Source organism: Emys orbicularis, chromosome 19, assembly GCF_028017835.1.
Source record: "Emys orbicularis isolate rEmyOrb1 chromosome 19, rEmyOrb1.hap1, whole genome shotgun sequence".
NCBI lineage: Eukaryota > Metazoa > Chordata > Testudines > Emydidae > Emys > Emys orbicularis.
The window spans coordinates 5,165,477-5,222,775 of record NC_088701.1 but is presented as its reverse complement, the minus strand read 5'-3'; the positions used below and the strand labels follow the sequence as shown (position 1 = coordinate 5,222,775).

General features: G+C 49.2%; 2 protein-coding genes across 2 annotated transcripts; both read left to right on the top strand.

Moving 5' to 3' along the window:
* Nucleotides 1-8,588: 8,588 nt before the first annotated feature.
* On the top strand, nucleotides 8,589-18,429 carry LOC135891616 (CD209 antigen-like protein C). The gene is made up of 9 exons (XM_065419226.1): nucleotides 8,589-8,685; nucleotides 9,272-9,382; nucleotides 10,391-10,480; nucleotides 11,851-11,901; nucleotides 12,314-12,403; nucleotides 13,716-13,829; nucleotides 15,690-15,841; nucleotides 17,412-17,521; nucleotides 18,297-18,429. The coding sequence occupies exons 1-9, from the start codon at nucleotides 8,589-8,591 to the stop codon at nucleotides 18,427-18,429; spliced, it is 948 nt and encodes a 315-aa protein (XP_065275298.1).
* Nucleotides 18,430-38,305: 19,876 nt separating this feature from the next.
* Nucleotides 38,306-53,002, top strand: LOC135891615 (low affinity immunoglobulin epsilon Fc receptor-like). The gene is made up of 11 exons (XM_065419225.1): nucleotides 38,306-38,402; nucleotides 39,094-39,204; nucleotides 40,210-40,299; nucleotides 42,392-42,442; nucleotides 43,200-43,289; nucleotides 44,962-45,012; nucleotides 47,412-47,501; nucleotides 48,674-48,787; nucleotides 49,826-49,977; nucleotides 51,530-51,639; nucleotides 52,870-53,002. The coding sequence occupies exons 1-11, from the start codon at nucleotides 38,306-38,308 to the stop codon at nucleotides 53,000-53,002; spliced, it is 1,089 nt and encodes a 362-aa protein (XP_065275297.1).
* Nucleotides 53,003-57,299: the final 4,297 nt, after the last annotated feature.

Genomic DNA, 57,299 nt, shown 5'->3' with positions numbered 1-57,299 from the left:
TAGTATTATTGGTATAGAGGCAATTCAAGAATTCCTTCTCTTCATGTCCTTTGGTTCCATGATTAATTTTGTTCTCAGCCTCTTGATTTTGTGCTGTGCTCATATCTTCCCTCTTTTTACCCTCCCCTTTTGCTATTGGTTTAGCCCTTTAAATGGGCACTAACCTCTTGAGCGCCTCTGAGCGGTGGGATGTGGTACCACTGTCCTTTTTCTTGCTCTTGGTGCCCCCTGCGGGCTGCTGACCGACCTTGGCTGACCTTCAGTGAGTTGTCCCCCCAGCCAAGTCAGGAAGTCCAAATGAACCCCTTCCAGGGTATTAAAGAGACCAGCAAATAACCAGTCTCCTTGCCCTTGCTAGGGTCTTCAGCCCAGCTCTGGGCCTTTTAAATTCAGCCCTTTGTTTGGGCTCCCAAATATGCCCAATCCCATTCTTGGGGTTTATGCCACTTTATCTGTGGCCGGAAGGGGAACCCAGGCCCGCCCACTACTCTGGGTTCCAACGCAGTGACCCTATGCACAGCAGGCACACACTGCTCACTTCAATTCTTCACTGCTATATTCCCTGGACCTCTTTCTACCGGGCCCTTTTATCTCCAGCCCTGTCTCAGGGCCAGCGTCCTCAGGTTCTACGCTCTCTGCAATCCCAATTATGTAAGGTTAGCTAACCATAAACTCTGTCTGATTGTCTGGCTCCTTTTGCCAGAGAGGAGCCCCCTCCTGCACTCCTCTGGCCTCAGCCTGGAACTGACCCGCTATAGGCAGGAACTCCTTTTATCTGCGCCAGCAGGTTTCTGACTGGCTGTTGCTCACCCTTCTAGCCCTTGGAGGACCAGGTCTCTGTGGTTTCCAAAATGGCTGCTCCAGAGACTCCTCTCTAGGCAGTCTTCGAGGACTCACCTTTGCTGTTCTTCTGTTCTCAGCCTGCTGTTTTTGGGACTGGGGAGCAGTAGGTTGCAGGAGGGCTACGGGGCCCCCAGCAGGCCAAATATACCCTGTCTCAAACCAGCTCTAGACAGCCTGTCACTGAGGTGGAAGCCATCCACAATATACAGCCCCCTCTCCTCACAGAAGGTGGACCATTGTTCTACAAAACCATAACCCTCCATCACTTACCTAGCCAGCAGTTCACTTCCATAATCTTCTGTGTTCTGTCTTCCTTTACTCGTGGGACAGGAAGGATTTTTTCAAACATGGCTTGGACATTCTTCTTCTTCAGCACACTTCCAAGAGCCCAGAAATCATCAACTATCTGTGCAGTGACATTAATTTTTATATGAAGTCTCACCAATGGTTGCCTGTCAACTTCCGAAGCCTGTCCAATCTCAGAGTGATATCTGGTGTCTTGGCTCTGCAAGCGCAACTCACTCACCTCTTGTTTTCCTATTCCTTGCAAAACTTCTTTCAATTCTTTGGAGTATTGAATCTCTAGCAATGATCATCTGTCTTCCTTGGACAGTTGGAGAACTCTGTTCAACCAAGCTTGATTTTCTTACAGGTTGGTCCAAGCTATGGTGGCTACTCACGTTCCTGGAATACCAAACATCAAGGCACTTCTAGGAATGCATGAGCCCACCCCTGCCGGCATTACCTCACCCCTGCCAGCGTGATGTCATCCACATGGTATGTCCAAGGTCACACTGCATGGGGGATGCCATGTTTGAGAGCATTCCGCTCCCACTGGCCTGACCTTGGATGTAGCAGCAGTACAAAGTCATATGGGTGGGGCAGAGAAGTGCACTCTCCAAAATGGGGTCTCCCATCTGATACTGGAAAAAACACCCCCAATTTTTACCACTACCGGATGGGAGACAAACCACACAAAAAGAAGACTGTCTGGTGTGAAACCACACAAGTGGCCTCCCTACGCCAAACTGCCATTCAAAAATGTTCTGTATATATCTCTCCATTCTCTTACACCTGCTGGATCTTGTGAGGAATCTTCCAAAGTTTCCACATTCACGAACTGGCACATCATGCGTCCATCTTCTATTCAGAAAACAGTGCACACACTCATGGGCTTTGGCCAGTGAATTCCCCTTTCTCCGATGTTTCCTGGTGGCTGTTCTGTCTGGATTGTGGTGAGCAGTAGTGAGTTGTTCAAGAGGTGCTGGAGGAGGAAATAACGCAAATGAACAACAAATTCCCAGTGACTACACATATTTCTTTGACTTTCAGTTTGCCGGGAGCCAGTGGAGTGATGCTGGCATTGAATATTGGGGTGGCATTAATCAGGGGGGCAATTATATTGTCCTACCAAAAAAGTCTTTGTTCTCTTAACACTATATTGGATCCAGACCTTCCTCATTTGTCATGTGCCAGTATATTTATGCCTGTATCTGTAAATTTCACTCCATGCATCTGAAGAAGTGAGGTTTTTTACTCACGAAAGCTTATGCCCAAATAAATCTGTTAGTCTTCAAGGTGCCACCGGACTCTTCATTGTTTTTGTGGATACAGACTAACATGGTTACCCCTCTGATACATCCTCATTTGAGTTGCTGCTTGGAGACAAGTATAAAAGAGCCGGCAAAGCTATTCTGAGCAGATGTCATGAAGGTTCAAGGGGGTTAGGTTCATGATCACAAATTATCAGTGTAGAAATACAATTATTCCCTTCCCCATATGTTCTGATAGCCAGTAAAAATCAGGGGCTTGGTCCTCAGCTGCTATATATCCATTGAGCTCCATGAAAGTATATGGAGTTACACAGCTTTATATCTGCTAAGTTTCTGGCCCTTCATCCTCAAGATATACAGACGTGTATGTATCCCTTCCCTCCCCCAGCACTGTCCCCAGACATGCAAAATACACCCTGCAGGACACAGTGAAACTCTCCACCCAAACAAACAAAGACATCTGTGGGGAGTATGACCGAGGCTGGGAGTTGGTTGAAGAAGAAACAGTAGATGAGCCACTGACTAAAGGCTTGTCTATATGGGAAAGTGTTACCACTTATGCCAATGCAGCTATACAGCTCTTGTTATCCTCATCTAACCCCACATGTGGACAAACTTGTTCTGTTTAGCCTAAACCCCTTCCAAAGTGACATAAAATAAACTGAATAAAGGTCACTCTTCTGCTGGACTGAGAGAATCCACACGAGGGGTTAACCTAGGATAAGAAAGTCAATTTAAATTCGCAGTTTAGTTCATAATGTAGAAAAGGCCGAAGAGTGACCACAAGGGGGCCAGATCTCCCACTGATATAAAACAGCATCTTTCCATTGGAGTCAATGGGGCCAGATCCCAGCTGTGAAAATCGCCATCACTCCATTGGGGTCAATACACCAATTTATGCCAGCTAAGGATCTGGCCCTATGTAATAAAGTTCCACACACTCAAGAATGGAACTGTGCCCAGAACTAGCTCTGGGACTAGGAAGAGGGAAATTAACTAGAATGAGGAAGCTCATCAGAAATTAGCCTCATGGTTACATTGAGGAAACTCTGTGCAGAGGCTGCTGGAAGCAAACCATGGAGCCCCACAGGAGGCAAAGCCCAGACACCCAGGCACAGTGAGGCTCCCTGCTTATCTCTGGCTGAGCTTCATAACCCCCGGTTGCCACAGCCCCTGTGCCGTCCATGCTCCTGGTTTTGTTTGCCCTGGTACAGTCATCCGTGCCCCTCACCCCGCCCACGTCCCCGGCTTTGTCTGCCCTTGTCCAATAACTCTGCCCTCCTTCTATGTCCCAGCCTAATCTCCCCTTTGTACAGTCATCTGCAACCCTCATTGCACCCATCTCCTCAGTCTTATCTGCCCCTTGTACAATTTCCCTTATGCTGCCTTCTGTGTATAATTCAGTCCCTCTCTGCTGGGCTGTCTCTAGTGAATCTGCTGATTGGCATTTGGCTGTTTGCCTGTTCCCCTTCCCTGGCCCCTCCCTGTCTCTCTGTCCATCCTTAGCCTGTGAGTTCCTCAGGTCAAGGACGGTCCCTTCTTGCATCTCTGGAAAGCACCTAGCACATGGCAGGCACTGCCACAAACATGTCTCCAAAATTTACACAGCAGAGAATTAGCCAGGGGAACTCACTGCCACTGGATGTCAGTGAGGCAGAGGGTGAAGGGTCCGATTCTGATTTCCAAACAGGGCCCTTTGCACTGATTTAAAGGGACTTTCATGTAACTAAGAATCAGGCCATATTTAAATTAAGCATAAAAAGAACCATTTACATTAGGCAGGATAAAAAAATAAATATAAGGGCTCTACCCCTGCGCCCTTCTGCTTCATGGCACAAACCAATCACTAATTGCCTGGAGTCAGAAATGTCCCCATATTTCAGAAGTGTCCACCTTAATTCTATTTGTTTTGAATTAATGGCTAATCCCAAAGGGACATGGCCCCTGCAAAGTGAGCGCCACCCAGGTCAATCTCTGGCAAGATACTTCGAGGGGTCTGACTGCTCACTCCTTTTATGTCCATCACTGGCAATCATAAGCTTTTGGCTCCCACATAATTGCTGGTGGTTTAGCAGCATTTCTTTTTACACATGCTTTGGAATTCGTTGGTCTTTCGATCTTATAATACTTCCCTACCAGGAAAGCTGCTGATCTCAAACCAGTCCTGATGCAGGCGATTGCTGAGGTCAGTTTCTAATACCCTCATTTCTGATCTTGTCCTGCCACTTGATATGAAACAGCTGATGGAAACGACGACAACATCAGGAGAATCGACAGCATCAATCCGGTGTCCTTCAGCCTTCCTCACCACACGCATTTCACTTCCAGATTACACAGTCAGTATAACTGTGGTTCTAAATTTCCACAGTTTCATAGCAAGCCTGATGTCATGATGGTCCCACAGAGACTCCTGAGGGACCTGAAACGCGGCAGCTGCTGCTGCTATATGAGCTACGGGCACCCACATCTTTCAAGCATCTTCCAGGACTGTCTATGATGCTGCCCAAATATTTAACAGTCCAGACAGGTGAACATTGAGCTCTTTCTAATTTGGAGCTGGAGGCTGTTGGATGCTAATGGCCAGGGACTTCATTTTATCTGGGTTAATAGCCAGACCAATGCATGCGACTTCTCACCTGACCAGCTCACCATCAGCTGCATCGATTCACGGAACTGGGCCAACAGGACAATGTCATTGGCATATTCAGGATCTCAAAGTAGAATAGTGTTCAGCTTAACGCCACTGATAGCCACCTCCTCAAATATATCCAATAGCCAATCAGTGCTGGCATAGGCGTGTCCACCTAGGGGCTCCTTACACCTTCCACTCAAGTGGTGATAGTGGTTCAAGTCAGTGAGGTCTAATATATATAATGTACCCTGGTCTTCATCAGCAGATCTCAAAATGCTTCATAAAGGAGGTCAATGTCATTATACCCATTTTACTGATGGGGACACAAATGCCCAGAGGGTTACCCTGCAACAGAGCCGGGACAGGAACCCAGATCTTCTGACCCTCAGTCCAACCCCACTGCCACCAGACCCCACTGTCTTGCCTCCAACGTAACCTTCAAGGTGCTTTAAAAAAAAATACAGTTAGTCTCAGAATTGTTACTTGCCCACAAATCTCATGATTGGGGCCTTACCAAATTCATGGTCTGTTTTGATCAATTTTACAGTCAAAGGATTTCAAAAAGTGTAAATTTCGCAGTTTCAGTTATTTAAATCTGAAATTTCATGGTGTTGAAACTGTGGGTGTCCTGACCCAAAAATGGGTGGTGGGGGATTGCAAGGCTACTGTACGGGGGTCGTGATATTGCCACCATTACTTCTGCACTGCTGCTGGCGGTGGCATTGCCTTCAAAGCTGGGTGGCTGGAGAGTGGCGGCTGCTGGCTGGAAGCCCAACTCTGAAGGCAGCGTTGCCACTAGCAGCAGTGCAGAAGTGAGGGTGACATGGGTGGGGTCATAACTTTATTGGGGGGAGCAGGGCCGGCATTATGGGGGGGTGACCACCCAGGATGCTGTTGTCCAAGGGGTGCCATGGTCACCCCCCGCAAGCCCACCCACAGCCACCCAAGGCCTCTTTATCCCCCTTCAACCCAAGCGTTCGGCCTGGAGCCAGGGAGGGGCCGGGCTTAGGGCACCCCAGTTGAGGGCTCGCTCCCACCTCCAGGAACCTCCCCTGGCTGGAGGAAGCTGCTGGTGGCTGGTGGTGGTGCAGACGTAAGGGTGGCAATCCTGCAACCCCTCTGCAATAGCCAGATGTCATGGTCCGTGACATGTTTTTCCTGGCCATGAATTTGGAAGGGCCGTACTCATGATCATCCTTGGGATCGTGTAATCACTGACCTAGTGGATTTTGTGCTGGCGTGAGCGAGAGCGTGTAGAGTTATCAGTGAAATGCTGAGCTGCTGTCCCCATGGAGTCACTACAAGGCAACGGCCGCTCTTGGATTACAAGTGGAAGGAAGGGATTCTGGCTACATCCCCCTGCACGGCTAGCCTGCCTGCCCACTCAAATTGCCAATCAGCAGAATACCTTGGCATTGGTTCCACCCATGGGACAGTCTCTGACTTCCTTCAGCTGGACAAGCGGTGCTCAGAGAATGAACACTGCCACTAAACTCTTAACTAGCTGGTGTGAACGAGCCCCTGGCAGGGTTACAGCTGGTGTAGCGAACTCCACTGCCCTGCAGTCGCTAGCACATGTTCCCTCATACCCTGAGAAGTCCACAGGAGATTATCAGATCCAGCAGACCTTGGGGTGTCCAGGTTGGTGTAGAATGTCCCCTTAGTTCTTCAAGTGTTCATTTGCCTTTGTGGATCAAGATGCAAATGCAACAAGCTTCCAGTTGGAAGAGTGATTGTAACTCCAGTTATTGGTGAGAAACTGACATTTTTCTGATCATGAAACCTTCTGCTAATGACACCTGCTATCTTGTCTAGTGTGTCTCAAGGAATAGTACAGGACCCCATCAGGTGAGGTGCTGGCAGAGGCTGCTCTATGTACATGCAATGTAGGCAGCTGTCTATGGTGTCAGACTTCTGAACAGTTGCCTACAGTGGCAAATTTAGCCTGTCAAGTATCAGAGGGGTAGCCGTCTTAGTCTGGATCTGAAACTGCTTTTGTAGTTGGCTAGCCATACACAGTCTTTGTTTAATCCTGAGCTGATGGTGTCAAATTTGCAGATGAACTGAAGCTCAGCAGTTTCTCTTTGAAGTCGTCCTGAAGTTTTTTTGCTGCAGGATGGCTACCTTTAAATCTGCTATTGTGTGTCCAGGGAGATTGAAGTGTTCTCCTACAGGTTTTTGTATATTGCCATTCCTAATATCTGATTTGTGTCCATTTATCCTTTTACGTAGGGACTGTCCAGTTTGGCTGATGTACATAGCAGAGGGGCATTGCTGGCACATAATGGCGTATATTACATGGGTGGACGTGCAGGTGAATGAACCGGTGATGGTGTGGTTGATCTGGTCAGGTCCTGTGATGGTGTCACTGGTGTAGATATGTGGGCAGAGTTGGCATCAAGGTTTGTTGCATGGATTGGTTCCTGAGTTAGAGTTACTATGGTGCGGTGTGTAGTTACTGGTGAGAATATGCTTTAGGTTGGTGGGTTGTCTGTGGGTGGGTGAGGACTGGCCTGCCACCCAAGGCCTGTGAAAGTGAGGGATCGTTGTCCAGGATGGATTGTAGATCACTGATGATGCGTTGGAGAGGTTTTAGCTGGGGACTGTATGTGACGGTCAGTGGAGTTCTGTTGGTTTGTTCCCTGGGCTTGTCTTGCAACAGGAGGCTTCTGGGTACACGTCTGGCTCTGTTGATCTGTTTCCTTATTTCCTCGTGTGGGTATCGTAGTTTTGAGAATGCTTGGTGAAGATTTTGTAGGTGTTGGTCTCTGTCTGAGGGGTTGGAGCAGATGCGGTTGTACCTCAGTGCTTGGCTGTAGACAATGGATCGTGTGGTGTGTCCGGGATGAAAGCTGGAGGCATGAAGGTAGGCATACCAGCCAACTACAAAAGCAGTTTCTCCTCCCTTGGTGTTCACACCTCAACTGCTAGAAGAGGGCCTCATCCTCCCTGATTGAACTAACCTCGTTATCTCTAGCCTGACTCACTCTTGCTTGCATATTTATACCTGCCTCTGGAAATTTCCACTACATGCATCCGACGAAGTGGGTATTCACCCACGAAAGCTCATGCTCCAATACATCTGTTAGTCTATAAGGGGCAACAGGACTCTTTGCTAAATTTAGCCTGGCTGCCCCCATGTCATGCAAGACCACACTGCCACTCACTGGAATTTGGCACTGCCGCCCTTTCCTTCATGATATAGGAGTGACTGAGCCAAATCTCCCACCCTAGGCTTCTGAGGAGGGGGATGGTACACTGAAGTTTTGCCTAGGGCGGCAGATTGACTTGAGCAGCCTCTGGGAGAGAAGTGCTGATTTCAACATATTCTGATAAAAGTCAATGGGAGTTGAGCAATCTCAGAGCCTGGAAGTCTAAGGACCAGAAACTGGAACCACAGAGACGCTATGATTCTGCACTGACCTGGAGAGGAAATGGTTGGGTCAGAGTCCCTGACCCGTGTGACCACAGGCGTCCGTTCCCCTGGAAAGGCATGATGACGGCTCCTATCAATATAAACTGCACCGACGGCCAGGAGCAGAACATAGACATCCGCAGCCATGCACCCGGACAGCTCCTACCACAAATGGGACAACTCAGAGCAGGTGGAACTGACAGTGCAGGAAGCGAGCAGCGTACCTGGGAGAGGTGGTAAAGGTGAGCTGGCCTGAGGAAGGGTGGTCTTGTGATTAAGGAGCTACCCTGGGAGTCAGGAGGCCTGTGTCCGATTCCTGGCTTTGCTTATTTGAGTTTGGCCGGTGCCCACAATCAGGATAGTTTCTCTCTCCCCCAAATTAGTGTCTGGATTGAGTCTGGATAGTCCCATCATCCACATCAACTCCTTTCTTATCATGGGGCAAACTCATCCCTGGGTCACTCCAGTGCCTTCAGTGTTGCTATTCCAGGGATGAAACTGGTCCTGTGAGCCTGCCCATATCTTCCCGCTACAGCCTGAGAGGATTCCCATGCTCCCTTTAAGGCAGGAGCGTCTCAATCTGGGTGTCACACTCCCCTGCCCTTCCCATATTGCTAAAAGGGAGAGGGATTCCCAACATGGAAAATGGAACACAGGGAAGGCTGAGAACTACCTCAAGGTATTCATATGGTGAATCCCTCCCCTCCCTTTGTTCAGTCATCTTCTCTTGTAGGGAACCATGTTCAGTGCCGGGAGTCTATCCCGAAAGGGAATGTTAGGAGGGGTTGATCCTGCATTGAGATATCTAACCAGTGCTGCTCCCCACAGCTCTTTGCCTTTCCAACTCCACCCAAGGGAAGGCCTTTGCGATCCTGTATGTCCTGCTGGTGATTTGCATTGCAGTGGCCACAGCTCTCATCGTAGTGAACCTTGGGAAATGTAAGTCTCCTGTTCGTTTCTACCTCGCCCTCACATCTCACCTGCCAAGAATGAGGCTGCTCTGACTAGTTTGGGGTGGATTTTAGCAGTGGGGCACAAAATTGGGCTGAGACTGGAGGCTCAGATGTGACCTTAATTATGGAGCAGTTGCCATTGCTAGGTAACTTTCACTCACCTCTGAGTTAAGGTGACCGGATTTTCAAAGGGGTGGGATTTGTCCTTAGCATAACTTCCGCTAGCTTTCCACGGGACTTGTGCTCGTAAATCTCAGAAAAATCCCACCCAAAATCAATAACCGGGGCATGTTTGTGGTGACATTTTGAAGGTTGTGAAATATTCATACAAAAATGTTCTTTTTTCAGTCGTGTTCTGTGGCCAGTGCAAAGGGCTGTCGGCCGATCATGCTAGCGGAGAGGGAATGTCTGGGAGTGACAACAATGCAACGGGGGCATGACACAGTGCGCTGCCACAATTGCCTCTTCCCCATTAACACAAGGAAAGCTTGGGCCCGACACATGCATTCCTTTCCTATTTAACTTTGCAACCAGCTAACCACACACAAACCGATGCAGGCTCCTTGTGGCAGGAAGCAGCTTTCTGCTCTGCACAGCAGTCAGAGCCCTGCATTGCTCTGGGAAGGCTGAGCCTTTTCACTCTCAGCTTTGCTATGCCCCTTTGAGCTCTCCAGCCACATTCTGCACCCGTGTGTAGCAGTAGCAGCTGCACCGCACATCTTGGGCCACTGGCAGCTCAGTGTAACATAGAGCAGCCCCAACGCAGCTCTACATTGTACTGAGGACCGAGCTGGTGTCCAGAATAATGAATCCCTGTGTTGAGCACAGTGTACCTGTAGCAGAGGATCCCAGCTAGGAAGAGGTAATGGACATCAGAAGTCTTGGGTGGTAACTGGGAGGAAAGTGCACTATACAGCAGCACTGATGTCCCCACAGATATGGGTTTCCCCTCCTGTTAAATTTTACTCTGCAATCAAAAGTCTCATATCTACAGTGTCCCAGGGTCTTGCCGAAGCCCAGCTGGATCGAGATACAATAAGAAGAGATTCCAAGAGAAATCTGTCACATCACCAGGACTATATAGGTGAGAGGATAAAGAAAATGTTTCTAATCCTTGTCGGACTTCGCAAGTCTTTTTTGGTCCTTACACCTCAAGGGAGGGGAGAGATGGGCCCACGGGGTCAGTTGCAGGGCTGGTGAAGTTGATGTAGCTCCTTGGACTTCAGTGGAGCTGAGCAGACATACATCAGCTGGAGATCTGACCACAGCTAAGACAGGACTGTAGATTATTGTGGGGAGTGGGACGACCACAGGAGGTGGAAGCAGTTCTTAGAAGTTGTTGGACAACATTGTCCTACTCCTAGGATCACTGATTGTTCAGTGAGATTTTGTTCTGATGAAGTCACGTTTCTACCAGTGTCTCATTGGCTGAGAGTGTTGTCCTGCTGGGGAAGCCTTGGCGTAGATGGAATTTGTCTGTTCCAGGAGTAGGCATGTGCCTGGGACTTCCATAAACAGTCACTGCTTGGGTGAGTGGGAACAGAGACCTGTGTCCCCCAGGAAAGATCCCAGTTTAAAGGAAGTAAGGAAGCAATAATCTGGACGGGGGAGAAGTGTAGTGGTGGGTCCCCAATCATCCAGCAGATGGTCCCTGCAAACCCACCTACAGTTGGAACCATTCTACAGAGGCAGGGCCAATGGGAACCACCATGCTGGGTGTCCCTGATGCCCCTGGATTACCTCAATGCACTCCTGGGTCTGACCTGTTCTTTCTACCACAGTCCCCCTGCACGGGTCATTATTTTCCTTTGGGACACTAAACACTGTAACGAGACTGCACCCACCTGGACAGGATGGGTGTCACTGTGCAGCACGTCACGGGCACTGAGAACATCCCAGTAACAGTGGGTTAGTACTCAGACCCCGCTGCTCCAAAAGGGGTCTGAGCCCCAGCTGAGCAGAGGTTGGCTGCTGTTGGGGCTAAGGCATGGGCTGGAATTCACAAGATCTGGCTTCAGTCCCCAGTTTTGCCACTGACTCCCTGTGTGACCTTGAAAGAGTCACTTCATTCCTTTGTTCCTCAGTTTCACTATCTGTGAAATGGGTAACATTTCTTGTCTATTTGTATTGTAACCATCTCTCGCTCTGTGTCTATGCAGTGCCCAGAGCAACAGTGCCCAATCTCAGTTTGGGTTTGTGCAGCACCTGGCACAAAGGGGCCCTAATCTCAGTTGGGGCCTCTAGGCAGCATTGTAATATAAATCATTAATAGCTATAAGTGAAACCCATTTACATCCTTGCAAACGACTGCGCTCGCTCTATAAATTTCACACACTCCTGGATGAATGGTCCTTACCCAGCACTCCTCAGGGGTGGAGCGTTTGAGTGGGGCAGCATGAGGTCCTGTGTTGTTATTTAAAATGGAAAATCCCCCTTCTCTCATCTTCCTTTTAGAGTTGAAGATGTCCAAAGAATTCAACGTGTTTAACAGTCGACTTCTTAATGGTATGTTCTGCTGATGTTTCTCAAGAGGTTGGGCATAAACAGTTCCATTGTACTGCCAACCCCAGCATTCAAAAATCATGAGTGAAGCCCATGAGACTGGCTTAAAAATCATTATTTTTTTTAGAAATTCAATAAATGTTGGGCTTGATTCTGCTCTGGTTTCTGAACCTTTCAGGTCATGCTTGGGTCACGTTATTAAGCTGTTCTCCGCTACCACGAAGGGTAGAAATTATTTTTTTCTAATGAAAGCTGAGATTCTCTCCTAACTGCATAAATCCAGGAGCTGGGGCTGAAGAAACATATCAAGTGTCACAAAACCTGCAATAAAATCGTGGAGGTTGCACATGGGTGGAGTCTCTCCCTTCGACACGCCCAAGTACAGCAGTTGTTTCCTGCTCCCTGTTGTCTGCAGTGTCCAAGGAGATGGCTGGGGTTAGGCTGGGGATCGAGGAGATCCAAGCTGATCACGTGAAAGACCCATCACATCTCCAGGACGCCATAGGTGAGAAACATCCTTTTCCTTCCTTTACCTGATCACTGCTACTTCCTTGTAGAGGGACTCCTGGGTCTGAGCTTCCCGTGTGAAGGACAAGCTGAAATGGAAGTAGAGAAGGAGGATGAGAAAGGGGGAGTGTGAGGCTGGAGCCGGGAGCCCTACATGGATAATCCCGTTTTAGTTTGGGATCAGCTGCATCCTGCTCCCATGGGCCATCCCAGGTTTTATCCTGAGCCCCGTTCATGCTGCAGCAGAACTTTGGATCTCAGACCCTGATCCAGCAAATGCACTTATGCATGTGTAACCCACTGGTGAGCACGTGTGACAGGTCCCCCACTGTGCTGGTCTAGGAGATGATTGGGTAGCTTTGTCTCAAGCTGTAGTATTTCCTGCTTTTAGCCCTGGAGGACCCCAGTTCAATCCCCAAGTTGTTACCCACGATAGCAGCTGTCAATCTACTCTAGGCTCCCGATTACTGTGTGGGATGATACATGCTCAGAGCAGTCGTTTTCGACCTGTGGTCCGTAGACCTGTGGGGGTCCGCACACTATGCCTAAGATTTCAATAGGGGTCCACACCACCATTGAGGGGGAGGGATAGCTCAGTGGTTTGAGCGTTGGCCTGCTAAACCCAGGGTTGTGAGTTCAATCCTTGAGGGGGCCATTTGGGGATTTAGTTGGGGAATTGATCCTGCTTTGAGCAGGGGGTTGGACTAGATGATCTCCTGAGGTCCCTTCCAACCCTAATAATCTATGATTCTATGATTGAAAAGCTCAGCGGTTTGCAAATGAAAACAGGTTGAAAATCACTGGCTTTGTCTTTAAGTGCTTTGCTGCATTGTGGTCTAAGTACCCTGTAGATACGTTGGAGTGAGAGGCCGGGGGTTATGGGGGGACTCTGGTTTGCTCAGCGCTGCTGAGAGTTCACAGGGCCTGCAGAAGGAATTTGGGAATGCTCAGCCTTTCTGGTATCAGGCCCATACAGTGCTAACATGAGCCGGATTCTGTGATGCAGAAGTGGAGTGTGGGCTACCTGATTGTGAGCCTACTGACATAAAAATTCACTCACTGAATCCAACAGTTGGCTTGAAGGAAAATCAATGAGCCCAGGCTAGCAGAGGTGCTCAGGTAATACAATGGGCGACTCCGGTATCAGAGCATAGGTAGGTCGAAGGCTGTGAATGGGGACAGAGAGTGTGTTTGCGGATCGATGGACACAGAGAAATTTCCAGCCGCTGTAAAGGAAGGTCTGAGCCAGCCCAGAAATATCAACCTGTTGATTCCGGTGGCATTTTTCTACCCCCTGCCTCCCCTGACAGAGATAAGGAACCTAACGCACAGTATGTCGAAGGAGCTGGCTGAGGTGAGAAGGGACCATGACAGACTCCAGCAGGTCTTGAGCAGGGTGCAGGACGAGTTACAGAATCTCACAGGTAAATAGTCGCCGGGTAGGGCTGTGACGCCTGTGACAGCGTTATCTGAAAGGCTCAGTGTCAGTAAAAGGCAACAGGGACAGCACTTTCGCCTGTCATGTTCCCAATAGGCCTATGGCCTGCGCAGCTCCCCCTGGACTGAAACTGACCACATCTCCCCAGCTGGGAGTCCCCAGTGACTGTAGAGCCAGCACAGATGTCTCCTTTGCCACCCTCCTGTCTGGCCCCGATTCTCTCATTGGTTCTATGCCTTGGGCACCAGAGTTGGTGTAGAATCATCCAGAGACTCAGGGAACCATAAGCCATTCCCTGATATCTGCCCTTCACTCAATGAAAATGGACACAGCTGATAATCTTGGCCCTAGTTGGCTAAATACATAAAGAAGCCTAACATGGGATGGATACAATACTGTATGGCAGAAGCCACCAGATGGTGCTGCTGTACATCAGCTTGCAAGTTCTCTTTCCGAGCATGTCAGTGGTATTCAGTCTTTGAAGACATGATATGTTGTTGTTTGCAGGCTGTGATATTTTGGGGGGGCAGCTGTTTTTTGTTTATCGGCACCTATTTTCCAGGACTAGTGCACAGAGCGAAAATCAACAAGTTATACTAGGAAAATATTAACTCACTGATTTATTTTCAATGGGAAACCGACCTACCAGGCCCTGCCATCTGCTACCACATGTCAGAGGGGTGACACTGCCATGTAACTTAGGGTTACCATATTTCAATCCTGCGAAAAGAGGACACTCCACGGGGCCCCGGCCCTGCCCCAACTCCGCCCCTTCCCCTTCCCCGCCCTAACTCCGCCCCTTCCCCAAAGTCCCCGCCCCAACTCCGCCCCCAGGGTGACCAGAGCAAACCCCCCCCCCCCCCATTCCTCCTTCCTCCGCAAGTGCTGGAGGGAGGCCCGGGAGACGCAGGGGAGCGCGGGGCCGGGGTGAGTGAGTGTCCGGCCTGGCCCCGAGCGCAGGCAGAACTCTGGCGCGGTACCTGGAGGGAGAGTAGGGGGGCGGCCCGCGGGGCCAGGCGGCGGCTGTTCTCCCCACCTGGGCAGCGGGACTCGGGAGCAGCCGCTGCTGCAGCTGCCACTGCTGCGGGGGGAGGAAGCGGCCAAGCACGTGGGGCTCGGCGGCTGCGGCTCTGGCGCCCGGGCCGAACCCTCCGAGCCTGGGCCTGCTGCGGGGACCCAGCAGCGCGCACGCTGTGCCCAGCCCCTGGCCAGTCACGTCTGGGCTGCTGCCCAGCTGGGTGCAATCCCGCAGGCGGCCCCGTTCGTTCCCCTGCGGGACCCGAGCGGCAGGGGGGGCTGGGGCCTGCTGCCCCCACTCCGGGGCCGCCCGCAGGATTGCACCAGCTGGGTCCCCGCAGCAGGCGCGGGCTCAGGGGTTCACGCCCCGGGCACCAGAGCCGCAGCCGCCGAGCACCACATGCTTGGCCGCTTCCTCCCGTGGCAGTGGGAGCTGCAGCAGCGGCTGCTCCCGAGTCCGGCTGGCCCCGGAAAGTTGGAGCCCAGGGAGGAGGCGGTCCCCTTACCATGCCTCCCTATTTTCCCAGACATGTCCTGCTTTTTGGAAATTCCTCCCGGACGGGGATTTGAGGACCAAAAAGCCGGACATGTCCGGGAAAATCCGGACGTATGGTAACCCTAATGTAACTTATAAAACCACCCCACAGAGGATGAATATCAAAGTATGAATATTTGCAACAAACTATTTAGCAAGCTTTTCAGGAGGGTGAAATTCATGCTTAAGTCCAAATACTGAATAAATTCTTGAATTCCTTTAACTGCTTGTGAGCAGTTAGAATGCATTTTCACTCTCTAATCCAGGCTTGTCCCATAATTTGACTTCTCACAGAATTCACCTGCATGAAATGTCCACCTGGCTGGCAGCGTTTTGAGAAAAGTTGCTACTTCTTTTCAACATCGACTAAATCCTGGCCGGACGCTAAGCAGTTCTGTATGGATCAAAAGTCTGGCCTGGTTATCGTTAACACCGAAGAGGAACAGGTAAGCCAGCCACTCAGATTCCTATTGTGGATCATGCAGAATGGAAGGAATTAAGCACAAGGGGCCAGATTCTGTGCTGTTACCCCAGGGTGAATCTTGAGTTACTCTAGATTTACCCCCAGCATAACTGAGATCACAGACTGGCCCAAGTTCTCCAGGAATTTAGAAATATTTTTGGTTGTAGCTTGCTGTTCAAGGGGGATTGAGGGGAACTCGATACTTAGTCATTTGAAAAATGTCGAGTGAGCTCTGTGATAAGAAATCTCAGTGTCAGATGTGGATGGTTTGATGTGAAACAAAATTTCATGTGTGTGTGTGTTGGGGGGGCAGTTATAATCCCGTGTGAATCCAAATCACAGTTTCATGGGGACCTAAAAATTATATTTGATTGCTACTGACCTAGGCAGGATTTCAGCTGCTGACCCAGAGGTAAAATGCTTTTCACAGGCGCTCACTTCTACACTACGAAAGGCCTTTTGCTATCCTAGGGAAGACCCCACTCCAGATTCCTCATCAAGACATTGCAGAAGGAATCCTGCCCTGAGGGAGAATCCACCTTAAGTTTTAAATTGAACCCAGTGCCTGCTGGGAACAGGACTTTGGGAGACTAGTTGGTGCTGGGAGGATGCCCATGTAGTGCAGAGGTGGGCAAGACACTGGTGTGAATCTGGAGTCACCAGAACCTAAATCTGACTCACGAGCAGTACAGCTCATAGCGTGTGTATTTCGCTATCCCGTCTTCAGTTCTGGATTTAAGGCTCCCCCAGTAACCAGGGTGCAGAATGGGACTTAACAGGGACTGTAAGATGATTCCTTGGTTCCCCTGCCTGGAGGAGACCTATGGCCATGGATTTCACAGTCCCCAGAGGCAGATCCTCAGCAGCTGTAGAAGGACTGAAAATTATCTACAGCCCTCAGGGAACAGCAGCGTAATATTCAGCCTTATTATTATCACTTACCTGTATTGTGGTAGCACCTAGAAGTACCAATCAGAGCCCTGTTGTGCTAGGTGCTGTACACACATCACAAAAGGACAGTTCCTGCCCAAAACAGGCCAGTGTTCACCTCCCATTGTGAAGGGGAAATTTGCAGGGCTAAGGGCAGAGATGAGACATTTGAAGTACAGCTGGTCAGAAAATGAGCTTTTTTTTCCCTGTGGAAAATTTCATTTTGGGGGGCAAACATTTATATATTGCAATTTTTTGGCTGAAAATCGAAACATTTCAATTTGGAAATGCTGCTGCAGTGCCTCATGGGAGCTGTAGTTTGGATGCCTCAGGCCCCCATTCTTTAGAGGTCAGGTTAGCTAGTCAGTCTACATCTCCCGTGATGTAGAACAGTCATTCCTCTTGAAGAGAGGAAGCAATGCATCATGGGAGTGCCTGGTGCATCATGGGAATGTAGGGTGGCCAGCCCTCATGTAAAGGGTTGGGAAAACAGCGGGGGGGATGAGAATCTACAGCGACAGACTCTGCTGGCCACAAACACAGGCCCCATGAAACCTCCTCACCTCCCCCCTCACCTTCTGCTTGGGATCATGATTGTCTCCTTCACCTGTTTTCCCACATAGACATTTTTGTCAAACCACATCACTAACCCCCACATGTACTGGCTCGGCCTCAGCGACTCAGCGAAGGAAGGAGAGTGGCGCTGGCTGGACGGCAGCCCCCTGTCTCTTAGGCAAGTTCCTCTTTCTTCAGCCTCTTTGAAGAGCGAACTGTCCCTTACAATCAGCTGTTTCTGCTTTATCTGCTGTCCTGCTAAAGAGCCAGATGGAGCATTGATACCAATGCAATTGATACTAGAGGGGTCTCTGGTCCCCTTTAGTGGCTAAACCACGTAAAGAAGGTTATGAGTCTGCTACTGCCTCCATGCTAATGTCATCCAGGGTCAGCACAGAGCAGGGACTGGACCTGGGATGTTCCTGGGGAGCAGAAAGCTGCTTGACCATGGGGCATTCTGAATGTCCTGCTAAGGAACGGTGCTGGGGAGAACAGCAACATGGCCCAGGGGACAGGGCCGTGGACAAGGAGGCAGCACTCCTGGGTTCTAGTCCCAGCCCCATGAGTGTGCTCTGCTGGCCGACTGTGAGGCACGTCTCTTCCTGCTCTGTGCCTCAGTTTCCTCACCTGTAAAATGCACTGGAAACTGATGTTGTCCAAGCTGAGAACAGCTCCGGCTTGAGCAGTGACTGGGCCAGCTTCCCCCTATTCAGTGGCTACCACCAACCTGCCATGGCTGTGAGCTCCAGGCATCACCTCAAGGAGTGAGTAGGCAGATCAGTCCATGCCCACCTTGACTCTCTCTGTTAAAACTATCAGACCAGTTAGTGCCCATTGGCGTTGGTGATGTGGAGACCTGTCCCCTAGGAGCTGGCTCATTTCATAGCACCTGCAAGGAGGAGGTTTTCAAACCAGAGACCTCCAATTTCATGTGGCTTCGGTTTCCTTCTCAGGTTCTGGGTGCCCGGGGAACCCAACAATTCTGGGGCGCACGGGGAAGACTGCGGCACCCTGCTCTTTGACGGGAAGTGGAACGATGCCATCTGCTCCTTGACTCATTACTGGATCTGCGAACGGCAGTGCTAGATGAGTCCCTGAAACCACAGCAGTGAGGGAAGGTGTCACACAGGCTGCCCCGTGTGGGACTGCTCCGGAGCTATCATCTCTCTAAATCAGTGATTCTCAGACTGCCGCTCGTGAGCTGCAAGAGGTTTTAATGTGTCTCCTTTGGCTCTTTGCAGCACACGATATTACAACACTGTGATTTAATTATTAACCGATCTAAGTTATTAACCAATCTGGATGCTTTTACTATGTTATTAACCCATTGAGTTATCAACTTGCACTAAGCTACTAACTTATTTGCTGTGAGATTAATATAGATAGATATAAAACTAAATATTTCCCATCACACTGTTTAAATATGAATAGTACTATAGTAAATGAAACAATGAATTCACCCTACTGTGGCTCTTTTGCGTAACGGTGATGGCTAATTTGACTCCTGAGCTACTGAGGTCCAAGTATCACTGCTCTACATGCTGGGCGGCTACTGCAGCGAGTGGAACTATGGGACAGGATCTTGGAAAGCAGAGGTGGAGCAGGTGACTGGCATTGGACCGTCTAATCCATTTACCTCCCATACTGGGACCCAGGGCAGGGTTGTTCTTTTCAGGGCTCTAGTATTATTGGTATAGAGGCAATTCAAGAATTCCTTCTCTTCATGTCCTTTGGTTCCATGATTAATTTTGTTCTCAGCCTCTTGATTTTGTGCTGTGCTCATATCTTCCCTCTTTTTACCCTCCCCTTTTGCTATTGGTTTAGCCCTTTAAATGGGCACTAACCTCTTGAGCGCCTCTGAGCGGTGGGATGTGGTACCACTGTCCTTTTTCTTGCTCTTGGTGCCCCCTGCGGGCTGCTGACCGACCTTGGCTGACCTTCAGTGAGTTGTCCCCCCAGCCAAGTCAGGAAGTCCAAATGAACCCCTTCCAGGGTATTAAAGAGACCAGCAAATAACCAGTCTCCTTGCCCTTGCTAGGGTCTTCAGCCCAGCTCTGGGCCTTTTAAATTCAGCCCTTTGTTTGGGCTCCCAAATATGCCCAATCCCATTCTTGGGGTTTATGCCACTTTATCTGTGGCCGGAAGGGGAACCCAGGCCCGCCCACTACTCTGGGTTCCAACGCAGTGACCCTATGCACAGCAGGCACACACTGCTCACTTCAATTCTTCACTGCTATATTCCCTGGACCTCTTTCTACCGGGCCCTTTTATCTCCAGCCCTGTCTCAGGGCCAGCGTCCTCAGGTTCTACGCTCTCTGCAATCCCAATTATGTAAGGTTAGCTAACCATAAACTCTGTCTGATTGTCTGGCTCCTTTGGCCAGAGAGGAGCCCCCTCCTGCACTCCTCTGGCCTCAGCCTGGAACTGACCCGCTATAGGCAGGAACTCCTTTTATCTGCGCCAGCAGGTTTCTGACTGGCTGTTGCTCACCCTTCTAGCCCTTGGAGGACCAGGTCTCTGTGGTTTCCAAAATGGCTGCTCCAGAGACTCCTCTCTAGGCAGTCTTCGAGGACTCACCTTTGCTGTTCTTCTGTTCTCAGCCTGCTGTTTTTGGGACTGGGGAGCAGTAGGTTGCAGGAGGGCTACGGGGCCCCCAGCAGGCCAAATATACCCTGTCTCAAACCAGCTCTAGACAGCCTGTCACTGAGGTGGAAGCCATCCACAATATACAGCCCCCTCTCCTCACAGAAGGTGGACCATTGTTCTACAAAACCATAACCCTCCATCACTTACCTAGCCAGCAGTTCACTTCCATAATCTTCTGTGTTCTGTCTTCCTTTACTCGTGGGACAGGAAGGATTTTTTCAAACATGGCTTGGACATTCTTCTTCTTCAGCACACTTCCAAGAGCCCAGAAATCATCAACTATCTGTGCAGTGACATTAATTTTTATATGAAGTCTCACCAATGGTTGCCTGTCAACTTCCGAAGCCTGTCCAATCTCAGAGTGATATCTGGTGTCTTGGCTCTGCAAGCGCAACTCACTCACCTCTTGTTTTCCTATTCCTTGCAAAACTTCTTTCAATTCTTTGGAGTATTGAATCTCTAGCAATGATCATCTGTCTTCCTTGGACAGTTGGAGAACTCTGTTCAACCAAGCTTGATTTTCTTACAGGTTGGTCCAAGCTATGGTGGCTACTCACGTTCCTGGAATACCAAACATCAAGGCACTTCTAGGAATGCATGAGCCCACCCCTGCCGGCATTACCTCACCCCTGCCAGCGTGATGTCATCCACATGGTATGTCCAAGGTCACACTGCATGGGGGATGCCATGTTTGAGAGCATTCCGCTCCCACTGGCCTGACCTTGGATGTAGCAGCAGTACAAAGTCATATGGGTGGGGCAGAGAAGTGCACTCTCCAAAATGGGGTCTCCCATCTGATACTGGAAAAAACACCCCCAATTTTTACCACTACCGGATGGGAGACAAACCACACAAAAAGAAGACTGTCTGGTGTGAAACCACACAAGTGGCCTCCCTACGCCAAACTGCCATTCAAAAATGTTCTGTATATATCTCTCCATTCTCTTACACCTGCTGGATCTTGTGAGGAATCTTCCAAAGTTTCCACATTCACGAACTGGCACATCATGCGTCCATCTTCTATTCAGAAAACAGTGCACACACTCATGGGCTTTGGCCAGTGAATTCCCCTTTCTCCGATGTTTCCTGGTGGCTGTTCTGTCTGGATTGTGGTGAGCAGTAGTGAGTTGTTCAAGAGGTGCTGGAGGAGGAAATAACGCAAATGAACAACAAATTCCCAGTGACTACACATATTTCTTTGACTTTCAGTTTGCCGGGAGCCAGTGGAGTGATGCTGGCATTGAATATTGGGGTGGCATTAATCAGGGGGGCAATTATATTGTCCTACCAAAAAAGTCTTTGTTCTCTTAACACTATATTGGATCCAGACCTTCCTCATTTGTCATGTGCCAGTATATTTATGCCTGTATCTGTAAATTTCACTCCATGCATCTGAAGAAGTGAGGTTTTTTACTCACGAAAGCTTATGCCCAAATAAATCTGTTAGTCTTCAAGGTGCCACCGGACTCTTCATTGTTTTTGTGGATACAGACTAACATGGTTACCCCTCTGATACATCCTCATTTGAGTTGCTGCTTGGAGACAAGTATAAAAGAGCCGGCAAAGCTATTCTGAGCAGATGTCATGAAGGTTCAAGGGGGTTAGGTTCATGATCACAAATTATCAGTGTAGAAATACAATTATTCCCTTCCCCATATGTTCTGATAGCCAGTAAAAATCAGGGGCTTGGTCCTCAGCTGCTATATATCCATTGAGCTCCATGAAAGTATATGGAGTTACACAGCTTTATATCTGCTAAGTTTCTGGCCCTTCATCCTCAAGATATACAGACGTGTATGTATCCCTTCCCTCCCCCAGCACTGTCCCCAGACATGCAAAATACACCCTGCAGGACACAGTGAAACTCTCCACCCAAACAAACAAAGACATCTGTGGGGAGTATGACCGAGGCTGGGAGTTGGTTGAAGAAGAAACAGTAGATGAGCCACTGACTAAAGGCTTGTCTATATGGGAAAGTGTTACCACTTATGCCAATGCAGCTATACAGCTCTTGTTATCCTCATCTAACCCCACATGTGGACAAACTTGTTCTGTTTAGCCTAAACCCCTTCCAAAGTGACATAAAATAAACTGAATAAAGGTCACTCTTCTGCTGGACTGAGAGAATCCACACGAGGGGTTAACCTAGGATAAGAAAGTCAATTTAAATTCGCAGTTTAGTTCATAATGTAGAAAAGGCCGAAGAGTGACCACAAGGGGGCCAGATCTCCCACTGATATAAAACAGCATCTTTCCATTGGAGTCAATGGGGCCAGATCCCAGCTGTGAAAATCGCCATCACTCCATTGGGGTCAATACACCCATTTATGCCAGCTAAGGATCTGGCCCTATGTAATAAAGTTCCACACACTCAAGAATGGAACTGTGCCCAGAACTAGCTCTGGGACTAGGAAGAGGGAAATTAACTAGAATGAGGAAGCTCATCAGAAATTAGCCTCATGGTTACATTGAGGAAACTCTGTGCAGAGGCTGCTGGAAGCAAACCATGGAGCCCCACAGGAGGCAAAGCCCAGACACCCAGGCACAGTGAGGCTCCCTGCTTATCCCCAGCTGAGCTTCATAACCCCCGGTCGCCACAGCCCCTGCGCCGTCCATGCTCCTGGTTTTGTTTGCCCTGGTACAGTCATCCGTGCCCCTCACCCCGCCCATGTCCCCGGCTTTGTCTGCCCTTATCCAATAACTCCGCCCCTCCTTCTATGTCCCAGACTAATCTCCCCCTCATACAGTCATCTGCACCCACCACCCCACCCATGTCCTCAGTCTTATTTGCCCCTTGTACAATTGCCCCAGGCCTCCTGCTCGGCCCACGTCCCAGCTTTGTCTGCAGTTGGTACAGCCACTGCTGTGCTCCTCTCCAGGCAGGCGCCTATGCTTGGTACGACCTCCCACAGCCAATCCCACAGGCTCCAACCCTGTGTACACTTCAGTCCCTGTCTGCTGGGCTGTCTCTAATGAATCTTGCTGATCGGCATTTGGCTGTTTGGCTGTTCCCCTTCCCTGGCCCCTCCCTGTCTCTCTGTCCATCCTTAGCCTGTGAGTTCCTCAGGGCAACGACTGTCCCTTCTTGCGTCTCTGGAAAGCACCTGGCACATTGCAGGCACTGCCACAAACGTGTCACCAAAATTTACACAGCATAGAATTAGTCAGGGGAACTCACTGCCACTGGATGTCAGTAAGGCTGAGGGTGAAGGGCCTAATTATGATTTCCAAATGGGCCCCTCTTACACCTTCCTCTGAAGCGGTGATAGTGGCTACTGTCTGAGATGGGATACCAGGCATGGGAGGTGGGGGAACCAAGGGCTTGAGAGGATAGTCCCCATGCTGGCCCACTACTTCTTACTGAGGGCCAGCCCCTCCTGCCCCTCTTTCCCCGCCGAAGCCCAGAGGACCCCCTCACGTCTGCCAGCTCTCCCGGCCCCCATCCCTGGGCCGCCGGAGCGCCTTCAGCTCCAGTTCCCCAGCCCCGAAGCACCGGGCGGGCAGGCAGCGCATGATCTCCAGCTCCAGAGCACTGGGTGAGCACCCCTCAACCCCGGAGTGCTGGGCGGCTTGACCCCTAGCACCATGAGTCCCGGAGCTCCAGGCACTGCGGACCCAGCCCCAGCCCCCCAGCTCCCCCTCCCAGCACAGGGCGGGCAGCCCCAGCACCTCAAGCAGTGGAGTGCCTGGCACTGTGGCCCCAATGCCCAGGGGCCCCCCAGCACTGGGTGGCCCTAGCCACCCCAAGTCCTGGCCACCCTATCCCAAGCCCCAGCCCCAGCAAGCTTCCTGGAAGAGGAGCAGCCTGCGTGGGCTGGGGCCAAGGGGGAAGTGGAAAGCAGGAGGGGGCCTCAGGGTGCAGTGTGGGTGGGGCCACGAGGGGCTATTTGGAGAGGCATAGCCTTCCCAGGCCTACGATACACACCGCCCATGATACCAGGCTAGATGGGCTCCCTGCTCTTGATCCAATCTGGCAATTCCTATGTGCCAATAGATCAACTCCAAGATCGTGACTTGCACTAGGAATACAGAAAAACAATGGTTATGGTGGTTAGGGCCCAGTGGGGGAAACATGTTCAACTCTACCAGTGACCACCTGTGTGACCCACCCCTCCGGGTCTCAGCTCCCCAATTGTAAAGCGGGGCTGAAAGCTCTTCCTTAATGCACATAGAGGTCGGAAGCCTAAACAGGTTCAAGTCAGTGGGGCCTAATATATATCATGCACCCTGCTCTTCATCAGCAGATCTCAAAATGCTTTATAAAGGAGGACAATGGCATTATGTCCATTTTATCGATGGGGACACCAATGAACAGTCACCATGCAATGAAGCCAGGACTGAAGCTCACACCTCCTGACCCCAGTCCAACCCTGCTGCCACCAAACCCCACTGTCTTGCCTCCAGCATAACCTTCAAGGTGATTTTTTTAAAAAAAATACAACTGGCCTCAGAATTGTTACCTTCCAAAAATCTCATGACTAGGGCCTTACCAAATGTATGGTGTGTTTTGGTCAATTTCACGGTCAGAGGATTTTAAAAAGTGTAAATTTCATGGTTTCAGATATTTAAATTTGAAATTTCACCATGATGAAACCGTGGGGGTCCTGACCCAGAAGGGGATCCTGCAGGATTGCAAGGCTATTGTACGGGGGTTGTGATATTGCCACCATTACTTCTGCACTGCTGCTGGTGGTGGCCGTGCCTTCAGAGCTGGGTGGCCAGAGAGTGGCAGCTGCTGGCTGGGAGCCCAACTCTGAAGGCAGCGTTGCCACCAGCAGCAGTGCAGAAGTGAGGGTGACATGGTATGGGTGGGGTCATCACTTTTTCGGGGGGGAAGAGCTGGCCTTATGCAGGGGGAGTCCGCCCAGGGTGCTGTGGTCAATGGGGGGTGGGGGTAGGCATGGTCACCCTCTCTCCCACCCACACTCACATACTTACAGCCAGCCCAAGGCATCTTAGGCCACTGTGGGTTTTTTTCATATTGTGGTTCACCCTCCATATTGGTCTCTCTTCTACTTGCCCTGTTGGTGCCCTTTTCCTGAAATCAGCCTAGTAACAGGGCCAGCGGTGGGAAACTTAAGATGGGAAGGGTCACCTGACATCTGGAAGGCTGCCTATCGACTCTGGGGTATACAAGGGCTCTGAGCCCTACACATGGTGTTTAAAGAAGTGTTTATCCAAGAGCTTTCAACTACATTAAAGGCGACTTTAGGAGCAGTCAATCTAAGGACAATAACTATTGGAGAACTGGAAGACAAGTTGAGAAGCTTTTGAGCTGCAGAGAGAGGCATTCCCAGGCCACTGGCAGAGGAAAAAGGAAGAAGTGGCAGTAATTACATGCAGAAGCCGGAGGGAACGGATGTTTCCAGTCATGCCAATCCAGTAAGACCCCAAGATTTCAACCAAAACTCAACTGAGATCAAAAGCTTCTGCAACCAGAACTCAGCTGAGATGAAGAGTTCTAGGGAAGTGGTATGGAAACGCCTACTGTTATATGAGCGACGGGATCAAATCGATAGACTGCCAACAGAGGAAATTCAGAAAATGGGAATGGATATTTGCGTCGCTGACGGTAGTTGTTTTTACAACCAAGGCCAACCTTGTGCTGAGTATGCGTCTTTTCAGCTAAGCACTAACACGATACCTCAGGGTACAGTGACACCGTACTTGGCACAAGCAGCAGAAGTGATAGCTGGTTTAGCCACTTTAGATGCAGCTAATTCAGAGCTTGACCTACTAACGTGCTTGGATTTGGACTGGGTAATTTCTGCACTTGCTGATTGGGCCAAAGAAATCTGATGAGGTTCATCAAGGATAAGTGCAGAGTCCTGCACTTAAGAAGGAAGAATCCCATGCACCGCAACAGGCTGGGGTCCGACTGGCTAAGCAGCAGTTCTGCCGAAAAGGATCTGGGGTTTACAGTGGACGAGAATCTGGATATGAGTCAGCAGGGTGCCCTAGTTGCCAAGAAGGCCAATGGCATATTGGGCTGTACAAGTAGGTGCATTGCCAGCAGATCGAGGGAAGTAATTATTCCCCTCTATTCGGCACTGGTGAGGCCACACTTGGAGTATTGCATCCAGTTTTGGTCCCCCCACTACAGAAGGGATGTGGAGAAATTGGAGCAAGTCCAGTGGAGGGCAATGGAAATGATTAGGGGACTGGAGCACGTGACTTATGAGGAGATGCTGAGGGAACTGGGGTTTTTTTGTCTGCAGAAGAGAAGACTGAGGGGGGATTTGATAGCAGCCTTCAACTACCTGAAGGGGGGTTCCAAAGAGGATGGAACTCAGCTGTTCTCAGTGGTGGCAAATGACAGGAGTAATGGTCTCAAGTTGCAGTGGGGGAGGTCTAGGTTGGATATTAGGAAACACTATTTGATTAGGAGGGTGGCGAAGCACTGGAATGGGTTACCTAGGGAGGTAGTTTTTAAGGCCCGGCTTGACAAAGCCCTGGTTGGGATGATTTAGTTGAGATTGGTCCTGCTTTGAGCAGGGGGTTGGACTAGATGACTTCCTGAGGACTCTTCCAACCCAAATCTGCTATGATTCTATGCCAAGTATTTAGTGCACACCTGGGAATTAGCTACAACGTGAAATGGGATGACATACCTGTTCAAAGTCAAAGCCCACAGAAAGAATCAAGGGGAGGCATCCAAGCTGAATAACAAAGTTAATGGTCTAGCTAAGCAAGTGACTTTGCTGGGACCTGATAAGTTATGGACCAAGTCACATGAAAAAGTACACAAAATACAACCAAATAGTGCAGAATTGGAATGCCAGTTGGATATCATATCTTTACAGAAATAAGACAATGATTTAAAATATCTGCTGGAGAAAGAAGAACACCGGAATTATAAAATATTTAAGAAGAAAGATGGTCTAATTATGGCTTTAAAGAAGGATATTGATGACGTGATTCCAGTTTTGGTTATTCCTTCATGCCTGAAGAAACAACTGATAGCTCCATCTCACAACTAAGGACATTTTGGAATAGAGAAGACAATTAGCCGGTTTGTATCCGTAGGATGGTGGCCTAACATGGCAAAGGACATCGAGAACCATATTAACAATTGCCTCGCATGTGCTGAGAATAATTCGGACAGAAATATCAATAAGGGGCCATTGTTACACCAAACCATAGTGGGTCCATGGTCCTGGATCCAAATCAATTTTATTGGACCATTGCCATGCACTGGTTATGGGAAATAATACTGTTTAATAGTCACTAACTATTTCTCCAAATGGGTTGAAACTTTCTCTAGATTTGGGTTTCCAGATACAATAATCTCAAACCACAGTCCAAATTTCATGGGAGAATTGGTTATATGTCTATGCTAGGCGTTTAATACAAAAGAAAAGTTTCATATCGCTGGATATCTGCAGAGTTCGGGTCTGGTTGAGTGGACGAACCGAACTATCAAAACAGCATTATGGAAAATTATCACCAGTTCTGGGAAAGACTGGGACAAGAAACTACCAGTAATTTTTATGGATTTGATATCAACTGTTGTCACACATGGGTACACCCCCCACAAAGTGATGATGGGTATGTACGGGGAGACTTTGGCAAACCAATAAAGTGCCTAAAACCACTATGGCTTATTGTTAAAAAGCAACCTAGTCAGCAGGCTGTAAAGTGGCCATTCAGCTTGACCAAGGCAGGAGGGGAGGGGGGTTGGGGTGCCCCAGAAAGAGCAGCTTGACCCCATGTCCTTCCTGATAAGAATTGTGTTGAAGTTGCTGAGACATGCATTTTAAAAGAGCAGGATATGCCCCAGGAATATCTATTGGGGTCTCAAGGCTGCAGACTCTGGAAAAACCCACACCTGCTTAATCAATAATCAGAAGGAACCTATTGCTTGATCATTGAAACTGCTTACTTAACAAGATTTCTTTAAGGGACATGTCATTCTATTACTAATGTATAAATAAGGGGGAAAAGCTTGAGATATTTGGACTCGTTTGGGGACTCTTTTTGGACTCTCCCTTTGGATACATCTTGCGGTCCGCACCGGCAGACGGAAGATTTGGCCACCGGAAGCCTGCCGCTGTGTCACTCGAAAGCCACACTCAGCTTTGGTAATTATCAAGGGTTGGGGGGTGTTTTACTAATCTTGTTGTGGACCTGTGTAAGTGCTTGAGACTAAATAAAGTTTAGCTTTAAGTGAAAGCACTCTTGTGTTGTCCCTGTTTGTGTCAGCCATCTATCGGTCGGACGGCCGTGTCTCCCCTGATTTATTTCCTGACACCTCCTCGCACAGAGTAAAAGTTACCAAGAGCTTTGGGTTGAAAGAACCCTGGGTAACAGGTAGGACCATGAAAATACCCGAACAATGGTGGTTGGGGAGGGGGGGTTACCACCTGATAACTACCAGCCTAGAGTGTTAATGGACCATTTTATGAATATGCTACTAAATACCATCAGTACGGTCCAAAGTCAATTGGAAATTCAGTTAAAGAGCAATGCCAGGTATATGGACAAAAGTCTAGGTGATATGCTGAGACCTAAAGAGAGGGACATAGGTAACAAAGTTGTATATTGGTTTTATTCAGACAAAACCCATGCCTTAAGTCTTCAGTGGGTGTGTCCAGTAACCATAAGAATAAATGTGTTTACCTCCGCTGAATCTTACATTGTCAGTTTAAAATGTTATAACAACACTAAAAACAGTGGTAAGACTCACTCCAATGTAAATAATTTCTGCGAAAAAGGAAATGTAACTTTCCATACAAGCTGTTATGGCAAACTAACTATAAATGTTCACCTGAATGATACAGGTACATAGACTATGACAAGTCTATATGGAGTTCAGGAGGTAACTGAGATAGAGGTTGTACCCGAGCCATACATAGTCATGTGGGACCTGTAGTAGTAAAGCAGGATATTGAATGTTTAATAATTCATAGGACAGGTTCAACAGGAGTAAAGAAAGTCAAAATGCCGTTGCAGTTGACCATGGCAAATGCTCAAGCCAGTTGTTTACCATTCACTATTCCATCAGTAATGGGATGGCATGCTTGGATTCACAGTGTAATACCTAAGAAGCCAAAGGTGAAAGCTCACAAACGGGACACATTGGCCACCGTATTGGGAGATGTCGGGACTGGCTTAGGGGTATGAAATACTATTGATGAAACCGAGTTAGCCAGCAAAATCGGAGCCTTAGGTCAGAATCCTGTCCAATCCATTGGCAATGTCTCTTAACCAACTAAGTACCATGAAATATGATATTGTTGGGTTACTGCCAGGATGACAAAGAGTTGCAAGAACAGGATCACATGTACATTATTAATGCTATAGACATTTTGCAAGCAAACATCTCGAAGGCCCTTGCTGGTGCTCAAGCTCAGAGTTGGTTCCTGGATGTGGCCAAAGATATCATTCGAGATGGCCTTAATGGCATCATCCCTGTTGAGCTTAGAAAAATATTGTGGGAAAATACAACCAGTGATTTTGAACACCACCACCAGGAAAATGGTCAATTTTTCCTATGATCACGATAATCAGATTATCACTGCACATGTACTTACCATCGTGACACTCAGGAAGAGTGGATTTATCCACTGATTCCCCTTGACTTGAACCTCAATAATTCGGTGCTGAATCCTGTGGAGTACCAATAGGTACACAAACAAAAGAACAATGATTATAATGCTGTCAACTTAAATTCATGTGTGTTAGAAAAAGGAATAGGATATTCTTGAGGGTCAGGAGTGATAGAAGAGGTTCACATATGTTTAAGTCCCGTAGAGGGTTGTAGCGGGGGGACACCCGCTCCTCCCCTGAAGGGCTTGACATCAGCCTGGAGAGGGCTGCAGCTCTAAAAGCTGGGCTGATTGGGGAAGTGGCTGCAGCGGGGCCACGCCCCAATCAGGCCACAGCTGGCCTGTATAAAAAGGCTGGAAGCCAGGAGCTCAGCAGTCTCTCTCTGTGTGATCCTCTCTCTGCCTGGCTGCAGGGAGCTTAACCAAGTGCCTAGAGTGGAGCAGGACTGGGGAAAGGACAAGGGAGCCGGGGAGCTCCGGCCTAGGAAAGCCCCAGGCTGAAGGCCTAGGGTAAGGCCAACGGGGCACTTGGGTTGCAGGAGGCAGCCCATGGGTAGGCAAGGCAGAAGCAGCAGGTCCAGACCCCCCTTGCCTGCGATGAGTGGCTGATACACTGCAGTCTGCCCCAGTGAACAGGGGCTAAGTGGTGACTGGCAGTAGCCAAGACTGAGGCGAGGTGGGGATAGGGGGTGGGGGTTCCCCTGGGAGGGGAGACCCTGAGATTGGGGGTTACTGCCAGAGGGGCAGCACCCCAGAGAAAGGGGCACCAGGGTCTGGGAGGGACACGGGGGCCAAGCGGGGGCCTGCAGAGGGCGCTCCGGAGGCTGGACGAGCTAATTCCTGAGATGACCAGCAGGAGGCGCCGCAGGAGTGAGTCCCGCACCGCTTACAAGAGTAAATGCCATTACCAAGTTTTAGGGAGGCATGGAGCATCCTCATTCACCCTGTAGTGGTGATATTAATTATCCAACCGATTATTATCATCAGCATGATGTTCATGGAGTGTTGAGTAAGGAAAAAACTTGCTACTATCAAGCCATCAAGGAGGGAATTGTTAGGCCATTTTTGTAAATATATATTGCCATTCACCCTCCTTATTGGTCCCTCTCCTTGTTGCCCTGTTGGTGCCACCTGACCCTGGGAAGTCAGCCTAGCAACACTAGACTATATAAGGGCTCTGAGCCCATTTGCCAGCCGTGCTTACGCTTCGGTTCCATCGTGAGAGAAGAGAGAAGATGATCCAGTACCTGCTCCTGATACCTACCTGGCGCCCACTGCTGCTGTTATCCTCACTGTTGTCCCATCGTGGTTCCTGTGTTGTCAGTATCCCAGTGATTCTGGGTCCTGTGGATTTTGTGTGGTCCTGTGTGGCTCCCTGGTCCTGGTTTTGGCTTCCTACATTGCCTGTGGAGATTGGTGAAGTAACCTATTTACTTACCATACTTGGAAACCCACGTTGTCTAGTTTTGGGGTCTAGGCTTCATGCCCTTTGGGGGTTAACTACCGTGTTGTTATTTTAAATAAATCCTTTGCTTTGTTTATTCCTTAATTTGCCTCTCGTGTGTGTTTGATTAGGTAATCACCATAGGTGATAGACCCTGATTCAGGGAAAGAACCTGGGGAAGGGGATCCTTTAGAAAGATTGTTTCTCACCTCTGCCAAATATTAGCTCTTCAAGTGTTTATTTCCCCTTGTGAGATCAAGATGCTGGTGCCAGAAGCTTCCAGTTGGAAGAGTGAGTGTGACTTCAGTTATTGGTGAGAAACTGACATTTTTCTGGCCATGAAGCCTTCTGCTAACCCCACCTGCCATCCTGTCTAGTGTGTCCAGGAATAGTACAGGACCCCATCAGGTGAGGTGCTCTCAGAGGCTGCTCTATGTACATGCAATGTAGGCAGCTGTCTATGGTGGCAGACTTCTGGGCAGCTGCCTAAAGTGGCAAATTTAGCCTGGCTGCCCCCCAGTCATGCAAGACCACACTGCCACTCACTGGAATTTGGCACTGCCGCCCTTTCCTTCACGATGTAGGAGTGACTGGGCCAAATCTGCCACCTTAGCCCTCTGAGGAGGGCGATGGAAAAAACGGTTACTCACCTTTCGTAACTGTTGTTCTTCGAGATGTGTTGCTCAGATCCATTCCAGTTAGGGCGTGCACATGCCTCGTGCACAGTCGTCGGAAAGTCTTTCTCCTAGCAGCACCTGTCGGGTTTGCTGTGGAGCTCCCTGGAGTGGCGCCTTCATGGTGCTCAATATATGACCCTGCCAACCCGGCCCTCCTCAGTTCCTTCTTGCCGGTTACTCTGACAGAGGGGAAGACGAGCCGTTTGGAATGGATATGAGCAACACATCTCAAAGAACAACAGTTACGAAAGGTGAGTAAGAGTTTTTTCTTCTTAAGTGTTTGCTCATATCGATTCCAATTAGGTGACTCCCAAGCCTTACCTAGGCGGTGGGGTCGGAGTTAAGGAAACGCTGATTGTAGCACCGCTCTACCGAAATCATGTTATCTCTGGCATGCCGGATGATGGCATAGTGAGAGGTGAAGGTATGCACTGAGGACCAACTTGCTGCCCTGCAGATTTCTTGGATTCGGACCTGGGCCAAGAATGCCACTGACAAGGACTGGGCCCTCGTGGGGTGTGCCGTAAGAGTCGGGGCTGGTACTTTGGCCAGGTCATAGCATGTACGGATGCACGATGTGATCCAGGAGGATATTCTTTGAGATGAGACCAGGAGCCCTTTCATCGGGTCTGCCACTGCTATGAACAACTGGCTCGACTTTCTCAACGGCTTAGTGTGCTCGATGTAGAAAGCTAGTGCTCGTCGAACATGGAGGGAGTGTAGCCTCTGCTCCCAGTTACTAGCATGTGGCTTAGGGTAAAAGACGGGTAGGAAAATGTTCTGATTGGTGTGGAAGTGCAACACCTCCTTGGGGAGAAAGGCCGGGTGAGGCCTGATTTGCACCTTATCCTTGTGGAAAACCATGTAAGGTGGGTCAGAGGTGAGGGCTTTTACCTCAGACACCCTCCTCGCAGACATAATGATAACCAGGAAAGCTAGCTTCCAAGACAGATACAGGAGGGAGGAAGTTGCCAGTGGTTCGAATGGGGGCCCCATGAGCCTGGAGAGGACCAGGTTAAGGTCCCACGCAGGGGTAGGCTGCCGGATCTGGGGATGTAGGTGGTCCAGACCTTTGAGGAAGCGACCAACCATAGGGTTGGTGAAGACGGATCGACCAGACACTCCTGGGTGGAAGGCCGAGATAGCAGTGAGGTGTACCTTTTCGAAGGACGCCGCCAGTCCTTGCTGTTTCAGGTGTAGGAGGTAATCCAAGATGAGAGGTACAGACGCCTGGGGTGGGGGATGTAAGATGCTGTTCACACCAACACGAGAATCTCTTCCTCTTTGCCAGATACGTGGCTCAAGTGGAGGGCTTCCTGCTGCCAAGGAGAAAATCCCTTATTGTTCTGAGCACAGAAGTTCCATGGGGTTCAGCCATGAAGCTTCCAAGCCGTGAGGTGGAGGGACCGCGGGTCAGGGTGATGCAGGCCACCGTGGCCCCAAGTGAGTAAGTCGGGGAGGAGATATAACATGACCGGTGCGTCCACAGACAGGTCAGGTAGCGTGGTGTACCAGTGTTGTCGAGGCCATGCCGGAGCTATCAGAATGATCTTTGCCCCCTCCCTGCGGATCTTGAGCAGGACCTTGTGTATGAGAGGGAACGGGGGAAAGGCATAGTGCAGGTGACCTCTCCGGGGTAGCAGGAATGCATCCATGAGTGAGCCTGTGCTGTGACCCTGGAAGGAACAGAACATTGGGTAGTTCCTGGTGCGGCGGGTGGTAAACAGGTCGACCTGGGGAAACCCCCACCTCTGGAAAATGAGGTGTAGGATATCCGGCCAGATGGACCACTCATGTGTGCAGAATAACCTTCTGAGGAGGTCCACCAGCGTGTTCTGAACTCCTGATAAAAAGGATCCTTCCAGGTGAATGGAGTGCGCTATGCAGAACTCCCACAGATGGAGGTCTTCCCGACATAGGGGAGAGGAAATGGCTCCCCCTTGCTTGTTGATGTAAAACATGGCGGTGATGTTGTCCTTTAGAACTGCTATGCACTGGTCTTGTAGTCAGGCCTGGAAGTCCTGGCAAGCTAGGTGCACCGTCCTCAGCTCCCTCATGTTGATATGCAGGGAGAGCTCATCCTGCGACCATAGGAGCTGTGTCTGGAGGTCCCACAGATGCGCACCCCATCCCAGGACCAATGCGTCGGTAACTGGGGACAAGGAAGGTTGAGGGTTGTGGAAGGGGACTCCTTCGCACGCTGCTTGAGGATTGAGCCACCAGTGGAGGGATGTGAGGATCTGCCCTGGCACCGTGACCACTGAATTCAAGCTGTCACGCCCTGGGCGGTAGGCTGAGGCAAGCCATGCCTACAGAGGTATGAGTCACAACCTGGCATGCCAGGTCACGTAAGGGCAAGCAGACATGTGGCTGAGGAGACTCAGGCACCCCCTTGCTGTTGTGGTTAGGAATTGCTGGAGGCTTTGAATGATGTCCGAGTTGGCTCAGAATCGGGTCCCAGGCAGAAGGGTGCGCGCCTGAACTGAGTCTAACACTGCCCCAATCAATTCTATTATTTGGGTCAGTTCCAAGGTCGACTTCCTCAAATTGAGGAGAGGACCCAGCCGCTCAAACATGCACCTGACCAAACAAATTTGGGACTGTGCCTGTGCCCTGGTGCGGTCCCTGAGCAGGCAGTCATCGAGGTAGGGGTTTACTTGCACCTGTTGTCGGTGGAGGAAAGCAGCCATGACCAATATGCTCTTGGTGAACACTCACGGGGCTGTTGAGAGGCCAAATGGTAGGACAGAGAATTGGTAATGCTTGTGGTTGACCACGAAGCATAGGAAGTGCCTGTGTGCTAGATGAATCGCTATGTGGAAGTACGTGTCCTTCATGTCAAGGGTGGCATACCAGTCTCCCAGATCCAGGGAGGGGATAATAGTGCCCAGGGAGACCATGAGGAACTTCAACTTTACCATGAATTTGTTGAGTCCGTGTAGATTTAGAATGGGTCTGAGACCCCCCTGCCCTTGGTCTTGGGGATTAGGAAGTATCGGGAGGAGAATCCCTTGCCCCTTAGCTCCTGAGGTACCTCCTCCACCGCTCCCATGGCGAGGAGCTCATGCACCTTCTGGATAAGGAGTTGCTTATGAGAAGGGTCCCTAAAGAGGGATGGGGAAGAGGGGTGGGAGGGGGGGTAGGAGCAGAACTGAAGAGAGTATCCCATTTCCACCGTGCAGAAGACCCAGCGGTCTGAAGTTACTTGGGATCAAGCACGGTAGAAGTGGTACAGATGATTCAAACAGGACGAGGAAGGATCCGGGAATGAGTCTAATGTGCAATCCATGGGCGCCCCTTCAAAAAATCTGCTTGGAACCAGACAAAGGTTTGCTCGGGCCCTGTCCCTATCCGGAAGGGGGGTTGGAAGGCTTCCTTTTGCCCAGGGCCGGCTCCAGGGTTTTTGCCGCCCCAAGTGGCGGGGAAAAAAAAAAGCCGCGATCGGCGGCACTTCAGCAGCAGCTCCACTGCGCCGCTTTCTTCTTCGGTGGCACTTCGGCGGCAGGTCCTTCCCTCCGAGAGGGACTGAGGGACCTGCTGCCGAAGAGCCGGACGTGCCGCCCCTTCCCCTTGGCCACCCCAAGCACCTGCTTCCTTCGCTGGTGCCTGGAGCCGGCCCTGCTTCTGCCGTTCCTGCCCCTTCTCCTGTAAAATTCCTGCCTCGGCGGAGGAGGGTAGGAGTGCTGCTGCTGCTGTTGAGGCTTGAAATGCTTGTGTTGGGTTGCTGGGGTGTGCATACCCAAAGATTTCATAGCACTTGAGTCTTTTATGTTATGCAGCCGAGAGTCAGTCTGCTCCGTGAACAGGCCTGCCCCATCAAAAGGCATTGTCTGTTGAACCTCAGGTGGTAGGCCCGAGGCCTGCAACCATGTGGTGCACCTCCTGGCGATACCAGAGGACAAGGTGTACACCACCGAGTCCGCAGCATCCAGTGAGGCCCGGAAAGAGGTCCGTGCCACAGCCTTGCCCTCCTCCACTATCGCTCCAAACTCCTTCCTGGATGCAGTTGGCAGCAGCTACTTGAACCTGAGTTCAGGAGTTGAAGTTATACCAGCTCACAATTCACTGCTGATTGGCAATCCTGAGCTGAAGCCACCACCTGGAGTACACCTTACACCCGAACAGGTCCAGGCTTTGGACTTTTTGGACCAAGGCACTGGGGCTTGTTGCCCCTGCCTCTCCTTCTCCTTTACTGCTGCAACCACCAATTAACAAGGCTGTGGGTGCGTAAAGAGGTATTCGTACCCCTTTGATGGCACAAAGTATTTCCTCTCAATGCCCTTGGCAGTGGGAGGGATGGAGGCTGGGGCCTGCCAGATGGTCTTGGCATTGGCCTGTGTAGTTTTGATGAGGGTCAAAGCCACATTCGAAGGACCCTCTGGGGCCAAAATGTCAACCACCGTGTCCTCTGACTCCACCGCCTCCTCGGCCTGCAGACCCATGTTGGATGGCACCCTGCGAAGGAGGTCTTATTGGGCATGGCTGTCTATGGGAGGCGGTCCGGAGACGGACGTGCCCGCAACAGCCTCATCCAGGGAGGAGGACGAGGAGGCTAATGGGGGAACAGGGTCCTCCTGTCCCTCCTGCTCACCAGGAACCTCTTGCCCTGTCTCGCTGGCTGGACCAGGCTCAGAATGGCCACTGCTTTGGTCCCTTCCACTGCGCAGGCCACAGCCCTGCCCCCACCTCAGAGCGTCCACAGCCTGACCGGTGTCGGCCCCGCTCTGAGTATCTAGATCCCGCCTCAGAGTTCGAAGAGTGGGATCAGGATTGCAAGAGCCAGGGCGGTGCTGAGTGGAGCTGATCCGGTGAGCGGCACCACGCTGGGGAGTGGCGCTGTGAGGCTGGACAGCGGTGCCACGAGGCTGGAGAGTGGTGCCGCGACCCAGAGTGATGCCGGGACCTGGAGTGCTACCGTAATCTGGAGTTGCGTGGGGTTGCGGGGTAGCATTGGGATAGGTGCCGAGTCCAGGACCTGCTGCACGATGTGGATTGACTCGTGGATCGGGTTTGCAATCGGGAGTGCTGGTGCGACCTGGAGCGGTGCTGCGAGCCCGACCGGTGCTGCGAGCCCGACTGATACTGTGAGTCCAACCGGTGCCACAACTGAGAGCAGCACAGGGACTCTGAGCAGTGTCACGATTCTATCAAGCAGTGCCGAGAGCTGGAGCGTCACTGGTTTGCCTTCAGACGCTGCCATACGATGTGGTACTGGAGGATTAGCTCGAATAGTGGGTGGTCTCATGGCAATGAGGTCCCTCGGGGCTATAAAGGTGTCCGGGGTGGATGGCAGGTCCACCTCCTCAATGATCTGGGACAGGAAGTCCCACAGCACCGGACTCGATGGTCCCCCTTGTGGGGCCAAAGTCAACGGTGCTGTCTCCGCAGACTTTGGCACTGGGTGCTGCTCACGAGGACATGCCCCATTGGCCAGCTCCAGAGGGGTGGGTCTTTGGGATGGAGAGCTGGTCCTCTCTTGCTTCCAGCGCCGCTTCTGTGCTGGGGAGTGGGAGCAGTCCCGGGTCAATTTTGCCGGTTTCAGCACTGGGGAGTGGCTGTGCCACGGGTCTCTGCAAAAGTCCATCCACGGTGCCACTTCCATCCGAAGAAGTGAGGTTTTTACCCACGAATGCTTATGCCCAAATAAATCTGTTAGTCTTTAAGGTGCCAGCAGACTCCTTGTTGTTTTTGTAGACTAACACGGCTACCCCCTGATACTTGACGTCCACCACTGTCACCAGGGTGCTAGTCACCGAAGAACTCGACTCTGGGTTCTGCTTCGCCGGCGGAGGCTGAGGTCTAAGTGGCGCCTCCATAAGGAGCTGCTTAAGGTGAAAGTCTTGCTCCTTTTGGTTCTGAGGGTGAAACCCTTTTCAAATCCTGCACCGATCGGCTTGGTGAGCCTCCCCCAGACACTTCAGACAAGGGTTGTGGGGGTCGCCCGTTGGCATGGGCTTGGAACAAGACTTGCAGGGTTTGAACCCCTGGGACTTTGTCATGTAAGCCCTCCCAAGAAAAAGCGGTCGGGACAGAAGGTAAACCCCCCAGCCCAACTGCTAAGTACTAATACGAACTAAAAATTAAACTAACTAAAACCTATAAAGAACAAAAAGCAAACGAGGCTAGGGAAACGTGATAGAACGTGCTGAGCAAGACACCACAGTTCCAAGGATTGTCACTGGTGATAAGAAGGAACTGAGGAGGCACTGGGTCAGCAGGGTCATATATTGAGCACCATGAAGGCGCCATTCCAGGGGAAAAACTTTCCAACAAATGTGCACAAACCCTAATTGGCATTGATATGAGCAGTCACTTGAAGAAGAACACGGAAGTTTTGCCTAGGGCGGCAGATTGTCTCGAGCAGCCTCTGGGAGAGAAGTGCTGATTTCAACATGCTCTGATAAAGTCAATGGGAGTTGCGCAATCTCAGAACCTGGAAGCGCAAGGACCAGAAACTGGAACCACAGAGACTCTATGATTCTGCACTGACCTGGAGAGGAAATGGTTGGGCCACGGTCCCTGACCCGGCAATTGTGAGAATGGGAAGTGTGACCACAGGCGTCTGTTCCCCTGGAAAGGAATGATGACGGCTCCTATCAATATAAACTGCACCAAAGGCAAGGAGCAGAACAGAGACATGTGCAGCCATGGAGACGGACAGCTCCTACCACAAATGGGACAGCTCAGAGCAGGTGGAACTGACAATGCAGGGAGCGAGCAGCGTACCTGGGAGAGGCGGTAAAGGTGAGCTGCCTGAGGAAGGGTGATATTGTGATTAAGGAGCTGGCCTGGGAGTCAGGAGGCCTGTGTCTGATTCCTGGCTTTGCTAATTTGAGGTAGGCTGGTGCCCACAATCAGGAGAGTTTTTCTCTCTCTCTCCTAATGAGTGTCTCAGTTAAGTCTGGATATTCCCATCATCCACATCAACTATTTTCTTATCATGGGGCAAACTCATCCCTGGGTCACTCCAGTCATTTCAGTGTTGCTATTTGAGGGATGACACTGGTCCTGTGAGTAGGGTGACGAGACAGCAAGTGTGAAAAATCAGGACAGAGCTGTGGGGTAATAGGAGCCTATATAAGAGAGAGACCCAAAAATCGGGACTGTCCCTATAAAATCGGGACATCTGATGACCTCCCTGTTAGAGCCTGAGAGGATTCTCATGCTCCCTTTAAGGCAGGGGCTTGTCAATCTGGGGGTCACACTCACCCTGCCCTTCCCATATTGCCAAAAAGGAGAGGGATTCCCAACATGGAAAACGGAACACAGAGAAGGCTGAGAACTACCTCAAGGTATTTACCCTGTGGTGAATCCCTCCCCTCCCTTTGTCCAGTCATCTTCTCTTGTAGGGAACCATGTTCAGTCTCTCCCCAAAGGGAATGTTAGGAGAGGGTGATCCCACTTTGAGAGATCTAACCAGTGTTGCTCCCCACAGCTCTTTGCCTCTCCAACTCCACCCAAGGGAAGGCCATTGCCATCCTGTATCTCCTGCTGGCGATTTGCATTGCAGTGGCCACAGCTCTCATTGTGATGAACCGTGGGAAATGTAAGTCTCCTGTTCATTTCTACCTCGGCCTCAGATCTCACCTGCCAAGAGTGAGGCTGCTCTGATTAGTTTTGGGTGGATTTTAGCAGTGGGGCACAAAATCGGGCTGAGAATGGAGGCTCAGCTGCGATGTTAATTATGGAGCAGTTGCCATTGCTTGGTAACATTCACTCACCTCTGAGTTAAGGTGACCGGATTTTCAAAGGGGAGGGATTTATCCTTAGCATAACTCCCGCGAGCTTTCCATGAGACTTGTGCTCGTAAATCTCAGAAAAATCCCACCCAAAATCAGTAACCGGCCATGTTTGTAGTGACATTTTGAAGGTTGTGAAATATTCATACAAAAATGTTCTTTTTTTAACGTTGTGCTGGGGCCAGTGCAAAGGGTTGGCTGTGGATCCTGCTAGTGGAGAGGGAATGTCTGGGAGTGAGACATGCAATGTGGGCATGGCACAGTGCACTGCCACAATTGCCTCCTCCACGTTAACACAAGGAGAGCTTGGGCCCGACACATGCATTCCTTTCCTATTTAACTTTGCAACCAGCTAACCACACACAAACCGAGACAGGCTCTTTGTGGCAGGAAGCAGCTTTCTGCTCTGCACAGCAGTCAGAGCCCTGCATTGCTCTGGGAAGGCTGAGCCTTTTCACTCTCAGCTTTGCTATGCCCCTTTGAGCTGTCCAGCAACATTCCACGCCCGTGTGTAGCAGTAGCAGCTGCACCGCACATCTTGGGCCACTGGCAGCTCAGTGTAACATAGAGCAGCCCCAACGCAGCTCTACATTGTACCGAGGACCTAGCTGCTGTCCAGAATAATGAATCCCGGTGTTGAGCACAGTGTGCCTGTAGCGGAGGATCACAGGTAGCATGAGGTAATGGACACCCAAAGACTTAGGTGGTAACTGGGAGGAAAGTGCATTTTACAGCAGCACTGATGTCCCCACAGATATGGGTTTCCCCTGCTCATAAATTTTAATCTGCTATCAAAAGTCTCATGTCTACAGTGTCCCAGGGTCTTGCCGAAGCCCAGCTGGATCGAGATACGATTAGAAGAGATTCCAAGAGAAATCTATCAGATCACCAGGATTATCTAGGTGAGAGGATAAAGCAAATGTTTCTATTCCTCGTCGGACTTGGCGAATCTTTTTTTTTTCTCTACGTCTCAAGGGTGCGGAGAGTCTGGCCCACGGGGTCAGTTGCACGGCTGGTGGAAGTTGATGTAGCTCCTTCGACTTCAGTGGAGCTGAGCAGACATACATCAGCTGGGGATCTGACCCCAGCTCAGACAGGTCTGTAGATTATTGTTGGGAATGGGACAACCAGACGAGGTGGAAGGAGCTCTTAGAAATTGTTGGATAACATTCTCCTGCTCCTAGGATCACTGATTGTCCAATGAGATTTTGTTCTGATGAAGTCACATTTTTATCAGTGTCTCATTGGCTGAGCGAGTTGTGCTGCTGGGGAAGCCTTGGCGTAGATGCAATTGGTCTGTCCCAGGAGTAGGCATGTGCCTGGGGCTCCCATAAACAGCCACTGCTTGGATGAATGAGGACAGAGACCTGTGTCCTCCAGGACAGACCCAAGCTCAAATGAAGTAAGGAAGCAGTAATCTGGACAGGGGGAGAAGTGTGGCGGTGGGTCTCCAATCATCCAGCAGGTGGTCCCTGCCAACCCACCTAGCACTGGGATCATTGTACAGGGGCAGGGCCTGATGCCCCTGGATAGCTTCAATGCAGTCTTGGGTCTGACCTGTTCTTTCCACCACAGTCCCCCTCCGCGGGTCATTGACTGGATCTCTCTGAATAAACGCTGTTGTTAACTTCCCCAATTTCTCTCAACACTGTAATGAGCCTGCACCCACCTGGACTGCATGGGTATCACTGTGCAGCACATCATGGACAATGAGAACATCACAGTAACAGTGGGTTAGTACTCAGACCCTGCTCTCCAAATAGGGTCTGAGCCCCAGCTGAGTAGGTGTTGGCTGCTGTTGTGGCTAAGGCATGGGCTGGACCTCAGGAGATCTGGCTTCAGTGCCCAGTTTTGCTGCTGACTTGAAAGAGTCACTTCATTTCTCTGTGCCTCAGTTTCATTATCTGTGAAATGGGTAACATTGCTTGTCTATTTGTGTTGTAAGGTCTTCAGCACAGGGTAAGTGCGTGTCTCTCATTTTGTCACTGTGCAGTGCCCAGAGCAACAAGGTCTCAATATCAGTTGGGGTCTGTACAGTACCTGAGGGCCTCAATCTCAGCTGGGGCTTCTAGGCAATAATAATGAAATAATAATAAGTGAAACCCAATTACAACCTTACCAATTGCTGCCTGTAATGGGGGGACACTCACCGCTTGAGTGACTCCTGCTGCTGCATCTGGTACTGAAGGACTTCCTCCTGCTCCTGGCGCCCCCTGTAGGTTGTCACCTTCAGTGGCTCAGCCGTCTGGCCAAGTCACACAGTCCAAAATGGATGAACACCTTCTGAAGTAGGAAAGAGTTCAACAAACTTTCACCCCTCACTAGATGCTTCAGTCCCATCTCTGGGCCCTTTGAATCCCACTCTTCTGAACAAGCCTTGTCCCCTTCCTGGGGCTTAGTCCACTTTGCTAACGCAGGTGGGGACACCAGGCCTGCCCACTAGGTCCCAACCCATGGACCCTATAAACAGCAACTCCATATGGCCTCCTTTAATTGGTTGTTGCTACATTCGCTGGGCCTCTTCCCACCTGGTCTCTTTATCTCCATCCGTTAACTTAGGTCTAGAGCTGTGAGCTCCTAGGTTTTGCAAATGCAGCGTGTTGAGCAACTTTGGCAGAGCACACTCCTGTTCCTCACCACCCTGGCCCCAGCCAGGGACTGACCTGCAGTCAGCCCCTGCAGCTCTTTTTATCTTAGCCTGCTGGGCTCTGATTGGCTGCTTCTGTGCAGCCTTTCTAGGCAGGCCTGCAGGACCCACCTTCGCTGCTCCTTTTGGGGCCGAAGTGTAGAAGGACCTCAGGGCCTCAAGCAGGGGGCCACAAAGTGCCAGGTACACCCTGTCAACCTGCCATTGCTGCATAATTTTCACACACCTCTGGATGAATGACCATGATCCAGCGCTCCCCGTGGGCAGGCATATGGGAGGGGCAGCATGAGGGGTTGTGGTGGTGTTGTTTAAAATTGAAACTCCCCTTTCTTTCGTCTTCCTTTTAGAGTTGGAGATGTCAAAAGAATTCAGTGCATTTACCAAACAACTGCTTAAAGGTATGTTCTGCTGGTGTTTCTCAAGAGATTACGGCATAACCGAAGAGTATCGCCAACCCCCTGATGTTCAAAAATCTTGAGTCAAGCCCATGAGATTGGCTTAAAAATCATGAGATTTTTAAAAATATGAAAAATGTTGGGCTCATGTTATTCATCTCCTGGTTTCTGAGATGTTAGGGTCTTGGTCAGATCTCATTTTAAAGCTTTTCTCTGCAACCATGAGGGCCATAGACTTACCTTTTCTAAATGAAAGCTGAGATTCTTTCCTAGTGACATGAATCTAGGAACTGGGGCTTGAAGAATCTGATCAAATATTGTGAGAATTGTCAAACAATCATGGGAGTTGGCAACATTCCATGGCCCAGTGCATTGAGGTGGGCATAGGCGCCGACTCCATGGGTGCTCTGGGGCTGGAGTCTCTGGTCTTAAATTTTTTTTGTTTACCAGGCATGATCTAAACCACAGTCTTTGAATTCTATCAAGAGGCCTTTTTGTTTGGACTAATTCAGCCTTTCTGTCTCCCTTTTGCACCTTTCCCCATCAATATTTGTTGTTACTGTGATATTTGATGAACTTTCAATCATTTTCACAGTTCAGCTCACAAGGAGGGTAACTTTGTAGACCCAGTTATCGCAATGGGTCTTGAGTGGTGTCTGGGAGGAAAATGCACATTACAGCAGCACTGCTGTCCCCAAAGATTTGGGTTTTCCCCTGCTGATAAATTTTACTCTGCTATCAAGAGGTCTCATGTCTACAGTGTCCGAGGGTCTTGCTGAAGTCCAGCTGGATCGAGATACGGCCAGAAGAGATTCCAAGAGAAATCTGTCAGCTCTCCAGGACTATCTGGGTGAGAGGATAAAGGAAACATTTCTCTCCCTTTGATCTGGCACATCTTTTGGGGTTGTTACACCTCAAGGAGAGGAGAGTCAGTCCCACGGGGTCAGACTCTTGGCGGGTGGAAATCACTTCAGTGGAGCGGAACCAAGTTACATTAACTGGGGATGTGACCCACAGCTCATATATGACCGAAGATGATTGTGGGGAGTGGGACAACCACAGGAGGTATAAGCAGCTCTTAGCACTGGTCTACATTGAAAGCTAACAATCTGCACAGCTACGTCTCTAAGGGGTGTGATTTTTTACACCGCTGACAGATGTAGCTATGCTGACCTAACCCGTGCTGTAGACAGTGCTAGGTTGACGGAAGAATTCTTCCATCGACCTAAATATTGGCTCTTGGGAGAGTGGATTAACTACAGTCACAGGAGAACCCCTCCTGTCATAGTGAGTGTCTACACTGAAGCACAGCTGCTGTAGCATTTTAGGTGTCGACATACCCTTGGAAGTTGCTGCATAACAACTGCTCTGATCTTAGGATCACTGAATGTCCAATGAGATTTTGTTCTGATGAGGTCATGCTTCTACCTTGTGTCTCATTGGCTGAGAGTATTACACCTGGGGAAGCCATGAGCATGAGTGGAATTGGCCTGTACCAGGAGTAGGCACATGCCTGGGGCCCCCATAAAGACAACTACTGCTTGGGTGAGTGGGAACTGAGACCCGTCTCCTGCAGGACACTCCCCTGACCATCTGAAGAAAAGAAGCAGGAATATGGGCAGGGGGAGGCCACAGCCCACCCAGAAAAGTGTGGTTGTGAGTCCCCAAACACCCAGCAAATGACTCCTGCCAACCCACCTACCCTTAGGATCATTGCACAAGGGAAGGGCCAATGGGAGCCATCATGCTGGGGTGTGCCTGATGCCCCTGGATTGCCTTCATGTATTCCTGGGTCTGACCAGTTTTTTACACCACAGTTTGCCTGCGTGGGTCATTAACTGGATCTCTCTTAATAAACACTGGTGTCAATTTGCTAATTTGCCCCTGGGACTCTAAACGCTGTAACGAGACTGCACCCACCTGGACTGCATGGGTGTCTCTGTGCAGCACGTCACGGGCACTGAGAACATCCCAGTAACAGTGGGTTAGTACTCAGACCCCGCTGCTCCAAAAGGAGGTCTGAGCCCCAGCTCAGTACAGGTTGGCTGCTGTTGTGGCTAAGGCCTGGGCTGGAACTCACAAGATCTGGCTTCAGTCCCCAGTTTTGCCGCTGACTCCCTGTGTGGCCTTGGAAGAGTCATTTCATTTCTCTGTGCCTCCGTTTCACTATCTGTGAAATGGGTAATGTTTTTTGTCTATTTGTATTGTAACTGTCTCTTTTTCTGTGTCTATACAGTGCTCAGAGCAATGGTGCCCAATCTCAGTTCCGTTTGTGCATCACCTGGCACAAAGGGGCCATAATCATAGTTGGGGCCTCTAGGAAGCACTGTAATATAAATCATTAATAGCTATGATAGCTACATCCTTGCCAGCGACTGCCCTTGCTCCATAAATTTCACACACTCCTTGATGAATGGTCCTTATCCAGTGCTCCTCAGGGGTGGAACGTGTGGGTGGGGCAGCATGAGGTTCTGTGTTGTTATTTTAAATGGAAATTCCCCATTCTCTCATCTTTCTTTTAGAGTTGAAGATGTCCAAAGAATTCAACGTGTTTAACAGTCGACTTCTTAATGGTATGTTCTGCTGATGTTTCTCAAGAGGTTGGGCATAAACAGTTCCCTTGTACTGCCAACCCCAGCATTCAAAAATCATGAGTCAAGACCATGAGAGTGGCTTAAAACCCATAAGAACATAAAAACATAAGAATGGCCATACTGGGTCAGACCAAAGGTCCATCCAGCCCATTATCCTGTCTACCGACAGTGGACAATGCCAGGTGCCCCAGAGGGAGTGAACCTAACAGGTAATGATCAAGTGATCTCTCTCCTGCCATCCATCTCCACCCTCTGACAAACAGAGGCTAGGGACACCATTCCTTACCCATCCTGGCTAATAGCCATTAATGGACTTAACCTCCATGAATTTGTCTAGTTTTCTTTTAAACCCTGTTTGAGTCCTAGGCTTCACAACCTCCTCAGGCAAGGAGTTCCACAGGTTAACTATGCGCTGTGTGAAGAAGAACTTCCTTTTATTTGTTTAAAACTTGCTGCCCATTAATTTCATTTGGTGGCCCCTAGTTCTTGTATTATTGGAACAAGTAAATAACTTTTCCTTATTTACTTTCTCTACACCACTCATGAGTTTAGATACCTCTATCATATCCCCCTTAGTCTCCTCTTTTCCAAGCTGAAAAGTCCTAGCCTCTTTAATCTCTCCTCATATGGGATCTGTTCCAAACCCCTAATCATTTTAGTTCCCCTTTTCTGAACTTTTTCTAATGCCAGTATATCTTTTTTGAGATGAGGAGACCACGTCTGTATGCAGTATTCAAGATGTGGGCATACAATGGATCCCTTTTTTAATGATTCCTAACATCCAGTTTGCTTTTTTGACTGCCGCTGCACACTGCGTGGACATCTTCAGAGAACTATCCAGGATGATTCCAAGATTTCTTTCCTGATTAGTTGTAGCTAAATTAGCCCCCATCATATTGTATGTATAGTTGGTGTTATTTTTCCAATGTGCATTACTTTACATTTATATACATTAAATTTCATTTGCCATTTTGTTGCCCAATCACTTCGTTTTGTGAGATCTTTATGAAGTTCTTCACAGTCTGCTTTGGTCTTAACTATCTTGAGCAGTTTAGTATCATCTGCAAACTTTGCCACCTCACTGTTTACCGCTTTCTCCAGATCATTTATGAATAAGTTGAATAGGATTGGTCTGAGGACTGACCCTTGGGGAACACCACTAGTTACCCCTCTCCATTCTGAAAATGTACCATTTATTCCTACCCTGTGTTTCCTGGCTTTTAACCAGTTCTCAATCCATGAAAGGATCTTCCCTCTTATCCCATGACAACTTAAGTTACGTAAGAGCCTTTGGTGAGGGACCTTGTCAAAGGCTTTCTGGAAATCTAAGTACACTATGTCCACTGGATCCCCCTTGTCCACATGTTTGTTGACCCCTTCAAAGAACTCTAATAGATTAGTAAGACAAGATTTCCCTTTACAGAAACCATGATAACTTTTGCCCAACAAGTTATGTTCTTCTATGTGTTTGACAATTTTATTCTTTATTATTGTTTCAACTAATTTGCCCGGTACTGACGTTAGACTTACCAGTCTGTAATTGCTGGGATCACCTCTAGAGCCACTTTTTAAATATTGGTGTTACATTAGCTATCTTCCAGTCATTGCGTATAGAAGCCGATTTAAAGGACAGGTTACAAACCATAGTTAATAGTTCCACAATTTCACATTTGAGTTCTTTCAGAACTCTTGGGTGAATGCCATCTGGTCCCAGTGACTTGTTACTGTTAAATTTATCAATTCATTCCAAAACCTCCTCTAGTGACACTTCAATCTGTGACAATTCCTCAGATTTGTCACCTACAAGGGACAGCTCAGGTTTGGGAATCTCCCTAACATCCTCAGCCGTGAAGACTGAAGCAAAGAATCCATTTAGTTTCTCCGCAATGACTTTATCATCTTTAAGTGCTCCTTTTGTATCTCGATCGTCCAGGGGCCCCACTGGTTGTTTAGCAGGCTTCCTGCTTCTGATGTACTTAAAAAACATTTTGTTATTGCCTTTTGAGTTTTTGGCTAGCTGTTCTTCAAACTCCTTTTTGGCTTTTCTTATGACATTTTTACACTTAATTTGGCAGATTTTTAAAAATATAATAAATGTTGGGCTTGATTTATTGGTGTTCTTATTTCTGAGCCTTTCGGGTCATGCTTGGGTCACATTATTAAACTGTTCTCTGCTACCACGAGGGGTAGAAATTAATATATTTTTAATGAAAGCTGAGACTCTCTCCTAACTGCATAAATCCAGGAGCTGAGGCTTGAAGAAACATATCAAATGTCACAAGACGTGCAATAAAATCGTGGGGGTTGCACATGGGTGGGGTCTCTCCCTTTGATGCATCCATGTACAGCAGTTCTTTTCTGCCCCCTGCTGTTTGCAGTGTCCAAGGAGATGGCTGGGGTTAGGCTGGGGATCGAGGAGATCCAAGCTGATCACGTGAAAGACCCATCACATCTCCAGGACGCCATAGGTGAGAAACATCCTTTTCCTTCCAATGCCTGATCACTGCTGCTTCCTTGTAGAGGGACTCCTGAGTCTGATCTTCCCCTGTGGAGGGGAAGCTGAAATGGAAGGAGAGAAGGAGGATAAGAAAGGGGAAGTATGGAGAAGGGAGCCCTACATGGATAATCCCGTTTTAGTTTGGGATCAGCTGCATCCTGCTCCCATGGGCCACCCCAGGTTTTATCCTGAGCCCAGTTCATGCTTCAGCAGAACATTGGATCTCAGACCCCGAACCAGCAAAGGCACTTATGCATGTGTAACCCATTGGTGAGCACATGTGACAGGTCCCTCTCTGTGCTGATCTAGGAGTAGCTTTATCTCAAGTTGTAGTAGTTCCTGCTTTTAGCCTTGGAGGGCTCCAGTTCAATCCCCACATTGTTACCCACGATAGCAGCTGTCAAACAACTCTATGCTCCTGATTACTGTGTGGGATGACACGTGCTCAGAGCGGGGGTTTTTGACCTGTGGTCCATAGACCCGGGTGGGGTCCACAGACGATATCTAAATTTTCCAAAGGGGTCTGCACCTCCATTCTAAAGTTCAGGAGTCTGCAAATGAAAACAGCTTTGTGTATAGGCGCACTGCTGAATTGTGGTCTCAGTACCCTGTAGATACACGGGAGTGGGGGCTGGGTATAGGGGGGTGGTTGGGTGGGGGCTCTGGTCCACTCAGCGCTGCTGAGAGCACACAGCTCCCATGGCCTGCAGAAGGAATTTGGGAATGCTCAGCCTTTCTGGTATCAGGCCCATCCAATGCAAACATGAGCCGGGTTCTGATCTTCGTTATGCTGGTGTCAGTGCCGTGACTGTGGAATTAGACCTCCATAGAAGAGCCCCGTGATGCAGATGTGGAGTGTGTGCTATGTGATTGTGAGCCTATTGAAGTAAAAATTCCCTCGCTGAAAACAGTTGGCTTGAAGGAAAATCAACGAGCCCAGGATAGCACAGGTGCTTAGATAATATAATAGTGGACTCCAGTATCAGAGCATAGATAGGTCGAAGGCTGTGAAAGGGGACAGATAGTGTATTTGCAGATAGATGGACACATTTCCAGCTGCTGTAAAGGAAGGTCTGAGCCAGCCCAGAAATATCAACCTGTTGATTCCGGTGGCATTTTTCTACCCCCTGCCTGCCCTGACAGAGATAAGGAACCTAACGCACAGTATGTCGAAGGAGCTGGCTGAGGTGAGAAGGGACCATGACAGACTCCAGGAGGTCTTGAGCAGGGTGCAGGACGAGTTACAGAACTTCAAAGGTAAAGAGGCACCGGGCAGGGCTGTGACGCCTGTGATAGCATTAACCTCAAAGACCCAGAGTCAGTGAAAGCCAACAGGGAACAACACATTCGACTGCCATGATCCCAATAGGCCTATGGCTTCCCCTGCACTGAAACTGACCACATCTCCCCATCTGGGAGTCCCCAGTGGCTGTAGAGCCACCACAGATGTCTCTGATGCCACCCTACTGTCTGGCCCCAATTCTCTCATTGGTTCTATGCCTTGGGCACCAGAGTTGGTGTAGAACCAGCCAGAGACTCAGGGAACCATAAGCCATTCCCTGATACCTGTCCCCATCTAATGGAAACAGACACAGCTGATAATCTTGGCCCTAGTTGGCTAAATACATAATGAAGCCTAACATGGGATGGATACAATACTGTATGGCAGAAGCCACCAGATGGTGCTGTAGTACATCAGCTTGCAAGTTCTCTTTCTAAGCATGTCGGCCGTATTGAAGACATGCTATGTTGTTGTTTACAGGCTGTGATGTTTTTGGGGGGGAGCTGTTGCAACTAGCAAGGGAGTTTGATCCCTGCCTGACGCTCTCTAAGTAGGGTCAGTTCTTGGGGCAGAGTTGGATCCAGGAAACAGGGCATCAGCATCTGAGCTGAGATCACAGGTTGTCCTGTGTTTTGTTTATAGGCACCTCTTTTTCAGGACTAGTGCACAGAGTGAAAATCAACAAGTTATACTAGGAAAATATTAACTCACTGATTTATTTTTCAATGGGAAAGCGACCTACCAGGCCCTGCCATCTGCTAGCACATGTCAGAGGGGTGACACTGCCATGTAACTTATAAAACCACTCCACAGAGGATGAATATAAATGTATGAATATTTGCAACAAACTATTTGGCAAACTTTTCAGGAGGGTGCGGGGAAATTTCTTCGTGAAATTTATTAATAAGTCCAAATACTGAATAAATGCTAGAATTTCTTTAACTGCTTGTGAGCACTTGGACTGCATTTTGACTCTCTAATGCAGGCTTGTCCCATAATTTGACTTCTCACAGAATTCACCTGCATGAAATGTCCACCTGGTTGGCAGCGTTTTGAGAAAAGTTGCTACTTCTTTTCAACATCAACTAAATCCTGGCAGGACGCTAAGCAGTTCTGTACTGATCAAGGGTCTGGCCTGGTTATTGTTAACACCGAAGAGGAACAGGTAAGCCAGCCACTCAGATTCCTATTGTGTATCATGCAGAATGTAGGAATTAAGCACAAGGGGCCAGATTCTGTGCTGTTCCACCAGGGTGAATCTGGAGTTACTCTAGATTTACCCCAGCGTACCTAAGATCACAGTCTGGCCCAAGTTCTCTGGGAATTTAGCAATATTTTTGGCTATAGCTTGCTGTTCAAGGGACATTGAGGGGACCTGGATACTTACAGTCATTTGAAAAATGTTGCGTGAGCTTTGTGAACAGAAATCTCAGTGTCAGATATGGATGGTTCGATGGGAATCAAAATTCATGTGTGTTGGGGGCAGTTCTAATCCCTTGTGAATCCAAATCAGAGAGTCCCATAAGGACGTAAAAATAGCATTTGATTGCTACTGACCTAGGCAGGATTTTAGTTGCTGACCCAGAGGTAAAATGCTTTTCACAGGAGGTCACTTCTACACTAGGAAAGGCCTTCTGATATCCTGTGGAAGACCCCACTCCAGATTCCTCTTTGGGACTTTGCAGAAGGAATCCTGCCCTGAGGGAGACTCCACTTTAAGTTTTAAATTGAGCCCAGTGCCTGCTGGGAACAGGACTTTGGGAGACTAGTTGGTGCTGGGAGGATGCCCATGTAGTGCAGAGGTGGGCAAGGTATTGGTGTGAATCTGGAGTCACCAGAACCAAAATCTGACTCACGAGCAGTACAGCTCATAGCATGTGTATTTCGCTATCCCGTCTTCAGTTCTGGATTTAAGGCTCCCCCAGTAACCAGGGTGCAGAATGGGACTTAACAGGGACTGTAAGATGATTTCTTGGTTCCCCTGCCTGGAGGAGACCTATGGCCATGGATTTCACAGTCCCCAGAGGCAGACCCTCAGCAGCTGTAGAAGGATTGAAAATTATCTGCAGCCCTCAGGGAACAGCAGCGTAATATTCAGCCTTATTATTATCACTTATTTGTATTGTGGTAGCACGTAGACGTACCAATCAGAGCCCTGTTGTGCTAGGTGCTGTACACACATCACAAAAGGACAGTTCCTGCCCAAAACAGGCCAGTGTTCACCTCCCATTGTGAAGGGGAAATTTGCAGGGCTAAGGGCAGAGATGAGACATTTGAAGTACAGCTGGTCAGAAAATGAGCTTTTTTTTCCCTGTGGAAAATTTCATTTTGGGGGGCAAACATTTATATATTGCAATTTTTTGGCTGAAAATCGAAACATTTCAATTTGGAAATGCTGCTGCAGTGCCTCATGGGAGCTGTAGTTTGGATGCCTCAGGCCCCCGTTCTTTAGAGGTCAGGCTACATCTCCCATGATGCACAATGGTCACTCCTCTTGAAGAGAGAAAGCGAAGCATCCAATGGAATGCCTGGTGCATCATGGGAAATGTAGGGTGGCCAGCCTTAATGTAAAGGTTTGGAAAAACAGGGGGAGGAGTGACAATCTACAGCGACAGACTCTGCTGGCCACAAACACAGGCCCCATGAAACCCCCACACCTCCCCCCTCAACTTCTGCTTGGGATCATGATTGTCTCCTTCACCTGTTTTCCCACATAGACGTTTTTGTCAAACCACATCACTGAGCCCCACGTGTACTGGCTCGGCCTCAGCGACTCAGCGAAGGAAGGAGAGTGGCGCTGGCTGGACGGCAGCCCCCTGTCTCTTAGGCAAGTCCCTCTTTGTTCAGCCTCTTTGGAGAGAGAACTGTCCCTTACAATCAGCTGTTTCTGCTTTATCTCCTGTCCCGCTAAAGAGCCAGATGGAGCATTAATACCAATGCAATTGATACTAGAGGGGTCTCTGGTCCCCTATATTTGTTAAACCAGGTAAAGAAGGTTATGAGTCTGCTACTGCCTACATGCTAATGTCATCCAGGGTCAGCACAGAGCAGGGGCAGGACCTGGGATGTTCCTGGGGAGCAGAAAGCTGCTTGACCATGGGGCATTCTGAATGTCCTGCTAAGGAACGGTGCTGGGGAGAACAGCAACATGGCCCAGGGGACAGGGCCATGGACAAGGAGGCAGCACTCCTGGGTTCTAGTCCCAGCCCCATGAGTGTGCTCTGCTGGCCGACTGTGAGGCACGTCTCTTCCTCCTCTGTGCCTCAGTTTCCTCACACGTAAAATGCACTGGAAACTGATGTCGTCCAAGCTGAGAACAGCTCTGGCTTGAGCATTGGCTGGGCCAGCTCCCCCCTATTCAGTGGCTAGCACCAATCTGCCATGGCCCTGACCTCCAGGCACCACCTCAAGGAGTGAGTAGGCAGATCAGTCCATGCCCACCTTGACTCTCTCTGCAAAAACTATCAGACCAGTCAGTGCCCGTTGGCAGCGGTGACGTGGAGACCTGTCCCCTAGGAGCTGGCTCATTTCACAGCACCTGCATGGAGGAGGTTTTCGAACCAGAGACGCTGTATGCATGTGGACTCTGTTCTGTTGCTAAGACCCACAGCCACGCTGGGGATGGGATGGGAGGTGTTTGCCAGCAGGGGCAGCCTGTGGAAGACAGGAGCAAGTGGAGCATTTGCAGGGCTGCTGGGATACACAGCATCCACCAGTGGGAGTTGCTCTAGGAGCAGAGCCATCTAAATCATGTTTCTGCAGTGCAGGCACAGTCAAGTATAGGTCTCTTTGTGCCCTGACTGCCCTCTGTGCTGTGATGAGCAGCCACCCATCCTCTGCCTTCTTCCATCCATCCACCTTCCTCTTACCCACCTACTGCACCACCTGGCCTGCCAACCCCTGCTGTTTGGATGGTGACATTTAAAGGCAGCTAGAGCTGTATGAAGCAGCTGGCATCCACCAGGGTCCTTCCATCCAAAGTTATTGGTTCCCGCACCTCCCTTTTATAACTTCCATACCCACCTCTAATACCATGGGGCTTTGATTTCCTTCTCAGGTTCTGGGGGCCCGGAGAACCCAACGATGTTGGGCAGCATGGGGAGGACTGTGGCAGCCTCCGCTTTGACGGGAAGTGGAACGATGCCACCTGCTCCTTCACTGAGAACTGGATCTGTGAACAGCAGTGCTAGCTCAGTCCCGGAATCCACAACAGGGACGGGGGGGGGGGGGGGGGGGGTCACACAGCCTACCCCCCGTGGGACAGCTTAGCAGCTATCATCTCTCTAAATCAGTGATTCTCAGACTACCACTCGCGACCTGCAAGAAGCTCTTCAATGTGTCTCCTGCATCTCTGCGGCACACGCTATTAAAACACTGTGATTTAATTATTAGCAGATCTAAGTTATTAACCAATCTGGATGCTTTTACTATGTTATTAACCCATTAAGTTATCAACTTGCACTAAGCTACTAACTTATTTGTTGTGAGAATAATATATATAGATAAAAAACTAAATATTTCCCATCACACTGTTTAAATATGAATAGTACTATAGTCAATGAAACAATGAATTCACCCTACTGTGGCTCTTTTGCGTAACGGTGATGGCTAATTTGACTCCTGAGCCGCTGAGGTCCGAGTATCACTGCTCTACATGCTGGGCGGCTATTTCAGCGAGTGGAGCTATGGGACAGGATCATGGAAAACAGAGGTAGAGAAGCTGACTGGCATTGGACCGTCTGATCGTTTTCTGGTACCACGTCAGCGCCGCCAACGGGCACTGACTGGTCTGCTAGTTTTAGCAGAGAGAGTCAAGGTATTGTGCCCAATACCTTTTAGGTATGCGTGTTTTTACAGCATCAACCCACTTCATGCCAGATTCTGGGAGCAGGGCCTGCCTCTGCCTCACAGCTTAACTTTGTTTTATATCAGCAAAGTCTTGACCATTATTTTAGCTCAGGCCTTAGGCCTCGTACCGGGCCTCTGATACAAGGACTTATGTTTCAGGACCTCATCTTATTACATTCCCCACTTTTTGTCTTTTTATGGGGAGGATGTTTACCCATCATCCCAGAAAATCATAAGGCATGGACTAAAGATAACCCAGTGGTCTAAACATTATTATGTGGTTACTTTATTTTACCATCCATACACTCATTACCCATCTGTCCCTTAGTCTGCACATTCCCTCGTACAACTGATAGACAAATTTTATTATCCAATTATTTTTAGTCCCTTATGGTGGGCCTGGGAATGTTAGTCCCGGGACCTCGATTGAGTTGTGGGGTCTGTGTTTGTGCCTTTGCCGGTATTTGTTAGTCCACACTTGGGGCTTTGATAAGAAAAAAAATCGAAATTTTATAAATAACATGAATATGTGGATATACATAAATGAATATATTTTGTGATTACTATGTGGCTGATAAATGATCATATGTGATATCTGAGGGGGTTTATATGCTGCATATGTTAGAAGTATATGCTTGAACACCTTACTCCTTAAAATTATTATTCATTACCACAGCAGTATTGACTGACATTTCCATCCCCTTCTTCACTCGGCACTGTAGCTTAGCTTTCTTGGTTTGACGTAACAGGTAACAGCACATTCCCATGAGAACAACAATTGTTAGGGCCTGGATTCCCATTAGGATTACGCTAAGGGTTTGGACCACTGGATGTAAAGTCACATCCTCCAGAATTGCCCACCAGGGTCTTTCCACCTCTCTTTGTACATTTTCTATTTCATTCATTTGCTGCTGGATCAATTGAGTTATTTGTATTAGAGATTCCTTGGTTCTTGCCACCAAATCATGTATATCCAACTGCAAGTATTCTACTGGGGGGAACAGTTCAATCAGTAAGTCTTGTAAGTGTTCATGTGGGATGATCGTTTCAGTGACAGTGCTGCCTTTGCTTGTTGGCCAGAAGGCCTGGGCTCCTAGTTGGATGGTGCTGGTAACAAGTACGCAGAATCTAGCAACACTTGTAGGGCAAATGTTGCCAGCTATGGAAAAATTATGAACACCTATAGCACAGACCACGTCTTGAATTCATACTACTTCATTAACCAGTTCCTTTTGTTCTAGTTGAGCCCAGCCCTTTCTTGTGTTATTAATATCAATTGTGGTGTAGCACTCACACAGCCACCGTGGGGTAATGCTGGACATATGTCTTCTTTACAAGCATCCCAACACAATTTGCGTAATATACCTTAACTGGCTCTTACAACCATCTAGGGACTGCCATCATGAGATATCGGCTTTTGCCGTCCGCATTGTCCAATCTTGGAACCCTATCAAATTTAGAAAATTGTAGAAAGACAGGTGTAATATGGTGTATGCCTCGTTGCTGTATTTGTTTCAAGATGGCTGTGGGGTTTAATATCCCGTGGCCAATTCTGAAGTTGCAACTGCAACAAACTTTGCTGTGCTATTTTGATTACTCTATTGCCATAGGCCATGCAAGCAACTGCCAATGAAACATCATTATTTTTTATGCTGTTGATGAGGGACAGAATGGTAGTATTCAGGTGGCTAAACCCTTGAGCAATCAAATGCATATTATCAATAGTGATTGCATGCTGGTCCAGTAATAAACTGCTAATACCGCCTCCTGTTTGAACTGCTTTGCCTATTCCATTCACAACAGTGTTTAATTTTATATTAAGATTTTCAATATCTGTGGAGTTCCATATGGACATGCCAAGACCAGAGCCTCCCAACACTGTTCCTAGTAAATCCCTCCTTTCTCTATCATGTTGTTGGGCGATTTGGGATCCCTTCCAGAATTGTAATTGCATCTCTACTTCCGAATTAAACCAATCCTTATAGTGTCTGGGGCACTGCCTTGGCATGGTCATACTGGCAAAATCGAGTTTTAGTGGCACGTAGATCCATCCTGCATTTTCTACCATATACTCTGCAGTAGGATGCAGGAAAATTCCTGAGGTAGGCCATGGTTGTACAGTGGGACACTCCCTCCTTGGGGTAATGTCGGAATGTGGAGGAGTGGAAGGAGGCGGAGTTGAGGCTGTTGTTGGGCAGGCGTCTTCACATACCTGCACATGGTAGATGCATTTACTGACACTTGGGGTTATAGACCAAGTTCCCGTGTATGTTCCTGTATCTTTCAGTTGAGTGTTATGAATGCAAATAGATGCATTCCATCTATCCTGCAAGTCCGTAAACTCCTCCCGGCTTGTCCAATCTCCATATGTTTTTAGAATTCCATTTAAGTAACTAATCACTGTGTCCCCTGCTCGAAACCTGTCCAAGGATACTGTATCGGCCTCGAGTTTGTGTGCTTGGACAACACATACCCGAGTCAGATCCTCCCCCACCAGTCCTGTGAAATATTGCTCCACTACTTGATTTGGTGCCACTAGAGCGAGCTCCATTTCCAGAGTGGATCGTTTTCTTTCCTTACTTTGTACACGTTCATGTTCACTTTGTGTGTTAATGACAGGACTGTTAATGGAATCTGCATGAGGAAGTGCAGTAAGAAAAATAACCTGATCCCAATTAACAACAATATCAAGCTTCCAACAGCATGCACACTCTCCCTGTGTGTCTTTACTCAAAGTCAGTTCCTTTTCAATCTGCCATCGGGCATTATAGACCTCTTGTAAAGGAACAAGTTGAGTCTCCCTACCATCTCCAACAGTCCATCCCCAAGCCATCTTAATAGCAAAGGGTGACACCCTGAGGATGTGCTCTATTTGTCGCTTTCCTGCTGTGATAAATGACGGGGGGTAGCTCCATTTTATGGACACCCAGCCAGCCAGTTAGCTGTAAAATCCATCTTGGTAGCTGTTCTCTACTTGCTTTACCTGTAAAGGGTTAAAAAACCTTTGCATAGGTACAAGAAAAAAGGGAGTGGGAACCTGTCTAAAAGAGCCAATGGGAAGGCTAATACTTAAAAAGCTGGTAGCAACAGCTAATTTCCTTTGTTTTCTTTCTCAGCTCTTCCCCGGGGGGGGGGGGGTGAAAGGGCTTGAGGGTACCCCACAGGGAGGAATTCTCAAGTGCTCCTTCCTGCGTCCAAGGGTTGGTGGTGGTTTTTTTTTTTGTTTTTTTTTTGCATTTGGGTGGTGGCAGCGTTTACCAAGCCAAGGTCAGAGAAAAGCTGTAACCTTGGGAGTTTAATACAAGCCTGTAGTGGCAAGTATTAATTTTTAAAATCCTTGCGGGCCCCCACCTTCTGCACTCGAAGTGCCAGAGTGGGGATTCAGCCCTGACATGGTGGGATCATTCTGAACCAGAAACACAGACCTCAGGATTTTAAAAGGACACATTTTTCCTTTGGGCTGCTTGAAAGCCAGGGAGGTTGTTTTCTTTTCTTTTCTTTCCTGCCTGAGGGGGAACAGGCATGCCAAGGGATCAGCCTGCAAAGCCAGGGAATCCAATAAGCAGTTTATTTTTTTTCTAGCTTCGTGGCAATGAAATAGTTAGGATAGAGTAGGGCAGCCTGTGCATGAGGTTGAGG

What these genes read in the sequence shown, in the direction of transcription:
- LOC135891616 (XM_065419226.1), top strand. Translation starts at nt 8,589, where the DNA reads ATGCACCCGGACAGCTCCTACCACAAATGGGACAACTCAGAGCAGGTG. An exon ending in ACATCACCAGGACTATATAG is followed by an intron (nt 10,481 to 11,850) that starts GTGAGAGGATAA and finishes TCTTCCTTTTAG; the next exon opens with AGTTGAAGATGTCCAAAGAA. An exon ending in ACATCTCCAGGACGCCATAG is followed by an intron (nt 12,404 to 13,715) that starts GTGAGAAACATC and finishes CTCCCCTGACAG; the next exon opens with AGATAAGGAACCTAACGCAC.
- LOC135891615 (XM_065419225.1), top strand. Translation starts at nt 38,306, where the DNA reads ATGGAGACGGACAGCTCCTACCACAAATGGGACAGCTCAGAGCAGGTG. An exon ending in TACCAAACAACTGCTTAAAG is followed by an intron (nt 42,443 to 43,199) that starts GTATGTTCTGCT and finishes TCATGTCTACAG; the next exon opens with TGTCCGAGGGTCTTGCTGAA. An exon ending in TAACAGTCGACTTCTTAATG is followed by an intron (nt 45,013 to 47,411) that starts GTATGTTCTGCT and finishes TGCTGTTTGCAG; the next exon opens with TGTCCAAGGAGATGGCTGGG.